Below are 71886 nucleotides of genomic sequence, written 5' to 3' on the forward strand. Positions count from 1 at the left end.
TTAAATGAACTGAAGAAAAGTCACTGAGGCTGGAGCTGTAGAAAAGTAAAGGAAGTTGCAAGAGGGGAAGATGAAGAGGCACAAGGGGCCAGATGACACAGGGCTTTAAGGAATATGGAATTTATGCTACTGCAATGGACAACACTGAAGAGTCTCTGAAGCTCCAAGTTGGTCAAACGCTCCATTCCCTGAGCTTCCATATCTTCCCTGGGATGTATCGTATCAGTTTACAGTTCGCTTCCCCACTGGATAGCAAGTTTCTATATGGCAGGAAACACTTCTTCTTTTTTTTTTTTTTTTTGCGGTACGCGGGCCTCTCAGTCTGTGGTCTCTCCCGTTGCGGAGCACAGGCTCCAGACGCGCAGGCTCAGCGGCCATGGCTCACGGGCCCAGCCGCTCCGCGGCACGTGGGATCTTCCCGGACCGGGGCACGAACCCGTGTCCCCTGCATCGGCAGGCGGACTCTCTACCACTGCGCCACCAGGGAAGCCCGAAACACTTCTTCTTGATCTTTGTTTCCTTGTACCTAACACAGATCCTGCCCAGGACTGTAATACATGCATTGAGTTGGACCCCTGAGGTGACCTAGAGCCACCCAGCCCAGACTCCTCTATAGGAGCCTTACAAAGAGGGTGTGAGGCTCCTGCCTGTGCCTCAGTATCACAGATCACTAAGTGTCAACATGGTACCACGGGACGGGAAAGAGCAGCCGTGATGCTCTACAGACAGAATTTGATCTGTAGGGGGCCGTGCCCAGGGGCATCTCTGCAGTGGCCCCAGTAGGAATGCCTGATGCCAGGGCTGGTGGGGGCTGCGGAATGAGGACCTGGGTGCAGACCCTGGAGCAGCAGCAGTATTGTGGGGGCTCCCGAGTAGCACTGAGGACTCGCCCTAGTGCGAGAGAAGGGGAGAGCCTCAGAGCTGTCTGAACACAGCACCCACGAGGACGAGATCTGGGCTGTCCACGTGGTGGCCATAGGGTCATTGGAGGCCCTTGTGCGGACAGAGCTGGACCAGTCTGGGAAGTGGGAGGCTCACAGCTGTTTGCATCAGGAGAGCAGAGGAGACAATCCACTAGGAGGCTCGCTAGACCGTGCACCTGAGGAGGTCAGTGCCTGTTTCATCTGTCTCACCCTTCTTTCCAAGTCAAGCTCAACTAAATCACAATTTTATATTTTTACAGGCCTGGTATATATTGCATATTAAATAACTATTTAATGATGGGTGAAGCAGCTTTCTAGAAATTTAGTTCCATGTGACTAGAGGCTGTTTTGTTCACTTGCTAAATCCCCGGCACCTAAAACAGGACTGGCCCATAGAAGGTGCTCAGAAATTACTTTAATATATTTAATTATATAATTATAAGTAATTATACTTATTATGGCTCAAAGAGGATAGATCTTTCTCCCAAGGTCACATGACCTTCGAGGAGTTAAATCTTCCCAGTTCCAAGCTGGTAGCTTTCCTGGACTGCGGTGCCCCCGCTGGAGAAGAGCCAAACCACTCTGAGCCCAGCTAGGTTCTCGGACTGGTTCCAAGGATGAGATCCTCCAGGCTGCTGCAGGTTGAGTTAAGAACAAAGACTTTGGGTGGAGGTGCAGAGGGTGGAGGGGGAATGGCAACAGGGCCCTTGCTAGTGCTCGTGCCTGTGGTCTAAAACAAGAACCCAGGTAGCACTTGGCACTTAGGGACACTCAAAATGTCAGTGACTGAGGGGCATGTGTGAGAGGTCAGAGTTGAAGTAGGGGTGGAATCATAAAACAAGGAGGGAACACCTGGAAGAAGATGCATGGGAAAGGATGTAAGTCCAGGACTGAGCCATGGGAGGCATGTGCAGTCTGAGGGCAGACGGAGAAATCAGGGAGGTAGATGTAAAGCCAGGACGCAGTCACAGAAGCCTAGAAAGGAAAGTGATGATGCCAGAGGTCATCGGAGAGGAAGCCGAGGACTGGCAAAGTCTGCTGAACTTGGCTGAGGGAGGAAGAGGCATGGGGTCTAACAGCAAGAGCACCACAGGCTTGGGTCAAATCTCTGCTCAACCGTTGACTTATGCTGAGCAAGAGACTTACCTCTTAGGTCCTCAGCTTCCTTAGTTACAAACAGATGATGCCTACTGATTGGGCCAGAGGAGGCCTTGTCCAGGACCTGAAACTAGGGATGCGCTCAATACATGCTGCCATTATTATGTTGGTGGCGGTGTTATTATTGCAACTGGTGACCTTGAAGGAGAAAATATCAGTTCAGTAGCGGGAAGGGAAGGGAAGGGGAAGAAGATGGGAACCAGATTGCAGGAAGTTAAGGCGAACCAAGGAGATGGTGGGTGTCTCGCTGACTTTGCTGAGGAAGTTGGTAGTGAATGAAGTCGAGAAATCCACTGGTTCGGCAGCAGGAGGGCCAGTGGTTTCTTTAGGAGAGAAAAGGCGAGTGAGCGTTCACAAGCAAAAGGAAAGGGACCTGCAGAGATGGGGCAATTGAAGATATCAGAGAGGGAGAAAGGAGATATCAGAGAGAGGCCCCGTGAGTACGCAGGGATGGTCCCCCAGAAGAGAAGCGGGACCCCCCCCGCCCCGACTGCAGTGTTCTCTGCACCCGGCCTTCCTTCACTCCTTTACCAGCCTTCCCACTTAGGCCGGGGATGGGAGGTCTCTCCCTCAGCCGCTTTCAGAAAGTGTGGCATCAAGAAGACTTGCCTAGAAGTCAAGAGGCCTGAATTCTGGTCCTGACCCCGGCCATCTGCACTTGGCTACGCCCTTGTCCTTCCTGAACCGTGTCCTCCTGCATAAATGACTGATCCTCTCTGTGATTTTGTAACCATGTCGTCTCACTAAGCATTATAAAACATTTCCTCTTCTGAAGCTTTCCTCCACTCTGATTGGAAGAAAGGGGGAAAAAAAAATCTTTGAACTGAAGCTATCACTTCCTCCAGCAACTGGGACAATATTTCTGCTTCACACGTGTTGCGAGCAGATCCGGTGATTCCATCAGTACCGGCAGATCGCTGGCTGAGCCTCCTGGTGTTGTAAATAGCGTGTGCACTTTGTCCTGGCCTCCTGGAATGAAGCAAGGGAGAGGCGGGAGCATTGTGCTAGGCTGAGTGTTGCTGTTGACGGCTGCAGGCTTCCGAATCCTCAGAAATAACAACAGTTACTGCGCATGCCCAAATTTGTCCTCCAAGCCAGCAAATGCATCAGCTGCTGGTTATTTTGATACTCTGGAGAAAAAACTTTCGAGAAAATCTAGTACAGAAAACAGTCTTACCCTCTGTTTGTCTGCACCATTCCTTCTGCCCGCTGCCCTCTCAGCTGTTTTCATTCCTATTAATCCAGGCTTTAAAGTCCTTGTCTCAATGACCCAGGAGGAAGACGTTTCTGTTTCGGCCCTTCGTGAATGTGGAAGAAGCAAGAGAAGAGACACCTGGCCATGTGTCTCTGTGCCAAGGCCGGTCTGACCTGGAACCTGCTGGAAGCCAGTCCAGTGTGGATGGGTTGTCTGACAGCCACAAATGGCTCTGACCATTTTTGGATTCAACAAGCATTCACCGAACGCTTACTGTGCACTAGACCTCGGGCTAGGACCACGAGAGATGGTGATAAACGTGGCTGGGATCTAATAATCCAGCCGCCACAAAAACACAAGCTCTCTGATCAGGTACCATGGCCATGTTACAGGGCCTGGCACACAGGAGGCGCCCAATAATCAATCTTTGGAGTGTGTGTTTGTTATTTACGTGTTATAATTTACTCAAGATCCTAAAAGCTCAGGGACAGAAACGGAGCTATTCAGGGATGGAAAGGAGCACTTATTAAACCAAATGTGCCATCAGAATGTGATCAACAGTTTGGGGAGGGGGGTATCCAGGCTTATATCCTGCTTACATCACTTTTAAATTTCCCTCTTACACACTTCATGAAAAAGAACCACAAGTGCCCCAAATCCTTTTATCTTTCCGGGTGATATCACAAGGACACATATAAAAGCTCTGTATTCAACAACCAAAGACTCTGCTATTCTAAAATTTTCAACTTCATCCCTGAATTCTTGGACAGCTATTATGTAAGGCTTAGGGCTGGTGCTTTCAAACAAGTTTATAAGTAACATGATTGATGAATGAATTTGTCCTATGGTCTGGAAATTGTTTTGTTTCACTGACGATGATAAATTTCCTAATGGATCACCCTGACTCTGATGTTACTTCTAGAGAAAGGGCCATTCACGGTGGCTCTGGTCACTTACACTCACCTCCAAAGTGTGTTCCTCTACCAGTTTGTATCTCAGCAACTCAAGCGGATGAGGCTTTGCTGGGAAATAACAAGGTCATATCAAACCTAAAACTCCCTTCCAAGTCTGGGGCTTTCTCCTACCTCATCCTTCTCAGAGCATACATAAGTGGGTGAACTTAGGTATGGGAGCAAAGATGAAAACAGAAAGAAGCGGAAAACTCAGCCCATTCTGTGTCAAGTGTCTAAGCAGGGCCTCACCTTGCTCAAGTGCCCTCCACTGGGGGACAAGGGCCACCCTTGGACTTAGAGCAGGAACTCCTGTGCCTCACTAAATCCCGGCACCTGAGAGTGACTTTCACCTTAATTGTGCTGCCATGGCTTCACCCATAAAGGGAGACTCTGCCTCTCCCTCTCTCTGTCTCTCTCCCTACATGCCTTCTTCCCTTGCTGACTCAGGCACAGTGTAGGGGTTCAGCATGCAGTTTGCTCAAGGGAGAAGTGAAGGAAAACATCTACAAGCTCAACACCAGAGGAGATGGTGGTATGAAGTTTCAAAGACCCACGAATCCCCCAGAACATTATTACAATTAATGATTCATATTTGGTAGAAATCTGACTTAAGGGGTATTTCTGCCTTGCTAGTATGGGCCATGGGTCAGACAAGTTCTCCCATCAAGGTCTGTATCCATGGAACCCAAGAAATATTGGAGGGCAATCTAGGAGATCCCACCTCACTGAAAGTATGGATGGTGGAGGAAAAGCAGAATTTAGGTAGGGCTTGGGGTGAAGCAGCAGGTTCTCTGCCTAGGTCACTTTAGAGTCACAGAACTCTTGCAGAATTGTTGAGAGCTGCGGACCCTCTACCCAGAAAAGTGCACACATCACACACAGCCAGACAAATTTGCCTCCAATTTCAGAAGGATGGGGGACCGCAGGAAGGAAACTTCTGGAGTCAGGGCCTTGTTAATCTCTGATTCTAGGTGCTGATGCCTAAGTCTTCTGCCCCTCGTCCCTACGCAGGACTTGCCCCTACCCCCAGGGTCTTCTAGCTGGTTCTGGTTCTTGGGGCCACAGTCCTCCCTCGTGTCAGAGAAGCCCCGGCACCTGTATCTCCAGGAGCTCCCCTGGGTGCTCTTTTCTCCCAGGGTGACGGGAGGTGTCCCGGGAGAAGGGGTCTCTGGGCTTTTCTCTCTCGGCTGCCAGGAGCAGCTGAAGCCTAGGGCACGGAGGACGACGCCGGCAGACACTCCCGTGCCCTGCTCCAGTCGCTGGCTGCAGGCGACGCGGGAGGGAAAGGCGGGGAGGTGCGGGGTGGGCCGGGCGATTCAGCCCACCCCCAGCTTGTTGGCCCGTTGGCAAGCGAGACCAGCACCCACTCCTGGTGCCCCAGAAAATCCCTGGCCAGCCGGGCTTTGCGCGCAGCCCCTCCAACCCCCGTGCGTTTCCTTTTGACCTCTGGAGGTTTGAACCCCTTCTTGGCTGGGTCGAACCGGCCCTCCCGGGAAAGATCGATCTCTCGTCCCCAGAATCCCCTACTGGCGGGCACCTCCGCCTGGCCAGAGCAGGTGCGGGGCTGGGGCCGGGAAGGGTTGGAGTAGGGGAAAGGATTTGGAGTGGGTGACTCAGGAGTCCGGGAGGAGGGGCTAAGAATTCAAGAAGCCTGTGTTAGAGCAGCTCGGCGCTCCGGCACAGCAGAGAGCGCTGGGAGCCGGAGGGGAGCGCAGCGGTGAGTCAGGCTGCCCCGAGCCCAGCCCGAGAGGGGCGCAGCGCGGGCACGGGCGCGGGCCGGCGTGGCTGGGCTCCTGGGGAGAGTATGCATGGATCCCGGTCTGGCGAGATCTCCGGGCACCCGCCGAGGCTTCCGCGGGCTGAAGTGCGGCCATGAGAGGAGCGTCCCCAGTGGGTGCGGGAGCGCGGGAGCGCGGGAGCCTCGGCGGGCGGGCGAGTCTTGGGGAGCAGCGCTCTCTCGGGTCGTGGAGTTCCCGATCTCCCGATGGCCCGAAGTCCGGGAGGCAACCCTGGAGCCTGCAGTCGCCGCGCGGCGGTACCGGGGACTAGCTAGACGGAGACAGCGCGCAAGTGAGGGAGAGCGAAAGAGCGTGGCGAGAGGGATGCGCGGGCTGCGAGCGCGCTGGGGCCGCAGGAGTGGTGGTCTGCGCCGCGGAGGGCTAGTGCACGGCGCGCGCGGGCTGGGGTGTGCGCCGAGTCCCGCGCGAGCGTTACGCTGTCCCCAGGTAAGGGGACGAGTTGGGCAGGGGGCTCTGGACCTGGTGCAGGGAATGGAGCAAGGGTCTCTGGGCTCCTCCGCGGGTCGCTGGAGGGCTGGGAGTCTCGAGTGAGGGCCCCAGGGGTTGATAGGGGAAGCCTGCTCGCCAAGGGACCTCCATGGAAGGTCCTGCTACGTGGGTCTCACGCCTCACCTCCAGCTGTCTGCCGCCAGGTGTGGGAGAAGCTGGCATGGAGGGGTGGGGCGGGCAGCGCCTTGGGTCCAAGCGACAAAGACCCAGGGGAGGGAGAGGACTTGGGGTCAAGGAGCGGCATCTTTGAGCCATCGGAAACAAGCAGCTTCATTCTGATTACAATTCTCCTTTCTCTTTCCAAAAAGAACCCCCAAAACCAAAAAACCTCTGAGATTCTCATGAAAGGTGTATTCTGCTTGAACTTTCTCTTCTCTTGTGACTTGAGAGATTAAAAAAGAGCCTGCTTGCTAGGCTGGTTTTTCCAAGTTGTTCCAGGTTGGAAGTTGTAACAGTTTGTAGGATAATTTACGGGTGTTTCATGCATTAAAGTGTATTACTGCAAAGCCTTTGGGCGCTATGGGTATTAAGGAAAACTCAGTGCACGTTCCCAGCTGGAAACCAAAATAGGGCTCTCCTGGGTATCTCTGCCCCTCTGTCTTCTGAGGCCAACGGAAGTTCCTGGAGAAAAGGCACTTGATTAATTGTCTTGGTTCCATCCTCTGGGCGCACCCATTGCCAGCCAGCCCCCTCCTCCCCCCACACGCGCACGGCCAGCTGCATTCTTAAATTCAGAAATGGAAGTGGAGGGCCCACCAGTATCTCCTCCCCAGGGTCTTCAAACTCTTGAAGCTGTCAGTCAAGTCTGCTGGAGGGGACTATTTCTCCCTCTCAGAGCATATAGAAAGGCAGCAGCCATTGGGCCCTGCCAGCTCTTCTTGTGCAGTGTTTACAATTTGCTATCGAATGTCTGAAACTTTCCCCTTCTGAAGAGCTACTGAAGAAAGACTACACTAGATGTGGAAGATGTCTCTTCTGTAGAAGAAGTTGTATGTCAGTCTGGGCAACCCAAATGTCAATCCACTATGGGCCATGTTCCCAGAGGTTCAGAGGCAACTGAGGACTGGGGGTGCGGGGTGAGTGAGAGTGCTCTGGGGGCTGAGACTGGCCCTGCTGGCGTTGACTCACAGAGGAAATGAACTCTCCTCATACTTGGGTCGTCGAAGGGGTTTGGGGTTAACATCACATGCTGTCAACTCCTCCCCCATATGCTTTTCCCAGTGTTTTTGTGCAGGTGGGACAAAGGGCAGTCTCGAAGGGAAAAAAGGAGGCACCACGAATGGGAAACTAAGGTCTCTGGGGCCCGGGACACATGTTTTGACACGACTGTAGGAGTACCTCGGAGGATTTTGCAGCCAGCTGCTGGGGCCATGCCACCCCTGGACAGCCATCTTACCCCAGAGCAGCCCAGACCCACTAGAGAACTGGAAAATTGGGTCTGCTCAGGGCAGCCTGGCGACCCTTTCCATACCCTTAACCTTTGTCAAGGAGTGAGGTTCCCACCTTCTCCTATCACCCACCACACGTCTCCCCCACCCAGAGGGCCAGAGAGAGCAAGGGATGAGGCTTCACACTCTCCTCTTCCATGGAGAAATCTGCGCGGTGGCCAGGAAGGGGGCCCCAGCTGCCGACATCAGCAGGGAGGGTAGGGCATGGCAGGGCAAGGCTGGAGCCCGAGGGAAGTTTCTCAACATTACTGAGATTAAACTGATGAGAAAATCGCACAACTTTACTTTTAAATGAGTGCTGAGCACTACTGCTGCACATTCGTGGAGTGCCTTATTTCAGTGGCAACTGCATTGGAGCCGCAGGAAAACTACGCTCTGCTCCCAGCAGGCAGTGGAAAGCTCGCTGAGGACTCATATATAGTCTCTCTATATCTCTGAGCAGATAACTCATGTCCCCAGAAGGCTTCTCTTTCTTTGACTGGCACCTCTGATCTTGCAAACCATCAGCTACACTGACAGCTGCCAGGCTCAGCCGGTCCTGAGAAATCAACTCTGGGATGGACCAGTTTCACAGAACAGCATATGGTGGCCTCTAGTAAGTAAATGGAGATGAAAGACCCTTCCCCAACCCTTTACTAGGGATCTTGCTTCCTGGCAGTGGGGAGACCGTTAACATCCTAACTCCAAATAGCAGTAAAATCGGGGTGGCCCTGAGGCAGAAATGCAGCTGGAGAAGCTGAGGCTTTGAGGTCATTGACCTTTTGGTTGGTTGTGCACAAGGATGGAATTGTCACCATTTAAGCCGAGATGATAGACCTTGAGCCACAAAATTTGGCCAAGACGAGAATAATGAAAACATACAATAAAAAAGCATTGTAGATTTTTTCATTACTCTTCTATGGGTTACTTTCCATGTTTTGGAGGAGTTTCTATAGGTTATTGGCCTCAATAGGAATCACACTGAAATGATCTCTTGATATCTTTCTCCTGTGTTTTGAGGAAACTTCCCGTGGTAGTTTCCTGAATTGTAAGACAGGAGGGAAAGTAGCTTTGTGACCTTGAGCAAGTCACTAAACTTCCCAGCCCTCACTCTCCCAATCCATAGGACAAGGGTAGTGGGTTAACAGTGTTTCTCAATGGGGCTATTGGCATTTGGGGATGATTCTGGGTTGAGAATGACCTATTTATGTAATGCAGGAAGTTTAGTATCCCCACCTCCCCTACTAAAATGCCAGAAATGGTGGCAACCCCAAATCCCCTCCCCCCATATATGGCTAAATGCTTATTACAAGGATAATACTGCTCCCGGTTGAGAAGTCCCTTGGCAATTACCAATAAGGGCTTTTCTTTCAGGCCCTATGTTCGGGTCATCTATTATTTAATCATTGAATTGGGGCTTCAGAGGACCAGCCCTGGGTTTCATCCTCCAGGAGCCAGCATATCAGGCTCCAGGAAGCCACTGGCAGGGCTGTGGTCCCGCTGGGCACCATCCTTTGCTTTTGTCAGTGGAGTGTGACTACAAATGACCCACGTGAAAAGAAAACCAGAAAGAGTGGGGAGGAGGGATGGGTGGTATTAGAGCGTGGCAGCTTCTTTCTCTGCCATATGCTATTAAAAACACAGGCAGACTGCCTGCCCCGGGTGTCCACAGCACTGGGAGGAAATCCTTCTCTCCTTTACTAAACGGATCACACTCTGGCACCAGGAGGTCCCTGCTCTGAATGAGAGAACAAGGAAGCAGAACCCTCCCCAGCACGGACAGCACTTCCTACAACATGGGCACATGTTGATATCAAATTAATACAACAGTGCCCAAGCTGTGAGAATCAATGGGAATCAATAATGTGACATTTGATTGAAAAAGCAGGCTAGCAATGCTACGCTGGAGGGACGGTGCTCGTAGCCCTGGGTTTATTCTCACTTATCCTTTCCTCTGCCCCAAGGTCTCACTGGAGGACAAAAAATAGGACCATTTGGTTATTCATAGTGCAAATGGCTAAAACGAACAATGACTTTGGAGGATATAATTGCTTGCTACTCACCCCCAAGCAGTAGAAGAGAGAAAACTACCAAAGCAGTAGAACTGGCAGAGTTTGAATTTGATTCCTAATGAGGCCCCAAAAAACGGACACTGGAGACTTAAGGAGATTCCCAAATGAGGCTGAGACCGGTCTGATGATGCAATCCGGCAAGTGGGACTAGCAACAAGGCCTTTTGAATTGCCAGGTTTGGCCAGCCTCACACACGGAGCGTCTTTTTATTAGTGGTAGTATGAGTCAGTCAGACAGTCAGGGTTTCCCTGAAAATTCCCCACTGGGGTAAGCAGACGGAGATGTTTTGGCATTGCCCGTGGGGGCCTCTGCAGGTGGAGAGCTCTGCCAGTGGAACGATCTAGCTCCGACGTCAGTGGGAATGAATGGCCCAAGCTTCCCACAGAAGCTATTCCACATCGAGGGCAGTTACAATCCACTACTACTGGAATCGTCTCCCAATAGCCACAAAGTATTTGTTGTTTGGTACAGATGGGCTGATTTTCCCATTTCCTTTGGCTGTTCCTTCGGTAGCCAGGGTTGGTGGAATATATCATCTGTCTGCATGCGGCACGCTGTTCCTGAGTGAGCCCAGGGAGGGCCGTGTGCTGGAAGCCATGAGAGCTCAGCCCGGGTTGGGGGAGGGAGGTCCTGTCTCTGCCCCCCATCACTATGGATCTGATGTGTGGTTAAAGTGACTTGCGTTTCTCACTTGTCCAGTCTGGAGAAGTGCCGTCCCATGTCTGGACCTGACCAGGCCCGGCTTCGAGGTCAATCACCTCATCCTTGTCAGTAACCATACGCTGAACTCCCACATTGTATGAGAGACGCCGAGAGAGGCAGGCTCCCTTTGGGTTGTGGTTTCGAAGGAAGGAGCAGTCGTGCTGGGCTCTAACGGCCTGCAGGCAGCTGGACTAGGTGAGCAGGGAGGAAGGAGTTGAGCACCAGGAGACCAGAGATGCAGGAGGGCGTCTCTTGTACCCAATGTTCCTCTTCTGTGAAACAGAGAGAACAGTAGGACCTGCTCTGTTGGGCTGTTGTGCACATCAAGTGGGATGATACTGATGGGACACCAGCACAGGCCTGGCGCACAGTTGAGCAGGCACTCAACAAACACGAGTTCCCTTCGCTCATGTTCTCCCTCCGTGGTACTGATCTGAGGGAGTCCTCCCTTTATGCTTTTCACTTCAGATCGGACAACATCATCTTTGCATTTTTTATGCCTCTGTATGTGTAAAGCTTTGCTGCACTAGGAGAAGAAATCTTTCTGGAAGCACTGAAGCTTCTCTAGGAACTTACCCACCTACATTTTGACCTTCTGTAATTAACATTCTCATTTTGATGGAATTTGAACCAAACATTTCACCTGGCCTCACAATATCTGAGTAAAAGGAAACTCATGGATTTCCTCCTGCAATTTTCTTTCAGAGGCAAACTTCTCCTCAGACTTGTATCTCAGAGATGTTATGTAATGCTCTCTAAATAAGGCATTTCTTGCGAATGGCCATTTGTACTGGCAGCTTTAGGAGTGTTTCAGTTCCTTACCCCGCAGAGCCAACTCCTCCTCCAACAACTTGTTTCCTCAGGATTTTATGTATCTTATCAAGTTTACAAGAGAAGGAAGAGGAGGAGGTGAATTTCTCTATGGCAGCCAGGCGGGCATTTGCGCTCTCCCACCCCAAGGGTCAGTGGCTGGCCAGCTGTTGCTGAATAGCGTGTAACCTGTGGTTAAAGGGGGAACAGTCCTCACCCCCGGGGAGGCAGGCTCACTGGACATCAGGTCACTGGATTGATTTTCCTTCTCTCAATTAGCATCTTGATTAATATGCTAACCAGGGGCCTGGGCGCTGTGGAGAATCATAATAAATATAAATCACGGTCCTGCCCAAGGAGCTGGCTCTAGAGCGAACATTTAAATGGCTTCAGAGAGGCTCATCAGATAACGTACATGAGGTAAGGCCATGAGCCAATGGGGCCTGCAGTAAACTAGAGAGGTTATGCCCATCAGAAGGGGACAGGCCGTCTGTTGCTTTGCAGGTTTGTAGGTCTAATGTGGCCAGATCTTCCAACTTTTCCAAAAGAGTCAAAACTTTGAGTTTGAATGTATAGTGTCTTCACTTTTCAAAACATCTGTGCAGACCAAACAAAATCTGTCTGCAGCTTCTTTTGTCTTGTCATCTAGATGAACACACTTGGAGCAATTGAGACCAGTATCAAAATGGAAACTAGTTGAAGAAGTGCGAGCTGTGTGGCTCTCAGAGAGGTCTGAATGGCGCGGTGCTTTCTCCAGAGGCTTCCTGAGCGAGGGGATGTCCTGCGGGCGGGTAGGATTGTATAAAAGCAGCCCTGGCACAAAATAGAACTGGCTTCAGAGGCAAGCTCCGCCTCTCGTTGCCTCTATAACCATATTACTTAATCCCTCTAAGCTTCAGTTTCCTCATCTGTAAAAGGGACTCATAATGCTGATCTCGGGGGACGGTTGCAAGGATGACAGGAGGGAGGGCTGGAAAGCCCTTACTTAGCCCAGAGCCTGGAACACTGGCAGTGCCTAGCGAGCCTGAGTCCTGTCTTAATGCTGGGTGGGTGGGGTTTAGCCAGTCCAGAGGGCATTAAAGGGCCAGAGGCACGAAGAAGGGCCCCTCACTGAGCTTTGTGAACAGTTGCTTTTTGAGGACTTGAGCCGCAACTGCTTTTCCTGCCCCAAGAGAAGGACAGAAGGTGTAGGCTATTTTGCTCCCCTCCCCACCTCTTCCTGCTTCTCCCCACTGCCTGAGACCATGTGCCCGCCTGCTCTGTCAGAATGCCACCCTTTAAAAACCTGACCTGGGCCAACAGCAGAAAAACACAACTCGACTCCATAAGAAGGAAAAGTACTCCGGGAGGCTGTATAGACACGCACGGCAAATATTCAAGGAATTCTTAGGAATAAAAAAAAAAAATTCATAAATCTGGATTTTTGCATGAGGCCATCACAGGAACATGTTTTCTCAATTAGCATACACATTGCTTGGAGTGAAGTCACTGAGTCCGCGGCTCCTCAGGCTGACTTGTGCCGAAGCCACCTGATCTGGACCTCACTTTCCATGATCTAAATCTGATCCAGCCAACCCTGTCCCTGCCCTTAGCTGCCGAAACAAAATCACCCCCAAATCCTAAACCAGGGTGGAGACATACACACCACACTGCAAAGCAGTCTAAATTCAGATCCTGGGTGTACTCACCAAGAAATGAGAAAGACAACACTATTCTTGATGGTGGAGTGATAGAGTCTCAGCAACCCCTTGCATTGTTCTTTTCCTTGGGCGTTTATTGTTAGATGGTGACTGCACTGCCCCGTCAGATCAGATGTGTCCTTTAGGCTCTGAAGGCAGAGAAAATTGTTTCTTTTGCAAAAGCATGCATCAACTGCTTAAAATATTACTAGCCGGTGCCTGAGATCAGCGATTACGTTTTCTGGATGGTTTCCTGGACTGATTCTTTTCCAAGTGAATGGCTTTGTCAGATATTTGTCATTTCTGAAATATTTGATTAATGATGTCCCCTCATCAGAGGGATGGTCCAGGGCGCATAATTAGCAGCCTGCCTCCAAAGCAAAGATGCTGCCCAGCGTCCAACAAGATCAAGCAGGAAGTTGACCAACATTTCAAATGTTACCCTGCCCTAGAGTAAAGGAAAGAAAAATGGTTTTCAAACTACAGACCCATTAGGGGGATGCGAAATCAAGTAGTACGACTCTCTCTCTCTTTTCTTTTTTTAAAGAAAAAAGTAGAGTAAATTTTTAAAAAGCAATATGCGTTGCAATATGCGTTGCATGGAGAAAGGGAAGGTATTCATAAAACTTTTATTTTAGTTGTATATACATTTACACAATATGTGTGCATACCGGATCACGATGGAAAATGTATTTTTTCACTGTGAGTCATGGTTAAAAACGTTTAAAAGCTACTGGCACGGACAACAGCGTTGTACAGGAAAGGGCATCGCTCTGAAGCCAGGCAAACTTGGGGTTAAATCCCAGCTCTGGGATTCCTAGTTGTGTGATCTTGGGTAACTTAAGTAAGGATCAGCGGCCTCATCTGTAAGGTCAGACTAATTGCTTCCTCATAGGGCTGTTGTGTAGATTAAGTGACTAAGATAAAGTGCCTGGTACTGTGCCTGCCACCAAGGAGGCCTCAGGAAGCAAGAGCCACTGGCATCACCTGTCTTCTCCTTCCCCCCCACCCCCGCCTCCTCTTCCTTCTTTATCTTCTTCTTTGAGACTAATCAACCTCATCAGAACCGTGACTTCCCTAGATGTTTCTATCCCTGAGGTTGGCTGCTTCTCTGGCCAACCCAGCGAAGAAACAACAGCAATCGTATCTCACCTCTGTCCCTACCTTTCTCTACCGTCTTTCCCTATTTCATGTTTGCATAGCCATCTTTCTGTGATTCTGTTCCCCAGACATGATCATGACAGTAATTGTCCAAGGGGCCCAAGACATCCCCCTCCCTGTCACTAAGAACCATCAGAGGGGTATCCCAGCCTTCCCTGGCCTTGTGACCGGGATGAATGCTTTGGTCCTAATGTGGTGGTATAGTGACTCTGTATGGAGCTTCTGTTCCCACAAATCACATCCTTCCTCCTCAGTATATTTTTGTAAGGGCAACAGGGCTAAGATACCATTAAAATGTTGACATTGTCAAATTCTTAAGAAGTTCCTGCCCAGAGCAGAGAGCCTAACATTTTCTCGTGAGCGAGGCTCCAGGCGGCCCCAGTGTGGAGGGTTTCAGTTTCTCTCCTGGTATAAACAGCCTAGAGGCTCCTGGCGTGGGCCCTGGAGCTGACAGCTTCAGGTAAACCAAACCCTAATCCTGACTCCGGTCCTCAACCTGGCCCTAATGTGTCACTGACCCCAGACCACCCCTTTCCAGCTGGAAGTGTGGAAGACTGACCCACACCAGGGGCCACAAAGATGGTATGCCCCAGTTTTCCTGAGAGCCTGGCTAACGCAGCCCCTGAAGACAGATCAGGGATGACAAACTGCTGCCTCTTTGTTCAGACGGAAGCTTCACCTTTCTCCCTCGTCTGTTTCCCGTGCTCGCCTGGGGCTCATTCCAACTCTTTTCTTGTAAAATGCCCTCCCCCTGGGCCCCATTTTCACCACTCAGATTCAAAGAGGATTATTAGTGACATCTCCTCAAATACTGAATTCCTAACCAGACCAAAGGTTTAAAGCTCCTTTCCAGGCAGTTAAGACATCTCTATTTGAGGTTGCAGGGCAGGGGGCCTAAGGGGAGAAGGCAGACGTGGATCTGGTGTAATTTTCATCTCTGTAAGAGTCTCCGTGCTTTTCCACCACTCATCCCACTATTCCCTGTAAAACTAACGTCACCAGGCCAGTTGCACATTTTAAATAACATTTATAGCAGAAGAGACACATTTGTGACATCATACCCAGCCCCTTTCTCCTTAAGCAGGTGGGTTATATTGAGCCAAGCTCCGGGAGCTTGACTGGACCATAAGCAAAGCAGTTAAGAGGCTGTTTAAATCCATCACTGTTGCACCTGGGTTTTTTGTTTTGTTTTGTTTTGTTTTGAAGAAAAAGTGAATGCTGACTTAACATTTTCTGTGCCCAAAAGGGGGGGAAGAAAAAAGCATATTTCCACCCTTTCTGAAACTTGCAATGACAAATGGAATCAATTGTCCCAGAACATGACATACCACCAAGAATATTTCTTATACATGAAACGAATTACCTTTCTTTTCATCTGGGTTCAAGGGTATTGTGTCTGTCCTCTCACGGGGAAAGTGTGAACACTTAGAAATGTTTTCATTTTCTTTTTCAGGAGGTCAGACACCAAAGCCTGACTCCAGATTTCATGCCCATGTGTCAGCATCTCTGTATCTTGGAAATGAAAGAAAATATTTAGGGAGTGGGGCTTTTAAGTATTATTTTGATTTTTTCTAAAAAAGAGTGGGACAGAAAGTAGAAGGCTTAATAAAGCAACAAATATGTTTCAAAGATTATTTTTAAAGCACCTTTATGATTAAGGGGAAAGAAAGGAATTTTAAGTTGGCACAGTGTACAGAATGTCCTCCTTCTACCCATTTCCACTTCTTAAATGATTATGGACCTATTGCAGAATTCGGACTGGCAATACTTGTGCTTGGGAAAATTTCACAAACCTGTCTGAAGCTTATTTCTTTTATGGATTGGGAAAGTTGTTATGTAAGAAAGAAAAATGGTTAAGTCAGATATAGGTTATTTATTTCAACTCAGTACTACTGAGAGCTAGGAAACTGGGGGTTTATTTCTGGCTCAGCTTCTTCCTAGCTGTGTAACTTGGGCAAATCACAGAACCCCTCTGAGCCTCTGTTTCTTAATCAGTAAAATGAGAATAATAATATTGCCCCTGCATTACCAGATGGGGCTGCTGCCTTGAATATGGTTGCCAGCTGGGAAGATACCGTGACTGTAGGTATAAGAGGTAAGATGTGAGAGCCCTGGACAAGGACCATGAGACTCCTGGCGCCAGTGCTGGCTCTGCCCTTAGTTGGGTGAGGAACCTTGACAGTCACTTACCCTGCATGAGCCATCCCAGCTCCCATCTGCCCGTCTCAGATGCAGTAGCAGATGTGAAGGCACTTCAAGCCTAGGCAGAAACAAGCTGTTCCCACCATGGTGGGAACGGAGGCCTGTGCCAGGCACTGAGTGGGCCCCTGTGAGACTGAGGCCAAGGGTGCCATGGAAAAAGTATGAACGTGGAATCAGCCTCTCCAGGGCTCCAGGCCCAGGAGTGGCGTTGAAAAGCACATGTGATCGAGGGCAAATTACTGCAGCTCTCTGATTTCCAGTTTCCTCAGCTGTGATATGGAACTAGTAGCACTTACTTCTTAGTGCAAAGATTAAACAAGGTGACCCCTGCCAAGTCCTTGGGTTGTCCAAAACCCATTTTTATAGTGGTCCTTGGTGTTGATCACAAATGAGCGCCCAAGGGGCTCCCCACTTAGGCAGTGACCTGGCTGAGGACAGTCCACGGTGGATAAGGTTGCCAGGCCAGGATGCCTCGGGGATGAGAAGCTCTCCTAATGTCCCCTCTCTCTCACTGACCCTCTTCTCTGTCTCCTTTGCTGGCTTTTCCTTCTTCTGACCTCTAAATATTGGAGTGCCTGGGGCTCAGTCCAGGGTCCTTTCCTTCCCCCAGGCATTAAAGGTGAGCTACACCTTCTGGATGTCTGTTTCCAATCTGGACTCTCCCCTGGGCTCCAGGCTCTTCTGTTCTACTGTCATGGCCACTTGGAGATCTAATGGACATCTCAAGTTGAGAATTGTTGACCCCTGAACTACTTTTCTCCGAGTCTTATTTTAGTCTTCCCCATTTTAGACAATGACATCATTATTCCCAGTTGCTCAGACCCCAAATCTAGAAATCATCCTTGACTGGACCTTCCTCATCACCTTTTATATTCAATCCACCAGCAAGTCTCACTGGTTTCCAAATAAGTTCTGAACCCAGTCCCTTCTCAGCATCCCACTACTGCCTCTTAGTCCCAACCACTATCACCTCTCAGCCAGACGACACAGGGACCTCCTCCTGGATTCCCTGCCTCCACTCTTGTTTCCCACAGCCTTTTAACCCAACAGCAGTCACAATGCCCTTTTAAAAATGTAAATCATGTCATGTTATTTCTTAGCTCTCAACCCTCCAATTAATTACACAGAGAATAAAATCCATACCCTTGCCATGGCCTCATCTCAATGGTTCCTAACCCAGTGGACATTTGGCAACATCATACATTTTTGATTGTCACACGTGGAGGGGGCCGGGGGTGGGGTGATACCAGCATCTAGCTGGTGGAGTCAGGGATGCAGCTAAACATCCTGCAGTGCACAGGACAGCCCTCAACAACGAAGAATTATCTGGCTGAAAATGTCAGCAGGGTAAGGCGGAGAATGCCTTTATGTGATCTGGACCCTGACCCTCCTTCCTGTGTCCTGTATCACTCCTCCAATCGCCTGCTACGTGGCAGCCTCTCTGACATTCTTGCTATATCTTCAACATATCACTCTTGCTACTGACTTAGGCCTTTGTACTTGCTATTTCCTCTGTTGGGGACACTTCTACCCACAGGTCTTCTTCACATGGTTAGCTTTTGCTCATCGTTTATGTCTGCTCAGATGTCACCTCTTGAACACCGTAATTTAATGTCTATCCCCACTCGACCAAACCCTGCCATGGTAGGTTCTGTTCCCTTACCCTACTTTCTTTATTTCACAGTACTTAGTCCTATTATTGGTTTTCTTGTTTATTATCCTTCTCCTCCACAGGAATGTAAGAATGGGGACAGGGACTTTGCTGTGTTCACCAAGGGCTGCATCACATATAGGAGCTCAAGAAGTATTTGTTGAATGAATAAATGGTTGGTAAATATGGCACAGACGGGGATTACTACAAAAGGTTAGGAAAGGAGACCATCAGTGGGATCCAGCACGCAGGGGAAGGCTTCCTGGAGGAGGTGTGACATGGGCTGCTTTGCAAGTTTGTGCAGCCCTCACCCCTTCAGCTAAGGTGGCCCCAAATGGAGCAGGGCTGTGGCCTCCTCTGAAGCCTGAATGTACCTGGGGGCACCTCTTGTAGATTAGAGCCAGCTGTGGACTTTAATATTCAATAGGGTGGAGAGCAAAGCTGGAGGGCTCAGGGGTCTAAGATGTGTGATTGAAGAGAGGAGCCAGGAAAGAGAGGCGAGTGGGAGAAAAGCAGGAGCAGGAAGGAGAAACCTAGGCTCCAGTTGGTTCAGATCAGGAGCAGAGCTCAGTATGGAGGGAGGGAGGGGTCTGGGACGGAAGAAAAGCCATCTCCAGGGAACATCTCTGGGTAGCTCATCCTGAAGGGCTGATAGTAGTTCCTGGAGAAGGAACTGGGGGCTCTTCTAAGTTTTCCAGGAGCCAAGTGAGACAACTGTGAGTTCGACTTGGGCCATTAGAAAGGCCAGCAAAGGGTAAAATCAGACCTTTCACGTAGCCAGGCAGAGGCTGTGTCCTGAATAGACATACTGACCCATATCTAGTTGGTATTACATGAGATAATTATGCAAATGTGGTTCCAGGATAGTCTTGATTTCAAGCACTCTGAGCCATTGCCAAACATTGGTCCTGTGCTTCAGTTTAAGAAAGCAATTCCCATAATGCCACACGTGACAATGTGTAGTCCATGTGCAGCACATGCCAGCTGATGAGTGGGTGCCCCCCACCGCCCCAGGTCAGCCCCCCCGTGCCACCTCACGATAGGATGTAAATGTCCAGTTCTTGAGGAGGGCTGGGTTCACATCATGGATTATTTTTCCAAGGTCTCAGGATCCCAGAGTTTGTAGATCATGGAGCCCCCATGGGAGGGGAATGCCTCGTCCCAGGTGCATAGCTCCACTCATCCCAACATCTCCTCCAAGTGACACGTATGGTCAGGGTCTGTGCCCTCACGGCCACCTCAGAACACTTACTCACAACTCTGGTTCATTTTGCTGCCTGGATACTTCTGAGGATATCACTATAGGGGATTAGCTGACCAACACCCTATTTTATTAGTCTGTTAATGTAAGTTTAGAGTAATACACCTCAGATGTAGACAGCTTACTCCAACCTACCAAAAATATCATCATGAACATTTACAAGGTCTAAAGAATGATATAATGGTGGTGAAATTCAGATGCGTTACATTACCCCAATGTCTAATTTAGCCCTGACTCAGTCCATAGAAATATGGATTCCCCCACAGACGTAGTCTCATAGCTGCCTGGGCCCCATGTGCCTCATAGAGCTAAGGTGATGAGTCTGTCTGTCACACATCCTTGAAAGCCATAAAACACCCCTGAACTAACCATCTCTTTGCTGCGTCCTCAGAGAGCCGCTGACACTCACTTTGACGTTTTGATCACAAAACCTGTCTGCCACTTGTCACTGGATCCCCCTTCCATCATTAGGTCTCCTTGGTATATAGAGATTTGATGCTCTCAAACTTCTACTCCATCAAAGGCTGATCTTTGACCCTTCGTTCATACTAAGAAATACATGGCTGACAAAGGCTCAGACAGATGCTTATCCCAGGGGCAAATGCTCTCAGCAGCCGTCAAATTCCCTCGGTCAGAAGGCAGTGAACCACTCAGAGGCAACAGAGCAGGCAAAAGGCTAGCCCTGGTCCTTCCTTCCTACTGACTGTGTGACTTTACATATATTATAAAAACTCCCTTTGATTCTCAGTTTCCTAACTGTAACATTGGAATAATAATAATAATAATACCTCCTTTATAAAGCAGTGGTTAAATGAGAGCATATATGTAACAGCACAGTACTTGGCACATAAAAAGCTGTAACGGCAGCTATTTGCTATTCTTTATTAAAATCTTGGAAAGTAAAATTTCAGACATCAGTCAATGACTCATGGAAATATTTTGGAGCTTAAGGTCTTTGTGAAGTGAGAGGGAAATGGAATGGAGTTTAAAACACTGGGAGGAAATCCCTAGCAGAGGAAGGCAGAAGTTCAACGTCACGGTGTCCCTGTGATTGATTACCGTTCAATTGTGGGGTAAGCCTCAGTTAAGTCATCTGTCAAATGGCAGTAATGATAAGGTTGCTATGATGATTAAATATAATAATGCCTATGGATGGTTAACATAGCATCACGCACGTAAGCCTTGAAAAGTTTAGGGTTCTTGTTGTCATGGTTGTTATCACAACCTGTCTTCCCCATGCCAGGTCCTCTTGCAACTCTTTACTCAGGTCAAGCTTCCATGTAGAAAGTGCAACCTAGCTTCCTAAGCACTATTCCAGGATTTAGGCTGGAGCACCTCTCCCCAACCCACAAGGGCCTGTCCCTGTCGCAGAGCATTTACAGCCAGCTAAGAATTACTCCCACAGGTTTCTGGGATCCACTCCTTGCTGCCTCCATGTGGCTTTGTCATGTGGAAAGGCAATGTCATGCTATGCACAGACAGGGGACAGCTCCTTTCCTTTCTTACAAGGGGTTTGGTGGTAGTCTCACCTCGCTCTCACCTCTCATTCCTGGGATGGTCACAAAAGCGAGGGAACCATGGCCCTTGAAATGAATTTATGCAGCAACAGGTAAAAGGAAAAGGGGCCCAGAACTTAGCTTTTGCCATTGGTCTTGCCAGAAAGTGCTGGACTGGGACAGAAAAGCAATCCCAGAGAGAAGCGTCCTCTAGCTTCCTTGGACTCAAGGAGAAGTAAATTGTAGGTTGCCTGATTTGTGATCAAAGCTACCGAAATTTATAAAATGTTCTGAGGATGTTTCTGCCCATGTGCTCCTAAGTAAACCTATAAAAATGGAGGAATATTTTGGTTCCAACAAAACTGGTGATTAGGACTGACTCCTACTGCCAAGGTGAGGTCTGTCTTAAAGCTAACTATTCAGCAGGTGTCACTGGCTTCTCACTGCACTGTTCTGGGCTTTAGCAGGATATAAGGACGTTTAAGACTTGGACCTGCCCACAAGGGACTTAGGAACTGACCGGCAGTTCTTACTTCATTTTAATTCCAATGAAGCCTTTAGCCTTTTGGGAAAAAGACTCACTGGGATGAATCTAATACCACAGGGCTGGCTGTCAGATGGATTCTTCTATGACCCGGTGGCCTTGGACATGAAAAGGAAATGAAAACATTTCATTATGAGATTTTCTTCCCCCCCTTCCGCATGTTTCCGCCGTCTGCCCCGCCTACCCTCCACACCACACATACACATGCACACACACACACACACGCACACACACGCACAGGCAGTTATAACCAGACGCACATATACACACATACATACACCCACACACCCCACATGAAAGAGTGAAGACATTGCTGAAGCAGCTGCAAACATTCAAAAATTGCGTTACCTTCCTGACTCAAGTATCCATAGAATCTTAGCATTGAAAGAATCATGCGAAATCATTCAGTCTTTATATAGAGATATAGATACAAATTTTGAAAAAGAAGGAAAAAAAGCCAGAAAGGTAGCAGGTGAAGTGCCTTGTCTAAAATCAGGGTCATCGACCAAGCCCAGCTCAGGTCTCAGGTCATTTCTCTTTTTCACTCTTTCATCAGCTATTTCACAAGCACCGATTTTGTGCCAGGAGCCGTGCCCGGCATCCTTGATACAAGGTAGACAAAAACTGTACAGAGTTCCTCCCTCACAAGGCTTACAGACTAGTTGGGAAGACAGTGGCAAGAATCACACAAAGGAATGGGCGGTTTCCACTCTGAGAAGTGCTCCATGTGAGAGATCCACATGCCATTGGAGAGGGGGTCCTAGGGGGGCAGGGATGGTTCCTGGAGGAAGGCATGATTCATTTGAGAGCGGAAAGGTAGGCAGGAGAAGGAGAGATGCCCCCCAGATGAAGGGAAGTCTCCCGTCCTCACCCAGGAAGATATTTCCGACACTGGTGTGCTGAGGCGGGCTCCGACAGGCTCTCACCTGATCCTCCGCGAGCTTCTCTTCCCAACTCCACACTCAGTGAGGTCACACTGGTAGCTTGAAATTAGCCACGGTGGGAGTATTTACACCCCAGAAAGCAGCAGATGCTACAAATCAAGGTCCATCCCACTTTGGAGAACCGCCTTTACCAACACACCATGGGCTCCAACTACGTTCTACCTGCTTCCTGCTGTGGACAGCACAGACCCTGCCCTTTAAGCCAAATGCCTGTCCCCTTCCTGCAGAGACTCTTCCAAGAGCCTATTCCCAGAAAGGCACTGTCAACAAGTGACTGGGGCCTTGGGGCTGTTTATGTCACACCCTGGGCCATCTGGCTTCTAAGAAAGAGCCCGTTCTTGTGGTCTTCGTCAGCCCCTTGCCATCTAATGATATTTATCAACCACCTCTATGAGACACTTGGTCAGGCAGATCTCCGGTCAGGCTTTGACCCCTCAGGAATTCGGGGCCTGGCTGAGGCTGCTAGGCTGACATTGTTCTTCCTTAATATAACTCGGGCTGCTCGGGGCACAAGAACCAGGGGCTGAACGCTCAGCTGAGGGCACGAGATCAGGACGTGGCACCACTGCTGTTTTTCCCAGTCTGTTTCTAGGCACAGGAAACACCAGGTGAACACAGGTCAGAGTTCACAATATAGATGCTTTGGTCAAGTTTTAAAAACAACTGATTCTACTATCCTTGCGCCTTCGCTGTCCTCCCAGTTTTCTAAACGGATCTGCCAAGAGAAAGAGTGAGTGTTGAGTTCTTACAAAGACTGACAGGAAGCAAAGCAGGTGGACATGGCAGAGGTGGTGCTTTACAGTGGAAGTACCTTTGTTTCCAGGGCGTGTGTGCACCTGTGTGTGTGTGTGTGTGTGTGTGTGTGTGCTTCTGTGTGTCTGCGTGATGTCTGCTGTGCACATAGAATATGGGCTCTGGATGATGGTGCAGGTGCAGATGAGGCAGTCAGCAGGGCTGTGAGATGCAGAATCTTGGAGGAAAAGACCAGCCATGGGGTCTGCCTGGGAAAAGAAGCTGGACACTCTAGATGATTCCCTCTTATCAGCTCCCAGCTCCCGGATGCGAGCCCGTGATGCTCACACTTGGCTCACCCTGGGGAAGGCACCCGCTGTGCTATGGAAACTCAACCGTTTACTAGCTTAACCTTTCATCAGATTTAAAGGCTGGGTGACACCAACCAGCAAGTCTCCCAGCCAGGATTTTCAGTTAGAGCCAGGCAAGAGTATGCAGGGAATAATTTAGGGGGTCCTGTGTAGCCACCCAACGTTATCTGCCCATAGCACACTCTGGGCACCACCCCTTAGGTGGACTGTGGGTCTCCAGATGGCTTCCCTTAAAAGCAAAACCCAAATGATCAGGGCAGCATTACTAACACCTACTCCTGAATTAGGTTCTCAGATGATCAAACTGCACACGCAGGCTGGCAGTGGATGCACTGAGGGACAGAGGCTGCCCAAAGGGGATGTGGGGGGAAGACCAGCAGGTGGGCTGCCAGGGTGGTAGGACATGGTGATGCCGCAGCAGTTGCTGTTTGTAGGTGCTCTGTATTTAGAGCACAGAGGAGATGATGAAAGAGAGAGGGTGGCTGGAGGCCACAGATGTGCCAAAGGAGGTTGGCACAGGTGAGCTGCCCACAGTAATGCAGACGAGAGGCGGGTGGATGTGAAGACAGCCCCCGGCTGCTGTGCAGAGAAGCTACATCCCCTTGCTGTTCCTCTGCTGACACTGCCTTGGAGTCCAAGGGTACCTACTGACCCTTCTGGCAATGCGCCATAATTCCAGGGTCCTGACCCAGATCCCGTGAGTCAGTGAGGCAGTCGAGAGGGCAGCCCTGTCCAGCCATCCGTAGAGGGACTGTAGGCGGTCCCCATTCTCCACGGCAGTTGTGCAGGTTGTGTCCTGTATCGGGTATCCGGCCGAGGGGGTGAGTGGGAGCTCTGCTGATGGAAGGGCACCTTCCACTAATTCACACAAAGGCTTCACGGGATCTGGCTGCAGCCTGCCCCTGGGAAGCCCCCCTGGGTCCTGGAACAGAGGCCACGAGAGAGGATGGGAAGCCCAGAGAAGGGGGAAGTTGTGTACCGTGGGGCCAGGGGAGGGGCAGCCTTTGTGGGAGGGAAAGGTGAAGACTGATGCTGCCCGCTTACCATCTCCTAGAGCAGCACAGGGTTATCTGTTTACTCCATCGAAAGCCACACGGTCTGAAGATCAAGGGATGTTTTCTTTATTAACAGTGAAATAACTCACGAGTTTATGTTATCATGTGCATTGTCTAAATATTGTTAAATAAAACATCTTATTGCCAATAATTACCCAAACATTTCAGTGACACGGGACTCCTGCCAGCGGCAGGGATGGGATTCCAGTTCGACAGTGAGAGCCAAGCGTTTACTTTGCCGCACACAGTCACTTGACTGGGGTCTCCTGACTGCGGCTCTACTCAGTGGAAGCTCTTTATCAGTCCCAGGTGAAGAGAGCTCGGATAAAGTGCGAACTATTCTCTGTGGTCAGATCCCAAAGTATGTGGGTGACAAACACAGCGGCAACGTTTCCTTGAGTGAGTCCTGTTTTCCATATGTGGGAGGAATTCCAGACTTGAGAAGTCTGCATCCAGACTTCATAGATTTTTTTGTTTCTAATTGAGACAACACGACTAACCATAAAGAACAATACCAGCCTGGCTTCTAAGCTCCGAAAGGCTCTGGGTCACAACTTGACCTCCACAGGGATTGGACAGGCTCCAACAGCAACTACTCTCTCTGGTTGTCAAGCCGGACCACAGGCTCCACAAGAGCAACTTTCTGTTGGCTTGTGGAGTGTGGAGACAGAGCAGATGTGTCTGCCTGCTAATGCACTGTGGGATGGAGTTGCTCTCTGGGCTTATTGAAATCAGATGCCCAGCCCTCAGAGCTGCCCTGCAAACACATGGTGGCTCCACGCAAGCGTCATCACATTGGAAAATTACAAGAGCCATGACTCCACCTACTCACCCCCGTGCAAGACTCCATTTTTACCAACTGGGCAAGAGAAAGGCCTTCCCTCCTCCATTACACACTCCGAGGGGCCAGGCCCATGCCAAAATAAAGTACTTCTAGATAGCTAAAGTGGTATGAAAATTTGAGTACCAAAGACAATGCTGCAGGATGTGACCAAAATGTTAACATTGGTTATCTCTGAGTAGTGGGATTGGAATAAAAAGCATGATGGCATATCGGGAATTGTGCATACTTGTTTGAGAAAATTACACTCAATCCCCAAATAATATTCCACTTGTTACAAACAAATCCTGAGGTTATGGGGAAATCTCTTCTCTTAATATGCAATGTCATTTGAGAAAAATACATCTTAAAATGCTAGTTAGTTAATAAACTATTTCAGTTGCTCTAAGATTTAAAAGTTTAATCAAAATTGTATTGACTCTCTTTGAGATTTTCTAGGTTAAAATTACGTAATCTGAGTAAAATATTGTTAGAGTGAGTTTGTTTGTTGGTTGTTTGATTTTTGAGATTTACCTAAGCAAATATATATACTCTGGTTTCCTCCTCTGTACAAAAACCAAACAACTCTACTCATAGAGCTATTACGAGCATTAAGTGAGATAATCCATTTAAAGTATTTACCACAGTAGCTGGCACATGTAAGATATCTGATAAATTTTAGCTATCATTAGCCATATATATATATATATATTTGCAAAAAAATATATATATATATTTGCAAAAAAAAAAAAGAAAGAAAGAAATAGGTTGGCAATGAGCAGATATCAACTGTTTTCTTTTTTGAATTTATCTGAGATACATGAGTGTGAAACAAATATCTAGGGCCCAACTCAAGTCTTCCAGCCTCCGTCAGGTCTTAGATCTCATCCCAGTTACTCCTATAAATAATGCATAATTTGGTGAGGCAGAAATTTAGGACTGAAAGGAGTCTTAGAGATAATTGGTCCAGACCATTTTACAGATGTAAAATGAGCCCAGATGTGTGATGACTTACCGGATGTCACTAACAAAGACCAGACCAGACCCTAGGCCCCTGACTGTTTCCTGACTGTTTGTGCATCTCTTTTCACTCTGACAGATGTCTTCTTGGTTTCTCTAGTGGTTGATGTGTAAGGATACTGACTCCCCACTGGTGCCCTATACTACTCATAATATCACCCGGCACGTAGCATAGCCCCGGAGGTATAGCAGGTATTTGATAAATGGTTTGCTCAATGCAACTCAACAGCAAGTTTGCAGCCTCTGATATGCCAGGTGTATGCTGGACAGTATAAAGGATAGGAAGCTAAATAAGACAGAGTGACTGCTTTTGAGAAGCTTCCTGAGACTGACCAGGGAAGGCACAGAAGGGGATGAGGGGGAGGGGGGTCTCAGAGCAGGAAGACTTGTTTAATTTCATCTACAGAAAAATGAAGGTCAGAAATTGAATCACGTAATAAACCTCAGTGAGTTAGTTCTCCAGGCTCCTTATCCCAGACAAACTCCAAATCTCAGTATTTCCAAAATTTACATTTACGGCTCTTGACCTCTCTCCTTTACCTCCAGATTTCCATATTAACCGCTTACTTGCACTCTTGTCCAATAGGGATCTCAAATTTACCATGTCCATACCAAACTCTTGATTTTGCCCTTGAAATCTGCTCCTTCCCTGGTGTTCTCTATCGCAGGAAATCACAGCTCCATCCTGCTGGATGCTAAAGCCTTGGAGTCATTCTTGATTCTCCTCTTCCTCACTCCTCCATACCCCAGTCCATTCGGGAATCTTGTTCACTCTGTTCCTTCAGTAGATCCCACTCACGGTGTCTTCCCACTGCCATGACAGCCCTGACCATTACCACCTCCTGCTGGATTGTTACAGGGGCCGCCTCACTGATCTTCCTGCTTCTACTCTTGGTCCCCACTGTGCAAGCTCAGCCAGAGTGCTCCTTTTAGAATATATCAAATCAGGTCACTTTCCTGCCCAAAGCCTTTTAATGGCTTCTTCTCTCCTTCAGAATAAAGTCCGAAGCCCTCACCAAGGTCCATAATGCCCTAAAAGAGCTGTCCCAGTTGCCTCTCAGATCCCATCTTCTGCCACTCTCCCCAGGGATCACTCTGCCCCAGCCGCAGGGGAATGTTTGCTCTCTTCAGCCGAACACGTTCCTGCCTCAGGACCTTTACACTGGCCATCCTCTCTGCCTAGAAGGTTTCTCCCACATTTCTGCATAGCTCTCTGCCACACTTTATTCAGATCTCTGTAAACATCACCTCATCAGAAAGACCTTCCTGTCACAAACTAGCACGTCCCCAATTTGTAATTCCCAAACCCTTATCATGCTTTGTTTTTTTCTAGCAGTTATCACCAACTGACATTTTCTTGGTTATTTGTCCTTTATTTTCTGTCCATATCCACTAGAATTTAAGGTCCTTTAAAGCAGGGAACTTTTTCACCTTGTCCACTACTGCACCCCCATATCTAAAATAGGGTCTTGGCAGGTAGTAGGTTCTCTACGTATTTGCTAAACAAGTGAATTAACAATATGCTGTCATTCTGTGTTTCAGTTTAGCCGTTTGTGTACTTATCTCATTTCTCCAACTAGACCAGTCCTATTCCCCTCTGTAATTCCTGCAATCCCTAGCATGGGGTACCTGCACGGAACAGGTGCTCATCACATGTGTGTTGAATTAAACTGAACAACTGCTAAGCACGAGCCACAGATTATGTGACTTAAATCCAGTTCATGTCATCTATAAGGGGCGCTATGCCCAGAGGGTTTGTTAATCTTTCTGAGAGATGGTCCCAGTGTTTCTTTATAACTTAGGCAGCAACTCTGGGGAGACAGAGCAGCACAAATGGAGCTTTGTGTGCTGGAGAAAACAGAGGTGCAGTCACAGCAGAGCGAGCGTCCCAAGCCAAGCTCTGGGAAAAGCAACAGAAGCAAATGTGACCAGAGGGCTGACTGGCCCAGAGCCACCAAGGTCAAGGGTCTGTCTTAGAGGGCAAGGGTATACCATACATCCTCCACAGAACCATGCAGACAAACCTTGGTGAGTCAGACACACCAGGATTTTGGCTCCTGTCTGATTCTGCTACACTTCTACAGGACTTGACAACTTTGTTCCTCAACTTGGGAATTGCATCCATTTGTTTGTGGTATGACCCAGGGTCTTTCTGCAGTGTCATCCTCTGGACCCATGCCCCCAAGCCCTGATACAGATGAGGATGTACTATCATGAGGCCCATTCCGAACAACCCGCTCCTTTGGAAGGAATCCAGGTACAAAATTCAAGGCTATACATTGGGCTAGAACATGACACAATGTACTAGGAATCATTTTACAAATTTATCTTAAAAGCAAAGCTACTTGCAGAAACGGATTTAACTCTGCCTTCAACTGTAACCTCAGGCTCAGATGTTTAAACAGAAATAATTCACAAAATGTGTCACTGTCTGCTTGTATTTTCTCCCAATGGCAATAGAATATTACTCAACTCCCCAATTCACCATCAATTATTTTTAAACTGCTTTGTCTTTTAATAAAAACCCTTTGGGATCTGGAAGACTTGTTTCAAAAGTTGATTAGAAAAGGAAAAACAACTGTACATTTGAAAGCTATATTAAAGTTAAAAAAAGAAACTTTTAATAAGGTAAAGAAACAAGATAATAGGCATTTTTGCTTTTACCTTTTTAGCGGATTGGTGCCCATACGTGATCCTTATAATTGGAAACTATGTAAGGAAACCCACCAAAATCAAAGCAAGTGCAAATTTACACAAAACAAACAGCAGCTGTCCCAGATCATCTAGGGCTCTGGGGCCAGCAGTCTGCTGAGAATTTATCAAGCCCAGTTGAGCAGTTCAGGGCAAAAGACATTAAAAAAAATAAAAGTACAAGCCCACTGGGAATATTAAGAAAAGACTCATCCAAAATTTTAAAAAATGTCCATCCAAGGCTTAAGCCATTACATCAGGCCAAGCAGGACACTCTAAACCGGAGAGGCAAAGAGGCCACTTATGAGAACTGCTCAAGGACAGCATAAAATGTATTCCGGTCTTTCCTTCACACAGCTTGGTTTAGAGGGACAGGACTTCTTTTTTCCTCTCTCTTGAAAATCCCCAAATCACAGTTTTATGGGCTCCATTATACTGTGTTCGAAGCACTGATCAATCCAAGAAATGATTTTCTTTGGATAATTTAAATTAACTAGTCTCAAAGTGAATTTCTTGGTGTACTGATTCAAATTTATGTCACCAAATCTTCAGTAAAAAATGTTTCCATGATCAAATAAGTTTGACCTCAGATAAGTGAATCCTTCTAGAGATTCCCAATGCATACTAGCACATGGAAAGCTCTGATTAAAGAAAGCTGTTTCTAACCCAACAATTCCCAAATGCATTTGACCACGGAACCCCTGTTTTATCAAATCTCTTTTGACATCCCAGGGGTGGGAAACACTGATTTTAGACATTCCTGTGATTTCAAGGCCAAGATCAAGGTCCACTTCCTGTTGAGATCATTCATTCACTTATTAAATGGACATTAATTTGTTGGCTTCTACAAACCAGGCTCTGTCTAGACACCAAGAAGAAAGTGTCAAGGTCCCTGCACTCTTGGTAGCTGTCAGTGTAATGGGAGAGGTAAACACGTGAAAAAATATCAACAATTCCATGAGATTGAGGCTTCTCTGAACCCCGTCTTTGCTAACAGTCCGTACAACACAATTTAGAACCCAAGTTATTCACTAAATATTTCCTGTGCTCTTGTCTCATCTCCTCCCCTATACTGTTTATTACTTGAGGGTTAAGCTTGTGCTTTATGCTTGTCTAGTATTCTCTCTGATACTGAGCATGGAATTGGACACATAGTAGGTCATCCAGGGAATACTACTTGATTGATTAAAGACTAAACTAGATGACCCCTGAGTCCTTTTTAGTTTTGCAGAGTTTCTAAGAGTTTTTCTCAAATATCGGTACAATCCTATGCCTGCAAAATTATGGTGAACCACAAAAGCATTGAATAATTCATTAGCTTTAGTTATCCAGGGGCTGTCTTGATGCCATAGAAGTAACAAAATTAATGGCCCTCCTGGAGCTGGCCCTCCAAATAGGCAAGGAACAGCAAACCAAAGCAATTTACTGTGCTTATAGACATAGCTTAAGTGTTAAATCTTAGTGATTGACCTTGTTATCAGAGAACAGCCAAGTTTCTGATTTTACATGTGGGAATCCTGAGGCTCAGAAGAATGTTCAGCTATTCACTGTAGAATTTAATACAGATTAGGGTTAGCCACAATTGGTAACACTAGGGGAGTTGTTAATTTCTTGCTGGCAATTTCACTGTAAACTCCCTTCATAAATTTCAGATTTGAACTTGGCATTGTCATCTAGATGCACATTTATTTGATTTACGTATGCTGAGTGGTTCCTCGTCACACAATCAGTAAGCAGACAGCACCTCAGATACTTTATATATTTGAGAATTGTTCAGAAGCACAGAAACTTAATGTCATAAGTGAATAAGGAAGTGAATGTAGTGGGGATAAGTTACATTGGGTTCTATTATGACAGGGCAAGGTTTCTCAACCTCAACACCATTAACGTTTCAGCCCAGATGATTCTTTATTGTGGCAGGTGGTCCCAAACACTATGGGATGGTAGCAACATCTATGGCCTTTACCTGTGAGATGCCAGTAGCAATTCCCCACTCCACTGTGACACCAGAAATGTCTCCAGATGTTGCCAAATATCTCCTGGGGTGGGGTTTGGGGGTCACAATCACCCTTGCTTGAGAACCACTGACTACAAAAGAACCCCTGGTGATTAAAGTCAGTGCCAGACTTTTTTTTTTTTTTTTTCATTTTGTGGATTATCTGTTAGTATGTGCCCAGAGCATGGAAATCAATGCTTACTGTGCTTTAGAACTAGATAATTCCTTTTTTCTAGCCTGTGTGGCCTGGGACAAATTACCTAACCTCTCAGAGTCTCAGTTCCCTTGTCTGTCTGGGACGTGCAAGTGAGCCACACACTGATAAGCCTCTAGTGTTATTCCTGGAGAGGGGCAGGCATGTGTTCAATGTTCGTGCTACCCTCCTCCCAACCTTCCTACCCCTCTTCCCCCCAGCCCCCTTCCCCCAAGCCTGGGGTGAACACAACCAAATAATATGCCCTACAAATAGCTTGGTGGTTTCTTTACAATTTTTTCCTTCCATAGAACAGGTAATCAGGAGCTGCCATTAAAACCAAACCTTATGTGAGCTTTGGGGGAACAGAACCGCCTAAGTCCACAATAGATGAAGGAGAATCCGAGTTCCCAACTATTTGCATATGTATCCAAGAACTTCCAAGCATAGACAGCGTGTCCACAGACATAGAAACCATCCATCAGTTTCTTATTCTGTGTTCAATGCAGTACAACTGTAGCTTGAGTAAACAAAGAGGCTGCTCACAGACTGAGCATGTCCCCCACCTGCAGCCACCCAAAGTCAAAAAATAAACCTGGTGGCTTAGTCAGCAACACCGACTGCTCCTCTGCAGAATGCAGAAGCCCAGGCTCGGCACCTTGAGGGGAACATGAACACAGAAACAAATCTGGTATCACCTGAAACCTGAAGGGTTTACAGAAAGAACATAAGGAAAGGTTTATGGACCTTATTTTCATTATAAAGGCATCATAATGACATTATGAACCATTTGGAAAATGGGGGAGAAGGGAAGGAGATACCCAAAGTTCTAACACTCAGTACAACTGTTTTCATTTTAGATATTTACTTCCAGGCCTGGTTCCTGTGCGTGTGTGATTTCCCTTGGCTGCAATGATCTCATACATGGTCTTCCCTAACCCGTCCCCCCACTGCCATTCCACACTAGATTATAAGCATTTATCCTTGTTCTTACTGCCTTCACAGTTTTCATATTTAATGACTACACAGAAGTTCTAGAAAAAGATTTTCTGCCGAGTAACTAATGAACTATCCCACTATTGAAGAACCTTGGCTTCTGATTTTGCAATTATAAATAATTGAGGGAAAAAAAGCCATGAGTATAGCTCTTTCCTTCTTAGGATTATTTTTGTGGGATAAAATCTCAAAAGTGGGATTAATAGGTGAAATCTATGGACATTTCTACAGTTTTAAATATACAATTGTCAAACTTTTAAAATATGTTATTCTGATTGTAAAAGCTCTTTGTGGCTCATTGCAAAATATTTAGAAAATACAGAAAAGTATAAAGAATAAAACATGGGACTTCCCTGGTGGTCCAGTGGTTAAAACACCGTGCTTCCATTGCAGGGGGGCACGGGTTCGATCCCTGGTCCGGGAACTAAGATCCCCCATGCCACAAAAAAGAATAAAACACACTCACCCATAATCCTTTAACTTGACTACTGCTAACATTTGCTGTATTTCCCTTCAGTCTTTTTTCCCTGTGTTCATCTTTAATATCTGCATCTATCTAAAATTTGTTTTATTTTAATATTATCCACCTGCTGTTAAAGACTATCTACCTGTCCTCCAGCAGGGCTGTGTTCTAAAGTCAATGTATAAGGGAGCAGTGAAGTGTAGCCAAATTTACCTTCAAAACCCCTTAGGAAGTCTCCATGCTGAAGTATAACAATGGCTCTCAATAAGTTTAACCAGCTGGTTTTTCCTCCAGTATGGGAACAGACTGCTCTTTCTTCAGTGGAGCACCGGATGTAGCTGGCTTGCAAAGAGGCCATATTGTTTAAAACAGACGAATCTTTCAGACCAAATCTGCCCAGGCTCACAGAAGGAGAGGTGGATGGGAACTGACACTGATGGAAGAATTGTATCTCCACCTCCTGTGCTGGTTTGGTGGGATTACAGAAAGACTCACTCTCACTATTCACATTGTTATTCATTTTCTCTCTTTCTCTCCTTTCCTTCCTTCCTTCTTCCCTCCTTTTCTCCCTCCCTCCTTTTATTTGTTCTAATTGCTGATAATTTACACAAGCTTAATACTCTTATAATGAGAGGCTATTACATTTATTCAGCCTGAATTGAACATGGCTCGTGACAGGGAATTCTACCTCAGCTGGCAGCCGTTTCCCTTTGCTGGATATCGTTGGCAACCTAGTGTTGAGGTAGGACCCGCTTCTCTTCCATTTCTGTGCTTTCGTCCCGGTTGTGTCTCCTGGAACGATGGAGGGCATCTCTTCTCCCCTCCCTGTGGAAGCTTTCCTGAATTTGTGACATCGTACTTCAACCATTTTTATTATGGGGTGGTTTCCAGATGCCCCACCCTCCTGGTTTGCCTTTAACGTTTGCCTCACTGAGAAGAGAAGGATCGTGGGTCTTGGGCAGAGCCCGTGGTTTCCCTCAGCTCCTTCACTGACTGGCTGAGCAGCAGTAACAGGGGAATGGCAGTGCCACAAACGGAGTGGCGGAAGCACACCTCCAAGACAGCCTCTCTGCAGCTCCAGCCCCAGAAGCTTGCATCTCAGATTTGTGGATGACACCTGGTGAAGCAGCGATGCGAGCCCAATGTGAAATCCAAGTACATCATCATTTATCTGTGTTTGTATTTGGTTAGGGGTTTTATTAATGACAGAGGATTTTTTTTTTTTTTTTTTTTGGCGGTACGTGGGCCTGTCACTGTTGTGGCCTCTCCCGTTGCGGAGCACAGGCTCCGGACGCGCAGGCTCAGCGGCCATGGCTCACGGGCCCAGCCGCTCCGCGGCACGTGGGATCTTTCCAGACCGGGGCACGAACCCGTGTCCCCTGCATCGGCAGGCGGACTCTCAACCACTGCGCCACCAGGGAAGCCCAATGACAGAGGATTTGATTAAACAAAGTTTACACTATAACCAAGTCCAGCTGGATCTGTGCATCAGTGGGAAGCCCCAATTCCCCTGATGTTGTCCTTTCGCCCTTTTCACGCACAGTTTATCTTCCAAGGCGTTTTCTCTGACCCTGATAGCTGTGAGGTCACTCAATCACGTTTATTTTAAGGGCCGGTCTGGCATACCCAGCATGGCGGCTCTGTGATGAAGGACTTCTGTGTTGAAGTCGCTGTGTACCCTAGGGTACGGCCTTACCCTAACCTATGGAGCAAGATCTCTGTGTCGTTCTGCCAAGACAATGCTACCATTGGGTTTGGGCTCAAATTTGGAATTTTTCCAGCAAAAATCATATTCTGATAGACTGTTAATTGAAACATCATCAGAATTATCTTGTACGGTCACCAGAAGACAGATCGGTGAAATCTGGGTTCTTCCGGGGGAGTTGCTAATTATAAATGGCTCTGATTACCTTTTGCTTGGGCTATTTCTCCAGGGAAATCTAGGAATCACGTCTCACCGGCACAGGCTGAAGCGTGTGTCTGTTTGTGACTTGTGCGGGGATTTCTTCCCTCTCACTGGAGCTGAGGCCAAGGCCATCTTCAAAGTCTTCTCTCAATCTGTGTGTCTTTCTTCCATTTCCTTCTTCCTCTGGTTCCCCTCTCCTTGCTTTGCCCTTTGGGTCCCCCTCTTCACCTTCTTTCACTTTGCCCACTGCCCTCCGTCATTTTCTTGCCCTCTCTCTCCTCTCTTTTACTGCCCTTGTACTTCCCCCCACTCTCCTCCTCTCTCAAGTGCTTCTTACTATATAGTTCCATCTTTCTCATTCCCTGTCTTCAGTTTCCCTCTATGATGACATCAGATTTCCTAAGGGCAGGGCGAACCCCAGCTCACTGAGTTTGTCCCAGTGCCTGCAGGCATTGGGCTGGTCTGATTCCATCTGTTCAGAACTCATTCATTCATGCCACAAACACTCTTCAAGCTCCAAGCTGATGGGAAACGAGAAAGGCGTTTCTCCCCGTCCCTGACCTGGACCCAGCCCCAGGCTGGCCCCTAACTGAAAGCTGCAGATCCTGCACCAGAGCCAGGGCCATCCTCAGTGCCAGCATTACTCAGATCCCCCATGGTGCCCAGTGGGGACGGGGCCAAGCTGCATAATTCATGGCCAATGTCCGCCCTTCTGGTGTGTCTGCCAAAGAGTCGCTGTCAGCCTGTAGGTGACAGCTATTGCTCACTGGTGAAGAGCCTTCTTATGATTTGCATTCTTCCTGCTCACGCTTATTCTTGAGACATTAGAAGACAGCAATCCTGTCTCTTTCAAAGAGAGTTTCTGAAGGCTGTAGGCTGGTGGGCTAAAGAAGCTGCCAGATTTTCACCCCAGAGCTTAAAATAAAAACCATTAATCTGCTGCACACAGAGAAGCATGATTCCTAATATTAAACCATTTACTCAGTTCAATGTAATTCAATGTGGCAAATCAGAAGGAAGTGCTTCTCTTCTGCCTAGCGTCCTATCTGTTTTTATAGCATGAGATTCTCAGCCTTCTTGCAAAAGACCATTTCATTTACTAACAGTGAAAACAACCGTGTCTTCCTTAAAAAAAAAACAAAACAAACCAACATACACACACACACTCGCACACACAAACCACTGGTGGTAGCTCACTCAACCCCTTCTCTGCCTTTGATTCACTCCTATTATATATATATGAAGTACTCACTGCTGAGAGCCTGGAGCCTGGATGGACAGTTGAACACTGATTGGGTAATTCACACAGTTCTGGGAAATAAAGTCAACAATCCACAGACTGAATCCACTTCTGGATGCTCCTCCACCAAGGACCCTTGACATTCAGTCTCTCTTTATTTCTGTTCAGAGTTGACTGTTTTCCCCCATCCCTCAAACCAAAGTTATAGCTTGGTAATTTCTTGTTTTAGAAAGTGACAAACACAGCAGGCAGAGAAAACACTGTATATTTTGGACTAAAAAATGAAATCATTAGGGTAAGTTTCTATTCCTGGTGACTGGAATTTTACCCTGGTTCTGATTAAGCACAACAAAGATATTATATGTGATGTTTTCCTGTAAACGTATGAGATGGTTTTCTATGGCATGTCCATGAATGGAAATATTTAACAGACTCCACTTGGCCCCATCAGTCTCTGGCTTGGTCTTCACACCCAAAAAGCCAACCAACAGAGAATCACAACCCAGCCCAGAGTGAGTAGTCCCTGTCTTGCTGTGTTTTTTTGTTTTTCGGTTTTTTCACAGTCTCACAATTAAGAGTAAATCTTATCCAGAAAATGTATGAGAGTACATGGAAGAGACACATTCCCATGTCTATAAATTGCTCAGTAAGGAACAACTGCACATTCTAAGCATCTATCTTCTGTACCTACATTACTGTCAGAATAGTGGGTCCATCCAGAATCTGTTCCTTGGTGGTTAGAATATTTCAGAGAGGAGGGCATTTCAGTGACTGTGGGCTCCCTCAGGTTGTAAACAAGGAGAGTCTCATGACAGAGAAGTAGAGAAGTCAAGGTATTCTATAGATAGGAGATCACCATTCGATTTTTTTGTTTTTTTGCAGTACACGGGCTTCTCACTGTTGTGGCCACTCCCGTTGCAGAGCACAGGCTCCGGACGCGCAGGCCCAGTGGCCATGGCTCACGGGCCCAGCCGCTCCGCGGCATGTGGGATCTTCCCGGACCGGGGCACGAACCCGTGTCCCCTGCATCGGCAGGCGGACTCCACCATTCGATTTTTAAAAGCAATTAGGTAAATTCAAGAATAGGAAATATGCAGGATCCCACCTATACGTTATCCATATCACAGAAGCAGAAATCGGCCATCAGTACAAAGCCCAGAGGACAAAGCTGTCGCTCCTTTGAACAGTCAGATTTGTGAGCAGTCTGGAGAACAGTGACGAGGAGTGACCACAGAGCAGCCCTGTGCTCTTGTCCTTCACACATCCACTAAGCACTTGTACTTCCCCACTTCACGCCGAGGGCAAGTTTCCTTATCTGCAAACTGGGGATAATACTGATCTCAGAAGATTTTTAATAAGTATTTAAAAAGATAATCTCTAGAAAGCCCTTAGTAGAGTATCTGGCACGTAATACCCAATAATTGTTATTTATTATTAGTGGTCGTAACTGTATTCACTTCTAACCCATGGTTTATGCTAGTGAAGTACTTATCATATTTTAATGCATCGTATTACACCACATTTAATTTTACACCTAAAATACAGGTAATTCCATCCTTATTGATGCCTCTCAGGCAGCCTAAGGGAGAGGCTTAAGGGGGCTCTTCGGGGGACTTCTATCCCACCCCCACCCTTTTGCCCCACAAGCCTAAACTCAAACTTCCAGTGTCTGAACAAGTGGATAAGGAAGAAGCACCCCAGGGAGCTAACCTTCTCCTGGGACACTGGCGGCCCTTCTCTGGCTGGCACAGAGGGGCCAGTAGGGAGCCACACTCGGGCTGGCCTTTAACTCCCAGGGAACTCCCCTCTTTCAAGTGGGAGCCAGTCACTGCATGGAGTCCCACTAGTCTGAGGAGTACCTCCTGGAGGCTGAGGGGAGGGCTCTGGGAGAGCTTTCCCTCCTGCAGGGGCCTAAACACAAAGTCAGATTGTCTTCAGATTATGAACAAATAGAAAAGCTCAAAGGTGGTCGGCAACAGTGGTGCACTGATCCTCAAACATTGCACAGGCAAATGGAAGAACCGGCCTCATTTTGGAGGACGAGGTACCTAGTTCCTTCTTTACCTTTTGAAGTATATGTGTGTTTATATATAACGTCCTTGAATAGTCATAGATACTCTTCTTTTGAGATAATTTTATCAAATCTAAACTAGATAATGTCATCTATATTACTGGAAAAACAAAGTTAACAACAATAACAAAACTCAGGAAAAAGAAAGAAAAAAATACAACTTCCAGAATGGGTGCTGGAAAATAGTATGATGGAATACACAGACGGAAAGCAGGAATATTGATTTCTAGACCCAGCTCTATTCACCACTCAGTTGAGTTATATGGAACATAAACAATTCACTTAACTACTTGGAAGAGACTAAATGACCCCCAGTCTTGACCCTCTTCTGGCTCAGCCTAAGAGGAGGCCTTGAGGAACACTGGTCAGACTTCCCTGCCTGACTCCAAAAAGTTCTTTAATCCTTTAGTAGTGGTGGTGGTGGTGATGCTGGTGATGGTAGTAAGGGTGATGGTGGTACTGATAGTGGGGGTGTGGTAATGGTGATGGTAAAATGGTGGAAGTGGTGATGCTGGTGGTGGTGATGGGTGATGATAGGATAGAGGAGGTTGTGGTGGTCATGGCGATGCAGGCAGCCAAGGTGGTGGAAATGACAGTCATGGTGGTGGAGATAGTGGTGGTGGTGGTGACGGTTGAACATAATGCTGCCATGCTCTATGGCTCTGAATAAGAGACTTGTATAAATGCTGTGATAGATTCGAGAAGTAGGCAGAGGGCGGTGGGGCACTTAGGTACTAGGACTTCATGAGCACACGTGCACAGAGCATCTGGTGCTGGTCTCTGCCTGTAACTACAACATGTGCATTTCGAGGTGCTTCCTCTCTTGGGGACAATGCAAGCAAAACAGAGATGCTGAGGCAGACATATACTGTTCTACTGGCTGTAAATTTGGGGGGGGGCGGTTGTTGAAAGGTTTTTGCTTGTTTTATGCTTTATTTTTAAATTTTTATTTATTTTTGGTTTTTATCCTTAAAAATGTTTCAGTCTGTATTTTGGGAATAGAGAAATCAGGTCTGCTGAAAGAAAGAAAAGTAGAAGTAATTAAAAAAAAAAGCTGGGCTGCAAGTCCTGGACACAGACGGGTGGACACAATGCAGGCAAAGAGGAGAGCCCTGCATACACAAAGTGCACCAAATCCGGTTCAGGCAGGGCTTAAACGTCACCGAGGCCGGGCACATTCACACAGGAGGGGTAGGTGCCCTGGGACAGAAGGTGAGGGCCAGAGCTGGGCCCAGAGGGAGCTGGGGCAGCCATTCAAGCACCCGCCTTCCTGGGGACAAAGGGTGACACTCTAGACCAGATATGGCGGGATGAGCCCCTGGAAGGCCTTGGAAGGGCAGCTGTGTTTCACAGACAGAGGCCTGGAGCCAGGAACTCGGCTGATTCACAAAGAAAGGAGTGAAATGCTAACAGATGGTTTTCATCATCATCGTGCAGCCTCCACCCTCATTCCCTATGTGTGTGCTCTGCTTTTTTCTTTCTTTGCTTCATCTTTTCATGGGTTGTAACTAAACAATGAGGTGATTGCCATCCCAGTGGATTGCACAACGTAACCAGTGGCTGGACTCGAGCATAGCTTTCTCCGAAGAAATTCTGAACTAGAAAAATAAGCAAGCTGGAAATAAGGAGTTTGTTCTGCCCAACACCTGTGTGCTTTTTAGTGCTTGTCATGAAGTCGGAATGAGGGGCTGCTGAGAGCTAAGACACTTGGTTCCTCAGCAGTGCACCTGTCGGCCCAGCAACGGGGCATTCTCCTTCTTAAATAAAACACCACAGCGCCAACATGAAAGGGGGGCTTACCCAGTTATCCAGGAATATAAATTGGGACCACTTGTTATTTACCAATATAGTATGAAATAATGATTTACTTTGAATAAACTGGTGCAGCTGTGGGAAGAGTTTTCAGTTCTGTTCAATAAACATTCATTAAGGGCCTAACCTCTGAGACTGCCCCATGGAGAGAAGAACACCCAAGACCTCCAAAAGTTAACGAGCCAGCAGATACCTAAATCTGTCCCAAATCCCTGGATAACTGAGCATAAATTTGACCATGAAGATACCTCCGTGTTTTATTCTCCTTGTGATCCACTTTCCCTGTTAGGCAGCAATCACCCTAAGCAAAGATGCTATTAACTGTACAGGGCCTGGCAAGTTTTAGTCACAGCTGGAGTAGCTTCCTGCCCCTGACTATGACAAGGCTGAAGAAAATGGATCATTTCAAAAACAAACGTCTGAGTTCGTTACTCAGCATCTTTGTCAGCAAATGACTGCAGATAATCATCCTGCAGCTGCCGACTGACTGTGTTCCACACTTGCTCAGACGGGGCCACTGAGCATGTGCCTGGCCAGCCATTCCAAAATGACTGGAATACAGACAACAACTGTAACACAAACAGGATTTCTTTCTGCCAGAGACAGCCAGACCAGGGCATGGGGTGGACAGGAGGCATTGCCTTCTGTTCTGCACCAAGCCTGCCAGTAACCCACTGCCTGATTATAGCTGAATGTCTTTAACGGTATTGATAAGAATAGCTAACATTTATGTATCACCAGCTAGGTGCCAGCCACTGGGCTAAATGCTTATTCTGTTTAAGCCTCTCAACAACTCAGGATAGAAGGTATAATTATTTTGACCTTTGAGAGGAGACACTGAGGCACAGAGAGGTTAAGTCACTTGCTAAAGGTCACACAGCTGATAAGTGGTGGGGCTAAAATGCAACCAGCCCCAGGCCTCAGGGCCTTGTTTGATGTGACCATCAAGGGAAGTGCAGAGTCACTAGTGACCCTTTCTTTACAGCTCTAACAGCCTATAATTCTGTAAAATAACAACTGAGATTCTAAAATAAATAGTTTTTATTTCTTTGAATCTTAAACATCTAAACTTACCTTTTGAGTGGCTGAGTGTCTGGTTTCTTTCTCTGCGTGTGCGGGGTGGGCGGGGGGTGATGGAGCAGGGAAAACTGTCTGTCTTCATCTTTGGAATTTCTAACTACCCACAATGTTCTGGGTCCCTGGAGACGATGCACTCTGTGGGTTCCTTGTTAGCTCTGGAGTAAATTTCCCCAGTGCAGGGTTTTGCTTTTGTTCATGATGTCACAGTCAAATAAAGCCTAAAAGAAGAAACACTAGAAGTTTGAGAATGTTCTGAAATATAATTGTATGAGAATCAAGTGACTTTAGGAGGACAGCAGGTTTTCATCTCCTCTGACCTTTCCTCCTGGGGTAATGAAGGAGCTAGATGAAACTCTTTAAAGTGAGCTTTAAAATGCCCATCAAATAGCCCCTCATTACAGTTAACCAGCCCGCTGACATTCCGACATTCCCCATCAGGCGTATATGACCTGTGTAGTAGGCGCCCACTTGGGGCTGGGATAGTTAAAGGCATACACAGGAAGTAGCTAAAACAGCCCAAAGACCCCGGACAAACACACACAGGGAAATAAATTCTTCATTTCCAGCTCTTATCTAGGTAATCCTCCGGTTACCTAGAATTCACATGTGCTGCATGCCTGGGCAAAGCTGGGCCAAGTTATCTCTTTCCTACTTTGAGTCATTTTCTGGGTGTGAAGTCAGCAGACAAGCCAGGAAATGTCAGCACGGAAGAGTGAGGGAGTTGTCACTCCAGGGGGGGTGTGGAGTAGGATGGCATCTGACGTGCCCTTGGGACTCGGTGTCCCCAGGATGTGTTTGGTGCTGGCTACCTGTGAGCCATGTTTCCTTTGATGCAGCGTGGTTGGGTTGCAGCAGTTTTTGCAGTAAGATTGAAGTCCAGCTGCTCAAACAGAAATGGCCTCATCTCATGGACACTTTGAGTAAGGGTGACCTTTTGCTGGGATCTTTACATTCAAGCCCCACAGCTTGTCCCTTATCCCTCTTTAATGGAAGGATGAACTGCCTGCATTTTAAAAGCCCTAGAACACTGTGTATCTGTTTAGCCAGGATTTTCCCGGGTCTTTTTCAGGGCTATGGATCTTTAGCTTGTCTTAATTTCTGAAGTTACATCTGAATTGCATTACAGACTTATGTGTTGTAATATTGCCTGACCTGTTGCTCGGGAAACATACCATACACTGAGAGGAAAAGGCGAGCCCAAGAAGAGCTGAGGACATTGAATCCTATAAAGCAAATGGAATAAAGAGCTTGGATCTGAGTTAGCATTCACGGGCAATGTTTTGTTTCCATTCATGTATTCTGTCCCAGGTGGGCATCTCGGTCTACAGTGGGCTGGGGGCCTCAGTAGGCGCTGGTATCGTTGGATGTAAACTTTGATTCCAACCAACCTGAGAGTCCCCCTTTCCCTCAATACCTCTTAGTCCCGAGTATTAGAACAACAGTCAGGAAAGGCCCAATGCAGAACTGAAATGGATCTTTTTCTTGTGGTTTAAGGATCAGCCAGTTGGAAATGAGGAGATGTTTTCTTCGGGTTGCAGAAGAGCTTGAAACTATTGGATTGTTTTTGGCACTCAAGCGTAGATTATAGATATATCATTAGTATTACTAAGCTGATGGGCTACACTACAAGGACTGTTATTTACTAGCATATTCTTGCAAAAATGTACTGCCCACAACTCTACAATGGAAGGCTGCTGTGTGTTTAGATGCCTTATCTTCTACCACATTCGTGTCATTGTAATTACCCACGTTACAAAAACCTCTCCGTGGTATTGGCATTGCACAGCTCATGCATCCACAGCTCATGAATCCAGTCGGGTAAATACCATGCAAATTGTGGCCTGCCACACACCCCAGAAGGCCACGCACGTTTGTAGCAAATGCTCTTTGATTCTGAAGCTCAAGGTCAACACCATGATGACTTCTTCCTTGAGCTGCCTCTCTGGGAAATACTAGGAAGAGTTTGTAATTTATCTGGGCATCTCCAAAAGAGCCACAGGACCATTTCTCTTTTAGAGAAAAGTGGCAAGGCACTTTAGAATTGTCAGCATTGAAACTTTCAAAAAGAATAGTCGTTTTGCTGAACCTTAATGTCTTCCTAAGTCCTTATTGCCAGATACTATTTTCCTATCAGATGTGCCAAAAAAACTAAACAGTTAAAACACATCAAATGATCTCAAAATGACCCAAACTGAATTTTTCCCCCCAAAAAAAGCTCCTAGTCAGCAAACCCCACAGTCATATTCCATACTAGAAAACGTCTGGTTAGGCTAAAAATTAGGAAAACAGACTTTCAATGTAAAAGATTTCAAATTTTCTTTGTGTACAGGCTCAGAGAAAGAACTAACAGAGGGGAGAATTAAGGGGAACAGTTACAGCAGTGAAAACCACAGCAACAGCACCAAAAGTTATTATTATGCCCTCAGCAACATGTTCTTAATGCCCAGCCTTTCTAGTGAGTTTTCCCAGCCCACAGAACTCCAGCAGGTGGAATCTAGGAGGAAAGAGGCTGCAGTTCACTCCAGCTGCTCTAGCGTTTTTGATGTGGTGTAAACTGCTCTTGGGACTAGCCGTTGTGTCCCAGCACCTGCGAGGAATGAGAGGTCCAAGAAGTCTTTTTGGTCAAGCATCCCCCAGTTTTTGGTACTAAAACTGTCAGCAAATAATCATTGGACTTAATAATAAGCTAACCATAGCTCCAACACCAAAGAACATTTTAAGTGGCATGCCAGGAGTAAAAAGAAAACTTTCCAACTCACAAATGTCAATTATATCTGGACAATTGCCGGGGGTGGGGAGGTGGGAAGGGGAGACAGGGGCAATATCCCCCTGAGAGTCTGCAAGCTATATTCTCACACCTTCTTGTTGCCTATGATGTGACCATACCTGCACTTTATATTTTCTGAGATATATTAATTTCTTGGTAATTCTTCTTAATTGCTAGCTCATCAAAGCCAGTGTCAAGTTTCCCATTCCTCCTGTACAGCTGTGATTCTCAGCCCTGGCTTTTGCCTGGGGTCACCTTGGGAGCTTAACAAAACAGTTTGTATTCTGAAATTGACCAAAAGATCATTGAGACCATATGAAAGTGAAGGGGAGGCTGAGACAAGTGTCAACAGAGAGGGCCATTCAAACACGCTTAACCTCAGGGGGTCTTCAGAAGATGCCTTAGCTCTAGCTGACTCAAGTCTGGTTGCTCAGGGGTTCTGGGGCGTGGTCTAGACATAATGTTGATCGTGAAATGGAAAGTTATAGTCAAGCAGGCACCCCACAGCAGTAGGCTGACTCTGGGTTATCACTCTCTCTCTGCCCTGGATCCCTCACCCAAGGGAGAGGTTGCAATTGCGAGGGGACCAGAATGGGACCCTCCAAAACAGTGATTCTTAAATTTGGATGTGCGTAAGAATCACCTGCAGAGATTAAAACTCAGACTGCTGGGTTTCACTCAGCATTGCTAGGCCTATGGTAGAGCCTAAGAATTTGCATTTCTAACAAGTTCCAAGATATTGCCAGTACTATGGTAGACCTCACTTTGAGAAATACTGCTTTAAAGCCTGAGACCCAGGACAGGCCAGCATTGTCCTGGTCTAGAAGGGGTACACCAGATTTCAATAGCATTCTTTCGTACCCTGTAAGAAGGAACAGAACACTGTCCTGAGATTTATTTCCATGCTTTTATAAAAGTGTGAAAACTGTCTAAGTGATTACCACCTGAGTTTAAGAATAGATACGCATTTGGGTTGTTTGTTCCTAATATCTTTGCATTAGAAATTGGTAATATTTAAATCGGATTTAATTTCAGAGCCCCAACCTCCACTAGCATAAGACTAAAATCAATGACAACAATATCTATGAAAATCACTTAGTGTTTCAGGATTCTGGGCCGGCAATTGCTCTCTCCAGTGGTAAACTACCTGTACCTACACTGAACAAGAGAAGGCCAAAGACATAGGATCTCAAGTATAGCAATCAGGCATCTAGATGTGGTTGGCAGGAGACCCTGGCATGCAAAAGTGGCTTGGCCCAGAGGTTGCAGATATATGGCCAGGGAACCCTTTGTGGTCCGTCTAGAGCTGATCCTCCAAGAAGGCAGGTCTGCCTAGGAGTTGTGGAATGTTTGATTTAGATCGACATTCTCTCTCCTTCTAATCAGCTGGATTGGAGGCCATCCTGCCTTACAGTGGAATATATAGAATATTTTCAAAGAGAGTCACTCCTACTTCCCTGATTGTCCCAAAGATTAAAGTGTAGGCCTTTTGTGTCACATAGGAAGGTACAGTCAGCAGATAGGTCACAGCAGTGAGCTCTGCAAGCTCCTAAGTACCTGCTACTGTGTAAGGCCCATCACGTACCTTTCTCACCCTCCCCCAAGACTCCCTCTTAAGCCATGTTGGACTTCTGGGGCTCTGTGATGCCTTTCCCTTTTTCCCTGATGCTCTCCTATTCATCCTTAAGAACCCTGCTCAAATGTTCCTTCCTCTATGAACATATGTCTCTGGCTAATCTGGCCAAATAAAACAAACTCCTCCCTCCACTATGTTTTCCATATCATGTCAGATATCTATCATACTTAACATATTGTGCTTTAAAGGCTGTTCATGTGTTTGCTTTCCTTACCTCTAGCTTACTTGCTCTTGGAAGTTGAGCTGTGTCTCATTCTTCTTTGCTTCCCTAGCACTTAGCACAGTGGCTGGTGCAGCGCCTCCAAGTTTAGTGTTTAATTAATGAAATAAATAAATTCCAGTGTTTGGACAGGCAGGAAAGCATTCCTTAAGCACTCAGTAAGGATGCAGGCTGGAAACACTAATGCCCGTAGAATCACAGGCGATCAGAGCTGGAGGAGACCTTAGCTATCATCCCTGCTGGTTCCTCATTCTACGGAGAAGCCTCAGAGATGTTTAAAGATACTTGGCAACTTACCCACAAATGAGAGCAAAATGGGCCAGGACAGAGCTCTGTAGATTCCAATCTGGTGATCAGTCGGGTTTGTCCAAACACCCAGCTGAAGGGTTTGTGGACCAGATCCTCTTCCCATGAGTGATGCAACAAGACCCTAGAATACTCACCTCTTGCTGTGGGGAACCTGCTATCCTCCCTCTCCTGTGCTCAATGCAACCCTGAGGGAGCCTGAAAATGGTCTTTGCTACGGAATCTAACTTTTTTTAGGGTGTTTGAGTAAGTGTTCATCTCTAGGCCTGAACCACAGTTGAGTACGTGTAGGTTTTTCTGGTACTTCTAGAGGAAAAATGATATTCTGAGTAAAGTGGGTCAGAAAGAGGAATAGTAACATCTCAGTCCTTAATTTCATAACTTCTAACAGCAGGAAAACCACCCAAGGCCCTTTCTACTCCCTTGTCCTCCAGCTCCTCTGTGTGATCAGGGACTTGGGGGCCATGGTGGCTTCACTGACATTTGCTTCCATAGCACAAGATGAGAGGGGGTGTTGCAGGAAGAAGGGGGGTGGGGGTAGCCCCCCACTGGGAAGAGGCATGATGGGAAAAGGGGTTTGGGAGTTGAAAAGACAATCTAGACAGGAAGGATAAAGATGTCATTCTACAACCTTTTTGGTGGGAGAGCTACCCCACCCTATGACAAGTTCTGCAATAGACATAACCATTCATTCATTCATTCACAAAAAATGTCACGTAACCCTCTAGCTTAAAGCCTTCCACTCCCTTCCCACTGCCCATAGGGTAAAACCATAGTTCCTCCCTACATCTTTCTACCTCTCCAACTCATTTCTTTGGTCTCTTCCCTACAGGCTCAGCATCTTTGACTTGTTTCTACCCCAGAGCCTTTGCACTTGCTGTTCCTTCTGCCTGGAATGCTCTCTCCCCCATTCCTTCTCATCCTTCAGATATCAACTTGAAGGCCACTTCCTCGGAGAACTCGCCACTGAGCACCCTGTCTACAATGGCCCCTCACTACACCCTGCTATCACCCTCTATCCTCATACCCTGCTTACCTGCAGGGCACGTAAAGAATCTGAAGATGTTTATTCACACAAGACTATAAACTCCACAAAAGCAGAGACCTTGTTGATCTTATTCACTGCTGGGTCCCTAGCACCTAGGATAGTACTTGGCACATAGTAGAAATACGTGCTCAGGAAATGTTGAATGAATGAATGAAACACCTACATATACGAGGTTTATGGAAGTAAAAGAACAGACACCTACCATTGCTTCTAGGAACTACAACCTAAAATTGAATAGAACTTTTGCATCAGCTCATTGCATCAGCTCCCTAGCTCCTGATTCGTAAAATGTGACTTTCCTAAAATCTGAACTCTGAGATTGGCGTCCTAGTTCTGTAACAGCTCTCTGTTATCTATCAAGTGGTCAGGTTGCCTTCTTTGCCACCATGACTTGTTCTAGATTCTCATCAAAACACCAACGTGTTCTCAAGTGTCAGGACTTTTTCTTCTGAGTAATTTACCTTAGTTATGCTGGTCCAGAGCTGGGTCTACTGTATCTGCGGGTATAATGTACAGAATAATTCCATTTCAATCCTGGATTAGGGGCCTGCTAGAGCAGGACTCTGATGTGGGACTAGAAGCACCGACACTGCGTGTAAGATCAGCCATAGACTGTGTCCAGGCAGAAACCAAGAGCCCTGGCACAAGAGTGAGAGGCAGGTGCTGCCGCAGGTCTGTGCAAGTTCAGGCCCCTGGCAATTTTGGTAGCTGAGCTCTGTCTTCTCCTTTGGTCCTGATGCTGGTAAAGTCCCAACACTCAAGAAAACAGGGTTTGGGACATTCCTGGTGGCGCAGTGGTTAAGAATCCACCCCAATGCAGGGGACATGGATTCGAGCCCTGGCCCGGGAAGATCCCACATGCCACGGAGCAACTAAGCCCATGCGCCACAACTACTAAGCCTGTGCTCTAGAGCCCACGAGCCACAACTACTGAGCCCACGTGCCACAACTACTGAGCTCGCGTGCCTAGAGCCCGTGCTCCGCAACAAGAGAAGCCACCGCAGTAAGAAGCCCATGCACCACAACAAAGAGTAGCCCCCGCTTGCCACAACTAGAGAAAGCCCGCGCGCAGCAACAAAGACCCAATGCCACCAAAATAAGTAAATTAATTAATTAATTTAAAAAATAAAGAAAGAAAGAAAACAGGGTTTGTTGTGTTGGCCCCTCCCTCCCCTCCTGCTTGGGACACAGCTACCCGTCCACTAGAGAACGTAGTGAAGAGCCGATCTAATGCCAGCTCTCTCCTCCCACAGAGTCCTGGCCCGGGGTCGTGCAGTCCAAGGGGCTGGATGGCATGCTGGACCCAAGCTCAGCTCAGCGTCTGGGCCCAATAACAGCTTTTCCGAAGGAGCAGCTTTCTGTCCTGGCCACACTGAGGTAAGCACCCGAGAGGCATCTGGCTCACCGAGGTTCCTAGCTCTAGAGCTGCCAGGACAACTGGAAATGAGCCCCAGGCTGAGGATGGGGCCTCAGTGCCAGCTGTTAATCAGCAGGGACCCGGGTGGCTCCTAGTGACCCAGCGCATGTGGCCCTCCTAGCTCATCTGGAGAGGACGTCGCCCATGCTCTCAGGCTGGTCCCCATGGCTTCCAAGGACATGGCAAGAGTCTGAGCCACACACCTCTGAAGGCACAGAACACAGGGTCTCAAATAGACAGTGCCAGTCAGACCCTCCACACAGCTCCTGGTCTGTCTGAGCAGGTGATCTTATGAGATTGAAGGTCCCTGATCACTCTTCATGCCCTTGGCCGTGGAGTGGAGGGTGGGGAGAGCTCCAGGTCTGAAGACAGGGGTGAGTTCCACTTCCACCAGGCTTCTGCCTGTGGTCAAGTTATTTACTATTACTGTCTCTGTTTCCTCCTCCTTAAAATGGGAAGAATAAGACCCACCTGCTAGGTTTGTTGTGATGGGTAATGAGACAATTAAATTGATCGTGATGTAATTATGATCTCTCCTCATTCATTTTAAGATGTGTCTCTAAGAATTCAGACCAGTAGATTCTGTTTCCATTCCATCCTGGAGTAGAGAATAAATCCACAGGTGCCTGCACCTGCTAGTGCTTTCTGGCTGCATATTTCTATCGTGGGCATTTTAAGTGCTTTTGGATCAAGTCTGCCTGATGTCTAGAAACCCGATAAATAAGATATAAAACAAGTAAACGTCCAACTATTCCCTGGAATCTGGATTTATGGCTTCAGGACGGTAAAACTCACAACCTGTTGAACAGAATTTTCATTTTGATGTTGGAGGTTGAGTAAACGCAGCCCAGGGCCCATCAATTACAGTCCGTGTGTGGCCTCAGGCCTCTTGCCTCTAGAGCAGCTGAGGCTGAGCAATGCCAAACGCCCACGTGCAGAGCCGGCCACTCACTAGCTGCATAACCCCAGGTCGCTGAGCCTCTCCAAGGCCCATTTCTCTCCTCTCTAAGGTTCAAGGATTGGACTCGATGAGTGGTTCTCAAAATGTGGTGTCCAAACCAGCAGCATCAGTATCACCTGGGAACTTGTGGGAAATGCAGATTTTCGGGCCCCACCCCAGACCTACTGAATCAGAAACTCTGGGGGTGGGCTCGGCAGTCTGTGGTTTAACAAGTCCTCCAGGTGACTCTAATGCACTGAACCTCTGGCCTTGATCAACTCTGACGTCCCTTCCAGTTCACGCTTCCCCATAATAAATTCCGCCTGGGAGACAGATGCTTGCAGAGGAGCTGGAGTTTATTCTGTCCGTGCCTTTCTGCGCTGCTGCCTCAGGGATTTCTCCCTGGGAAGCTCACTCCGTGCAGGCCCCAACACCCAACTGAGTCCCAGGCTGAAGACAGCAGCCAGTTTACGTTGCAAGTGGAGGCCAAGTGTAAAACAAGAAACGATTCCTGACCCGGACTCGTAATGTGGCGAGTGAGATGGAGGAGGAGGCTGGATTTCCTCAGCCACGAGGATTTCCTCTTCTACTAACGCTTAGTGACCCTGGTTCGCTGATCTAATCTCTAGCCTGAGAATCACTAACAGCTCACTCTCGACACTCCTCCCGCGAAGGCAGGAATTCTCTCTCTCCCTCTACAATGCACCTCCAAAGGCACGGTCGCCGGGCCCCCCAGCGCCATCAGCTGTCCTGGCCACAGAGGTGGACCAGTTGTTTAGCTCTGCCCAGCAGCTTCATCACCTATTCAGGTGAGGCCAGAACCTGTGTGAAATCATTCACCTGGTGCAGGAAACTCCTCTTATTATTGGAGTGTGTGAACCACTGGAAAGCCACAGAATGTACCTTTGGCCTGGGAGAGGGTGAAGAAAGCTGGGCGGACCTTGAGTAGATGGATAAAAGGCCCCTGACGGGTCCCTCAACTTTTAGTCATTTATCTTCCATTCTGGTGGGAGCAGAACAAACACAGAACATTCACACGTTAAACAGAACATGTTCCATCATGTGAGCTCCTAACTGCATCTTCCCCAGCTAATCATCCCGCTCACAGGTCTCTGCTTAGTGAAGCCCCAGTGAGGACTGTCATCTCTTCAGAAGAAAGGCTTCAAAGGTTGTTTTAAAAAATAAATAAAACTCCTCCCCTGGTTCACGTCAAGGAGAGAATGTTCTTTTGTAGACAGTGCTTTGTGCTTTCAATTACTAGAATAGAAAACACACTAATTTTTCTTTTCTTTCTTATCCACTCATGACTTTTAAACAAAAGACTTTTTTTTTTTTAAAGATTATAGGGGCATTCTGTTATGAGTAAGTTGATTAAAAAAAAAAACCTTTTACTCTAAGACCCAAATGAGAGATATATTTGCAACATTTTAAAATCTCAATGAAACAATAAAACAATCTCTCCACGATGCAAACCTCCAATGTGATCAAATGCCACCAGGTACCACAGGTTATCTGGACAGTGCAATGAGGAGTAGCGCATTAGGCTTTAAGAATTCTGTGTAGTCAGTTGAGTAGAACCAGCAGAATTCTAGGCAGGGCAGAAAATTTTATACTTGCTTAAACCCAAAGAGTGTCAGAGTTGGAAGACACCTTAAACATCACCACTCAGATGGAGAAATTAAGGGACACAGAAGGAGGAGACTTGTTCACACACTCACTGACTCTTAAGAGGTGGAGCTCCCTGCGAGGGCTAGGTCACGTGCACACGACAAAGATGGACAGGATGCGTTTCTGCCTCCAGGGACTTTACCCTCTAGGTGGGAGGATAAGAGGGGAATACATTGCCATAAAAGAGCATTAAGAGGTGGATGGACCTAGAGTCTGTCATACAGAGTGAAGTAAGTCAGAAAGAGAAAGACAAATACCGTATGCTAACACATATATATGGAATCTAAGAAAAAAAAATGTCATGAAGAACCTAGGGGTAAGACGGGAATAAAGACACAGACCTACTAGAGAATGGACTTGAGGATATGGGGAGGGGGAAGGGTAAGCTGTGACAAAGTGAGAGAGAGGCATGGACATATATACACTACTGAACGTAAGGTAGATAGCTAGTGGGAAGCAGCGCATAGCACAGGGAGATCAGCTCGGTGCTTTGTGACCACCTGGAGGGGTGGGATAGGGAGGGTGGGAGGGAGGGAGACGCAAGAGGGAACATATGTATATGTATAACTGATTCACTTTGTTATAAAGCAGAAACTAACACACCATTGTAAAGCAATTATACTCCAATAAAGATGTGAAACAAAAAAGAGATATTTTTTATCACTTCATAGCAAAAAATCCATGCTCATCACTATATCGAAATCAAGGTAATTATTAGTTATGCTTCCCGACCTTATTATTTTATACATTAATAAATAAACATATATATTACTATATCTCAATCTTAAAAAAAAAAAGTGCATTAAGGAAATGCTTTTAGAGATGGAGAAGGGAGAGAACTGGTCTCTTTGGAAATAGGAAAAGCTCCCCAGTGGAGGCGGCTATTATGGTGGGTGTTAAAGCCAACAGGAAGGACTCTAACCAGCGGAGGTGGAGAGCAGAAAAGGCACAGGGAGGGACAGAGGGAAGAATGCCTGGCACAAAAGAGTTTGAACCAAGGGCAACAGGGGGGAAGCACTGCCTCTGAGGAATTCTGTTTGCCTGGAATGCAAAATATGTGAAGGGAGTAGAAGGAGAGCAGGGTCTGTCTGCCAGGCTGAGCAACCTAGTGGCATACTAGACAACCACTCACCACTGGATCCTTTGAGCAGGGTGATATGATCAGAGCACTTCTTTAAGAAGTTAAATGGGGCAGCCAGGGATGGTAGGCATTGGGAGAAGACAGATGAGGGTACAGGACATCAGCTGGGAGACTGTTCCATGACCTGAACCGGGAACATAGAGGTGAGAATAGAAACATAGAGGTGAGAATAGAAAGTATAGTTTCAAGAGATACTACTAAAAAAAGAGAAAAGAGTGGCTATATCTATATGTATAACTGATTCACTTTGCTGTACACCTGAAACTAACACAACATTGTAAACCAACTATACGCCAATAAAATTTTTTTAAAATACAAATAATAAAAAAAAGATGCTACTGAAGCAGACAAAAAGGGCTGGATGGAGGTCAAAGAGGAAAAAGAAGAGTCCAGTCATGGGTTGAGGCTTGGAGCTGGTGAATGAAGGAATGGTGGCTCCAGTAACAGAAAAAGGAAATGCAGAGAAACATGTTTAGGAGGATGGGGAGAGATGCTCACAAGAGAGAGTAGCTGTGGAACTAATTCATAAATCATCAAGTGGCCCCCAATGGGGCAGCTTCTGTTGAGTAACGAGGAGGAAGGGGAGAATGATGATCCTAGTGAGGATTATGAGAACAAAGATTTTTGTTTTGGATGTCTTGCATTTAAAATGTCAGCATCGGGGCTTCCCTGGTGGCGCAGTGGTTGAGAGTCCGCCTGCCGATGCAGGGGACACGGGTTCGTGCCCCGGTCTGGGAAGATCCCACATGCCGCGGAGCGGCTGGGCCCGTGAGCCATGGCCGCTGAGCCTGCCCGTCCAGAGCCTGTGCTCCGCAACGTGAGAGGCCTTTGTATCGCAAAAAAAAAAAAAAAAAAAAAAGAGGATAAAATGTCAGCATCCATGGGGAGTTGCCCATCAGGAAGCTGGGGATTCAGAATGGGCTTTCAAAAGAGGAGTTGGACCAGAGATCCTGGCATGGGCATCAACTGCACAGAAACTTCAGTTGACTCCTTAGAAGAGGATGAGCTCACCAAAGAGGGGACTCCAGAATGAGGTGGGAACCTCTGGTAATTGGAAATAGGGAGCAGTATGTCCCTTATTACCATCAAAATCCTACATTTTAATCTTTTAGTCATTTCCCTATCCAAATTCTAAGTGTTACTAACATGGATATAAAGGGATGAATTTCCATTTCATTTCTTCTCCCTTCATCTACCTGATGAGAGATAATGTGTACTGAGAGGCAGAAAGAAATGAAACAAGAAAAGGCAAAAGCAAAGGGCTTGAATTAGCTGCCAACTGACTAATCAGCTGGACACTTATCTGCAGGACCATTAGCCAGCACAACCAGTGATGGTCGAAAAGTCAGATGTGTCACTGCTTCCTCTGCATGGCTGGCTGGAGAACTGGAGCAAACACAAACATTTTCCCAAGTAACCAGAGAGAGAAGAATTTGGTGGTTTTATTCTTGGTATCTCACCAAAGAGCTGTCTATTTCCTGCTGAATAGAAATACATTACAGAGAAGAATGCATCACTTTAAAACAGATTAGGAACGCAGCACGTGGTCACAGGCACAAAATCCAAAAGAAACCAGGCATCATGGTGGAAAGAAGGCAGATGGTGAGCTGCTCTGGCCATACCCATTCACTCTCTCATTCATTTTCCTTACAGAGTTTGAGGACCTACTACATGCCAGGCACTGCACATGGCCCCCGTAAATTCATATTGCACCGCTTCCAAAGTGCTCTCAGGGAGAGAGACATGTAAACGATTATCCACAGCATGCAGAGAGGCCGCAGGGTTATGCACAAACCACCATGGGAGACAAGGGGTGGAGTGACTAGTGCGCAGGTGGATGAGACAGGCTCTGCCCTCTGGGACCTTGCGGCCAGTGGGGAGACAGGCTCAAATATTAGTCTTGAGAAGAAGCCTGACAGAGGTAAACCTATGTGCTAGGAAAAGATATGTATGGAGTGTGCTTTGAGAGTGAAACAGCAGCAATATAACGGAAGAAAAAAAAGTCCTTGACCGCAGGACATTGGAATGACTCAGAATTAAATAGGTGTGTGAGCACCTATTTAATCCTAACAACAACCCTGTGAAATAGTGTTTATTGCCTGCTTTTTATCAATGAGGAAACAAGGGCTCAGGAGGATTAAGTGACTTTCCTCTGCTAACAAGTATCAGGGCTAGGAATCCAAACAAGTTTTCCTAACCCCAGAGGCAGTGCAGAGTTCTTTCCACTACACTGATTTAGTAGGAGAGAACACACACAGACACACACATACACACACACATACACACACACATATACACACACACATACACACACACACACACACACACACACACACTTCTGAAGTTAAGAACAGGAAGAGACGGCTTTTCGCTGGGGTGATCTGAGCAGACCTCAAGGAGGAAGTGGTACCCATGCCAGGCTGGAAGAGCAGGCAGGGAGCAGAATGACCTGTGGGGAGAGAGAGGGAGAGAGATCAAATTGGAAGTTTAACACCCTCTCTAGGGGATGCCTCTAACCCCACCAGGAAGATCTGGGGAAGCTTTCCAGAGGTGATGGCTGGTACACACGTACAGGTGTGCACAGGAGCTCACCGAAAGTGAGCTCAAGAACAGAGCTAGTCCCACAGCTAGTTGGCCTGGGGGGGCTGCTGGCGGGGAAGCAGTACAGTGCAGTGCAGAGCCCCATCTGGCACATGCTTAAGAGGGGCTGGCAGTGCCTTGTGGGGCAGATGACTTATGCCATTTGGTCTACTCTCACTTAAGATCAAATAATTTTTAAAAAGACGCACTTAAGAATGAAGGAGAAAGTGGGGGAGGAAGGAAGGATGGAAGGGGAGACTGGCTTAGTAAGGGGCCATGTTTGGATTCTATTTCTGGTCCGGTTTTTGTTTGCAGCTGTAGGCCTGTTAGTTAATTTCTGCGGATCACTTTCCTTGCATATGAAAGAGAGATGATAAATCCTAACCTAACTCACAGACTAATAAGAAACTAGAAGCGAATGCATTTGAAAAAGGCATCACTCACGCCAAGAGAAACCATTATCAGTATCACATTTATAGACGCGAATAGATGGCTGGTGGCTGAATAGACGGACTGGCTAAGATGGTCCCAGAGCTATGTTCACTTTTTTTGCCAAACATGGTGCTTCATGGGTTTTCAGTCACCAGATCTCAGAGCTGACCCGGTGCTACTGTCTGAAGAGGGTGTGTTCAGTGCTGAGGCTTCAAGACAAGTCCCCAGCAGCCCTGCCCACTGCCTTCCCAGGGGAGTCAAGCCGTTGGGCAGGAGACAGCACTGGGAGAGGTGTCAGAATCACTCCCCAGCCATCCTGTTTCACACAGGTGCACACACACCGCCTGCCCATGGCTGCCTCGCTGGCAGGCAGAGAACTCAAAGAATTCTGTAACTAGCACTGCCGAGTTCATACCACACCACTGGGCAGAATTTCAGGGGTTCCGTCCCTTCCTGGGAAAGTGCACCCTGTAGATGGGGTGCCCAGACACCCAGGTTGTCGGAGCCAGCCCTGTTTAAGCCTGTCATCCCAGTGTAACTGTTGTAGCACCGCCCTTCACTCTCAGAAGCGTCTCAGTTTGAATGGTCAATTCCAGGGTCTCCTTGCTTTTAGCCACCAGGAGAAACCTCCTCATCATCCTCTTGGGAGGTCAACTCCGAGGGACCCAGAAACTGCCCTTGCCCCACACCCAGTGCTCGGTGGAATAATCCTCACTTCTGTTTCATTCCAGGTGCACAGCGTAATGTCCATGTTGTTCTACACTCTGATCACAGCTCTTTGGATCGGCGTCCAGGCAGAAGCGCACACCCAGAGCAATGTCCCAGCAGGACACGCCATCCCCCAAGCCCACTGGACTAACCTTCAGCACTCCCTTGACACAGCCCTCCGCAGAGCCCACAGCGGCCCGGCAGCCGCGATAGCCGCCAGGGTGGCAGGGCAGACCCGCAAGATCACCGTGGACCCGGAACTGTTTAAAAAGCGGCGCCTGCGTTCACCCCGCGTGCTGTTTAGCACCCAGCCCCCACCTGCGGCCGCGGACGCTCAGGGTCTGGACTTGGAGGCCGGCGGGGCCGCCCCCTTCAACAGGACTCACAGGAGCAAGCGGTCGTCGTCCCACCCTGTCTTCCACCGCGGGGAGTTCTCGGTGTGCGACAGCGTCAGCGTGTGGGTGGGGGACAAGGCCACCGCCACGGACATCAAGGGCAAGGAGGTGATGGTGTTGGGAGAGGTGAACATCAACAACAGTGTATTCAAACAGTACTTTTTTGAGACCAAGTGCCGGGACCCCAATCCCGTCGACAGCGGATGCCGGGGCATCGACTCGAAGCACTGGAACTCATATTGTACCACGACCCACACCTTCGTCAAGGCGCTGACCATGGATGGCAAGCAGGCTGCCTGGCGGTTCATCCGGATCGACACGGCCTGCGTGTGTGTGCTCAGCAGAAAAGCTGGGAGGAGAGCCTGACCGGCCCGACAGCCCTCAACCTCTCCCAGCTCCCCCCTCCACACTCTCCGGCACCCCTCCCTACCTCAACCTGTAAATTATTTTAAATTATAAGGACTGCATGGTAATTTATAGTTTATACAGTTTTAAAGAACCATTATTTATTAAATTTTTGGAAGCAGCCTGTGTGCCGGCCCTCCAGTCATTTTGCCCAGGGTGACCATCTGCAAGCCTTGGGACGGAGGCTGCAGGGAGAAAGGTACACAGCACCCCCTGGCTTTCCCTCAGACCCACCTGTAACCCTCACTCTCCCATCGCCCCCCAACCAGCCTTGCCACGCTTCAGGGAAGGCTAACCGGGTTCAGGTTAAATTAGCCTAAGCCGGGTGTAATTAGGAAGGGAAGTCTGCTGGATTGCAACTTTGTTCTGCATTCCAGAGCCAAAGCTACCTAATCCTTGGATCATCCACCCCACAGCCCGGATTCCCGAGCCTTGATTGCCTCATTCGGGGAAATGTGTGGAGCCTCGTCAGAAGGCAGATCCCCGCCGCCGGGCACGGGGCTGCCTCTGACCTCAGAGGGGCCCAGGCTGGGTCCTTCAGGGACTCACCAGATAGATAGGAGGAGACTGGCACCAAAGACCCGTAAGCCCGGCTCATTTTTTTAGGGGGAGATCTGCTGTTTGCTGAAAAGCTCCCTGGAAGAGTTGTAACGAAATAATCTCAGGAGGCCTGTCACGGTAGATCTGATTTCATGTTAAGATTGCCTTAGTTCTAATGGCTGGCCCTCAATTTATCCCCCAGTGGCTTCCTGCAGAAAGACTCCATGACCCCAAAAAACATGAAGGCCTCCAACACTCTCGTCACCCATTCACGGCCCCACAGCCACTTCCAATGGCCCCAACGTCGGCCTAGAATCAGAGGAACCAGAGGCCGGCCTGAAACTAACTTTTTAATTCCTAATTGGGTGACTTCCACAAGTGACCAAAGGTGGATGGGGTCATGGGAACTGCAGAGAAGATGGTGTGGGGAGAAAAGACAAAGATGAGTGAGAACCAACACAAATAACCGGGAAAGGGGTGGAGGAGAGGTGGGCCAAGCCAGAAGGGAACACGCCTCTCTGCTCCTCCCTGACAGAGGGCACTAAACAAGAGGGAGAGACAGGGGAGCAGGGGAGGGGTGTGAGGGCAGGGAGCACGAGCAGAAAGAGGAGGAAGATGTGTCATCTTCACCAGCATCAGGATCCCCAGGCTTGCAAGAGATCCAACACCCTGGGTAGTTTCCTTTTTTTGTTTAGTTTTGTTTTTTTTGAAGCCGGGGATGTGCTTATTATCACTGACTGTATCAGGAGTGTCTTAGAGATAGCTGGAGATGACAGGGACTCCAGGGTACAGCCTGGAGCAGGGCTCTACCCATTCTCCAGCTGCTACCTTCCCCGGCAACTTTTATTTGTCTGTATTTTGTTTTGTTTTTTGTATATTCCACAAAGGCAAAAAACTTTCCCTCTTTAGGGCACTTAGCTGAAATGGAAATTTTGCTTTCCTACCCTTCCCCTTTCCCCCAGGGTAAAATGCCTATCTAGTTTGTGTAACAACAGGCCCCAATTGTCCCTCTGACAAAAAAAGCAAATGGCGGTATTCATTCATCTGTAACTCTCCCTGTCCCACGGCCTGCCGCCCCAAAATCCAATCCAAATAGGGCAAATTAGAAACATAGACAGCTTTGGCACGAGAGACATTTGATTAAGGTAAAAGCGTGACGAAATGGGCCCTGTTTTTCCTATCAAAGCTACTGCAATTGGAATAAAGATTTACGTACAAAAAACACCAACCAGAACATTCTGTGCTAAGATACTTGTTCAGATAAAGGCTGCAGGGAGGGAGTCGTCCCCACTGACCTGTGTCTGTGGCTTTTTCCTGGACTCCAGTGCCAGTGGCCTTGTCCTTCCCGGCCCCTCCGACAGACAGTTCCTGGGGGCCCTTCCTCCGAGGGCTGGACAGGCCTGCTGGGTTCTAGATGTGGGGAGAGAGGGCTGCTGAGGGAGGCATTCAGGAAGCTTCTGCGGGGAAGGGAGGCTATGTTTGTGAACTTCTACAACGTCGTGAAGAGTCTGGAGAACCACCGCCAGCCCTGCAGGACACTGGGGTGACCTGGACCCCACCACCTGCCTAGAGGGAAGGCAACCTCTAGCCGCTGAGGAAACACCGAGACTGAGGGTGGGGTAAGAGGAGGTCCTCCCCACCCCCTGAGTCCCCCCACTCCCCACCAACACCATAGCCTGCCCCAAAGGCAACATTTGCTCCAGGCCAAGCTCCGGAGTCCCAGCGTGGGAGCCAAGGTTTTCACACAATGCAAGGGAATATCAGTTTGGCTGGAAAGAGTCGGAAGGATCCAAGAAACCATCCGGAGCTGGGGCCTTCTCTAGCTTGTACCCTGCCCCCAACACAGTGGGGAGCTCTGGCTTCCAGACCCACCCAGGCTGCCCCCCAGAGGCCAGCCAGGTCACCACGGCCCCAGACATTCGAACACATTGAAAAAACAGCTCAAAACTGCCCGCTATATTCTGCTGAAGAGCAGCAGCTGCAAATCCCACAAACTTTTCCTTCACTTGCCTCACTGAGGTCTTCTTACCCGGGGTCCCCAAACACCCAGCTCCCTCTCCCCTCCAGCACGCCCGCCCAAGAGAGGAGTGCAGACCCTGGCTCGTACATAGCCTGACACAGCCCAGCCCTCCTAGCAAGGCCCATGCTAGCCTCAGCTTGAGGCAAGACTCCTCGTTCTGGGAGACAAGAGCAATATGGTGTCTGATTCTAGTGTATATTTCAAGTCTGGCTCTGTGACTTCCCCCTCCCTCAACCACAGCACCCGCCTGCCCTAGATCTGCATTCCATCCTAACGGGAAACCTACCACGGGGATACAGCTGTTCAGCAACAACCAAAGGGCTATTTTCATTCCCATGAAACATAGGAATGCTCCTCCTAAGTCTCACCACTTTCCCCTCAGCGTAATCTGCATTAGGGGCAGAGGGTCCGTCCAGCCCTGGAGCGCAGAGGACAGGGAAGGGCCGGGTGTTCTCGTCCCCTTGGAGAGAGGGGACAGTGAGGCTGGGGAGCAGACCTGAGTGGAAGCGCGTCTATCGAGAGCACAGGGGCCCACGCAGCAGTGACCCCGGTCTTCCTTTCACAGGCCTGACTGGAGCAGTGGGAGCCCCCAGGGCCCTGGTGCTGAGGAAGCCTCCCACTGTGATGGTCAGAACACTGGGCTTGGCGTCAGCTAGCTTTTAGGCTCAGCTCCCCCATTCCTATCTGCGCAACTTTGGCAAGCTCCTCTTTGACCTCAGTTCCTGCAGCTGTGAAATGAAAATAATCATTCCTAGATCCCAGAGTTGAGAGCATGAAGCAAAACCAACTATTTGAAAGTAAACAGTCATGTTCTATACAAAGGTAAGGCAAAGTAATTTACTCTGCACTTAATAATTTCTCTGTTAATTGTAAGAGAGTGACAATTATGCTAGTACTCACTAAATATATGTTTGTTGGCAGATATATAGATCGGGTAAAGGAAATCTTCTGACTAGTGGACGTCATGGAATACAGGTGTGGCACAGCCAGACCCCAAAGGGTAAGATCAAGAACAGCAGCTCTTCAGCCCAGATTCTGCTTGAATCTGGGCTCGGGAAGGCCACCTAGACTCTAGAGGTTCTAGTGTAATGGTTAAGAGCATGGGATTTGGAATCAGACAAGCAAAGTACTTCTGCTTAGGCTGTGTGACCTTAGGCAAGTCGCTTTGCTTCTCTGAGTTTCAATTTTTTATCTGTCAAATGGGGATAATAATAGTAATATACATGTGTGTAGATATATATATATTTACACACCTAAGAAGTATATAATAAATTTTAGTGTTGAAAAGTAGAGGTGGCTGAGAAACCCTGAAAGTTTGTTAGAATGGGGTGGACATCTTTCAACAAGGCAAGGAGGTTCGTGAACAGACAGCTTTACAGATGTATCACAGGTTCCTTTTGTGACAAGCAATGCTGATAGCGACCATCAGCATTTACTAAGAGCTTGCTCTCCACAAGCACGGCACTAAGCAGTTCATGTGGATTAGCTCTGAGCAAGCCTCTGGGTTCTAAAACCAAGACCACCTTAAGGAGAGCACCGGAAGGCTGTGCTTTCTGTTTGCGCGCATCACTGCCACAGAGCTGCTCCCTGGCTCTCTGGGATGTGTTTACTTCCCCAGCCCTTGGCAAGTTTATAAACCACTGTCTTTTTTTTTTTTTTTTTAACAGCTTTATTGGAGTATAATTGCTTTACAATGGAGTGTTAGTTTCTGCTTTATAACAAAGTGAATCAGTTATACATATACTTATGTTCCCATATCTCTTCCCTCTTGCGTCTCCCTCCCTCCCACCCTCCCTATCCCACCCCTCTAGGTGGTCACAAAGCACCGAGCTGGTCTCCCTGTGCTATGCGCTGCTTCCCGCTAGCTATCTATTTTACGTTTGGTAGTGCATATATGTCCATGCCACTGTCTTTGAGAGTTTCCACGTGTCAAGCACGTGGGCTCTGTTTTGCTCCAATTCACTTGCGTCTGCAACTGGAAAGCTCTGACCTTCTCAAAGTTCACCTGGATTTGTGGAGATGGCTCAGGGGCCCCAGGGCCAAGATGAAGATGGGTGGGCCCTCTCGCAGCAGCAGCCTGAGGAGAATCCCTCCAACCCAGGCCTGTTCCTTAAAATCAAGGAAGTGCTCCATCTGTGCTCCCTCAGCACCTGGCCCAACCTTGCCTGTGGCGGGCATTCAACCAGGGTAATTAAGATGGAAGTTAGCTCCCATCTGTTTCTCCACCACCACCCCATCCCATCTGTGCCCGCCCTGTGTCAGCAGTAAATGGGTTAATGGTCTGAGTTGAAGGCAAGGTCTTTCCTGAAGCCACTGCCTGGGAGTCATCCAAGCAGCTTTCCAAGGTTGGTGTCACGATGAAGAGCACAGACCGCCACAGTCAAACCCTGGCCTCACCACTAGCTGGGCTGGGTGATATCGGATAAGTTACCTTCACTCCCTGCACTTCAGTTTTCTTACATGGAAAATGCGGATGATGATGATAGCACCCACTTTGTTGAGTTGAAAGGCACTTAGTCCAGTGTGTGGCACATAGTAAATTACTGTGTTTAAAACTTAGGTAAATACACTTACAGCTATATATACATCGATGCCCACATATAGCCACAATATACAGATACACACACAAAGAGAGCCCCTGAGAGCTCTGAAGCAGCCAGGACATGTACATTCCTCACTCACACGCACCCACACACTGACTTAAAAACACAGAGCAACAGACGAATCACTGCAAATAAACCTTCTGGACGATGGCCACAGTGATAAGAAGCAATCAGGTGGAAAGAGTAAACCGGGGAAGACTTTCCAAAGGAAACAGCTTCTGAACTGTTTGGAAAAAGAAGTTGAGCGAAATTATTGTTTGTGCTGGGACTTCTTCCAGATCTACAAACAAGGTGAAACCCGAACACGAGGTTGCCCAGCTCTGGATGGGAGAGAAAGAAGAGCCGCCCCTATTCTCTCACCTCATTCTGAACTACAAACTGGCCATGGAACCAGCTTCTCCTACAAACACAGACCTTGGGAAAACTCAGAGAATAACAGTGTGAAATCCCGTGGGTGGACGTAAGGTCCCCGTATGCTGTCCACACAGTCTTTGTATTCAACCAGATGCCGAAGAGCTGGTCAAACAGCTTGTGAATATGGGGCTTCCTCCAGGCTTATCAGCTGGGTTTCCATGACTCAAAATAAGTAAGAAAAAGAGAGGTCCCCAGAGTGGGCACCATGCACTGCTGGCTCCAGGTACGGACTTGGGTTGGAGGCCAGCTCGATGCCCTGGCTGACATTTGGTGCCATGGCTAAGTGCAGTCTCCATCGGGCCTGGCAGCCTCTTTCCCCTTCATCTCGCCCTCACCATTCCTTTCACTTTGACATAATGAAAGTGCAACCTGCACACTGTCTAGAGGTTGCATATGATAATTAGAAACATGTGTCCGAGCTGGCATCCCTTCAAAGGACTCTGGAAATCGGACTTGGGCCGTCTTCTGATTGCAACAGCAATCCCCCGAGCTGGCTCTCCAGCCTTCACATTCTTTCAGCTGCACCTAGCGTTAACTCTTGCCAGTGGAAGACTGCTGCAAGCAGAGCTCATTCCTGAGGTTCTGCAGAGGCTGGCAGTAATGATTCCCAGGTACACAGCAAGGCTCTGGACTTGGCATCTAGGCAGGAACTTTTCAGCGATAATAGCAAGAATCAGCAGGCTTATTTTCCTTTTTGCAGAATTGGCACGTTGATGGGTCACCACCCAGGTGGGAGCCTGGGCCTTCTGGGGCACTGACTAGACTCTCAAGGAATCCAATGCTGGTTCCTCTCTGATCCAGCAGGGTGATTTTTGCTACAGAAGATACCAAAATATCTTTATCTCACCAGGAAACTCCAGAGGGAAATGCAGAATCAGTGGCACCTCTCCACTATAATCACCCAAGCTGTGTGACTGACAGGAGAGACTGAGGGGACTTATTCAGTTGAGCAGAGACCAACTGCACATCAATGACATACAGGTGTCTTGCTAGGCCCTGAGTAGACAGAGGGTAAGTGGGGCCCCCTGTCCTCCAGGACTCTATGTCTGAGTTGGAGGCTGGATAGAGGATTTTGGTCTTTCTTTCAGCTTTTAGTCTAGATACATCTGTAGCCACACACCCACAGCCCATGATAGCAGGCTCAAACACCCCCTGGTATTGGCAGCAATCACCCTGCCCCCTCACCTTGGCCTCTTCTTGCTTATTCCTGACCTCCTCTCACATCCTTACCGAGTTCTAAACCCTTGGCCCCAGGCCCCTGACCCTGATCCTGCCCTGGGTTCTCCAGGGAAGTGCTTCTCAAATTTTAATGTTCACCTGAGTCACCTGGGGATCTAATTCAATATATAAAGGATAGGAGGCTGAGATCCTGAATTTCTAACTAGCCCCCAGGTGATGCCCATGAGCTGCTCTGGGGACCACACTCTTGAGTATCAGGGTCATAGACCACATATGGCCTCCCCTTGGTCTAGACCTCAGTTCTCCATTGGGAACTTTAACCAGACTCATCTCTTTAGTTCTTAGAGTCCAAACTGGCCTTGGGTACAACAGTCCTGGCTCTGCTCCAGCCACTGGGAATCTAACCTCTGTCTTATACTCCTGAGCTGCTGTCCCACAAGGTCAGTGCTGCTGTCCTTCTTTGGTAGGGAGAAGTCAGAAAGGGGCAGACCCAACTAATATCATGTTGGGAAGAATGCGATGGGGGCTACAACCAAGTCTCAAGGAGGTGGAAACTCATCCCAAAGAGAAGCCCGGGGCGGAGGTAGGGTCGCAAGAGTCAGGCCTCGAAGCTGTATTTGGCGTTGAGACAGAAAGAGAGAAAGGCACCAGCCACACAGCACCAGGCTCATCCTACTTGTGAAAAAGTTAGTGACGAGCAAAGCACCATAATGGAGGCCTGATGCAGAGTCTTTCCCTCGCAAAATAAATCTGAGCAAGCTTCCTCTCCTCTCTGACCCTCAGTTTCTTTGTTTTCATAACAGAGAGATGAAAGTCATTCTCATCAGCGTCAGACATTGTGGACTGTCCTAAAACTTCCCAGAGGGGCTGTTTTTACTGTACCCGGGACAATTTACATAACACTTGATATAACTCTCAGCAATGGCTGTAAAAATGAAAAATGTCACAGTTAAATGTATAAAACAAGTAGCTCTCACCTGTCTCAGAGTTTGTCTCCCTTCAGCTTTAAGCAGATGAATTTCATAGCCAAACCATGTCAGGAGTCACTTCAAGCATTTGAAAACCTCAAACCAGATCCCTTGGTAGCCATATGTGGAGTTTCCACCTCTGGCTCTCACCGTTAAAGGGCAATATACAGTTTATTCACAGTTTATTATATTTGAAGAATATAATAACAACCAGTTCAATTCCTTCTCTCTTTAGTCGGCTCCTTTATGGATCTACAACAGTTGCTGCTGCCATTACAATCTCTTTTATCCATTAAGCAAAAATATCACGATTTTGAGTAAAATATCATGGACACACACAAAAAAGTGAGGCTTTCAATTGCCCTAAGAGAAGCTTTGCTAGGAGCAATTGTGAAGAATTCAAGCTACTTAAAGTTTATCAGAACAGATGGCCACTTAGTTCTCCCTGAATTAATAGTTGCTGGAAGCAACAGAATCAAATGAATGCTGTATGCATATACCAGAAATTGTATATTTAGATAACTCGGTGAAGTTCATTGGTTGGCATCATTCGGTGTCAGAGATTTGCAGTTTTAGGTCGTAAATATAGATTTATCTGGAAAATATTTTGTTTCAGAGATTGAAGTTTGTTTGGTTACTGTTGTTGGTTTTTTGTTTGTTTGTTTTTAAACAACATGATTCTACACAGAACAAGAGCCAGAAGACAAAAATGTGGGCAAAATTCCCTCTAAATCAGTCTTATTCCAGCAGCCTCTGGATTCAGTACAAGCAAGGAGTCCAGCTGGGAAAACTATCCGTTTGGTGTTGATTTTCTGTTTCTGGATTTACCTTTCACTTGGGTCATTTTCCTTATTTTTCTCCACATGTTCCAGGAAGCCTTCCCCCTGTGCCTCCTATTAGACAAGACTTCTTCTCCACTGAGAAATCACACAGGCATAATATTCATGGCTGGGGAAAGTGATGATAGGACAGAGGTCTATAAGCAAGAGGGCCCAACATACATCAAAGGGTTTGGATGACTTCTGGTAACATAACTCAAAATGCTACTCATTGAGAGATTTATTCTACATAGACTTTAATCATGGCTTTATTGGGTTGTGGTTTGTGTGTATTTGGTGAGTTATAGAGGCTTTTAGGAGGAAAAAGCTTTTCAATTTTTGTTATTCATTATAAAAGCCTTTGTCCTATGTAAAGCAATAAAGATGTGATGAAAATGGAATACCCAGATCCCAGTGGAATGAGGGGAGAGTGTCAGAAAAAGAAGGGCAATGTTTAAATCAGAATCCTAACTGTGCCACTAAATAAAGAGGGCTCTCAGTCTGGTGACATGTGCAGACCATCTGGACTACAGGGTGGATCTGAGTACTGTTTTCTTTGAACAAAGACATTGTGCACAGCTCAGGTAGCAAATAGTGATAGATCCTGGAGAACACACTGAACATCACTGTCCTTGACACACCCACAAAAGCTACATGTTATCTCTGCCCTACACTTCTGCCCCTTATTCACTGGAAAAAAAACAAGCACCCTGTTCCATTAGTCCACATTGGTCCAGACTCCTAATCCACCTGGTTTCTTTTGTTTATTTTTTTATGAATTTATATTTTGGTAGGGGAGAGGCAAGCATAGTAGGGTGTGTAGGGTACTAGTCTATGGAAGCAGAATTCCTGAGTTCAAATCCTGGCTTTCCCACCGACTGGCTGTATTAGCCAGTTCAGGCTGCCATAACAAAATACCATAGACTGGCTTTAACAACAGAAATGTATTTTCTCACAGTTCTGGAGGCTGGGAAGTCCAAGATCAATGTGCCAGCCAAGGGCTCCCTTACTGGCTTGTAGATGACTGCCTTCTTACTGTGTCCTCACATGGTGGGAAAGACAGAAAGAGAGTGGGGTGAAGAAGAGCTCTCATAAGGACACTAATCCTGTTGGGTCAGGGCCCCACCCTTATGACCTCATTTAACTTTAATTGCTTCCTTGAAGGCCCCATTTTGGAATACAGTCACATTGAGGGTGAGGGCTTGAACATATAAATTTTAGGGCACACCATTCAGTCCATAGCATCAGGTTTGTGGCTTTGAGCAAGTTGTCTAAGCTGTTTCTCTGTCTGTAAAACAGACAATTATATAAAATTGATAATTTTATCTACCCCATACCTTTGCAGTAAGCATTCAATATCACCTCTATAAAGTGCTTAGCAGAGTGTCAGTTGTCAAGAGCTAGTTTCACTCACATAGAAGCAAATTCTAGGACTTCATTCCATTAGGGTGACCAAGAAGGATCAGAGATTTGAGATTGTTAGGGAAGAATGGGGAACATGCAAACCAGTTCTGACTCTGACAAGGAGAGGCAGAAAAGGACACAAGAAAGCGAAGTGCTAAGAAAAGAGGATGTGCAGTCCACTGCTGGATGGCCTAGATGCTAGAAAGTTTCTCCTCGTATTAAACTAAAAATCTTTCCCCAACATTTCTACCAATTCACCCAAGTATTGTCCCTAGGAAGTGTTCTCTGGAATAACACATGGAACTGGCCCATGCCCGTTTCCATATGACAAATTTTTGAAAATAGCTATTATGTCCCCCACCTAAGTCTTTTATTTCCCAGGCTAAACATTCCCAGGTCCTTCAATCATCCCTGTATGAAAGGGTTTCCAGCCCCCTTACTATCCTGGTCAACCCTCTCTGGACACACTCTAATTTGTCCATGTTCCTCTTCAAATGTGGTGTCCAGAAGGAAATACAATACTCCAGATGTGGACTGGCCAGCACTAATTACAATAGGACTATTAACTCCTTTGATCCACATAGTATATATATCTATCAATGGAGCCTAAAATTACAAAAACTTTTTCAGCTCCCACATCACTCTAGATTTTCCTTTCAAGTTTATGGTAAATTACAACTGCTTAGTTTTTTGTTTTGTCTTGTTGTTTTCTCACTATTATTAGACCAGGACTCCTCCATCTCCCATTTTACCAGTGATTATTTAGCTTAAACACAGGCATGTGGCTTACTGACTAGTGAGACTTAAAGTCTTTGTGGGCAGGAACTATGTCTAACTCATCGTGTTATTTCAGAGCCTAGCACAGTGCCTGGCTCACTGATGTGTTAGCTATACCTTCTACCTGCTGTTCGCCACCATGATGAGAGCCTAAGGAATAAAGACACCAAGAATGCACCAGGCAAAAACTTGATCTTTACTCCTAATTATAGGTTTGGCCTCCAAATCCCTATAATGTCTCCCACCCTGGCAACCTGAACAGGAGCACCTTTGACCCTAGCAGGACTTCTGTGAACTCAAACAAGCCCATCTGATGGCAAACACAGCAGGGAAGAAAAAGAAAAGGAAAGAGAAAAGAACACAAGAGCAAACTGGAAAGGGGTGAATATAAGAGCATTTGCTCAGTCCAGCTCCATTTATAATTGCATTATTCCTTCCACTAAGAGCCCCACCCCTTCTATTTTGAGCACCCTGTGAGAGGAGGGGGAAGCCTTGAGCTCCCCCTAGAGGCGAGAGCATGAGACTAATAAGAGATGCTCAATAACTTGAATGATCACTGATGTTGGGTTCTATATGAATCTTAATCTCATAATCCAACATACTGACAGATCCTCTCACCTATTAGGAAGGATAAGGCCAACCTGGAGCTTTTAAAGAAACATCAACAAATGTGACCTTAGTCCAGGGAACTCATTGCAAACTCTCTTTGTCTGAGCACTAACTCCTTCACTTGGTTTATTTGCTTGCTCCTATCAGCTTTGGACCCCAGGCAGACTTCTACAGACTTGCGAGTCTTGTACTTGCTTAACTTGGACCTGAGCTTTCTTATTCATAAATTTGTTCATCCAAGTCAAGGGCTGTATAAGAACTGGGATAAGCTGGTGAGAAAAATCAGACATGGGAAAAGAAAAATCACCTTATGGTCTAGTGAAGGAGCAAGATATCCCACAAATAAAAGAAACTGCAACGATGATGAGTGTTACAAGTACAAGTACATGGGACCGTGAGCACAACAGAGGGGTTTGACCTAGTTGGGGAGGAGAAAATCATGTGTGAGGTAAGGGATGAGTGGGATCAACCCGGTGAGGATGAAAGTGAAGAAGTTTCCAGGCGGAGACAATAGCCTTATGCAAAAGGTCTGGTGGAGGAAAGCCCAGAAGGTCCTAGAAGTTGAAAAGAGGCCAGCATGGCTAGGACAGAACACAGAAGAGGGAGGTGGCAGGAAGACGAGGCTATGGAAGAGAGCTGCTTGGCTTGTCACCAAGACCTGATTCCAGATTAAGTCCGATCTACAACCAGGTTTATTTAAACTCGATTGTCAAATAACTCTTAATTCACCTTTTCCATCCTGTCTTCAAGGCTTTCATGAGCTACACTGTCAATGCCTTGAGGAAATCAAAATAAATTATGTGCGTATGATGACCCTGATTGGGTCTATCATGGATCTTAGAGATAGAACTTCAAGCATGAGTAGAGGGTTTTTGTTTGATTTTCTTATTTAACATGGAGTTTTTGAACCTACTGGAAAGCATAAGGAAGCAAGAAGAAGGAGAAACTATGGGTGCTAGAGAATATTTGATGTGGGTGAAAATCAAAGTCCTTCATGAGAAAACACTAGGTGCCTCTCTGATATCTTTCTCTGAATAGTTTCACCATTCCCTAAGGATAACATCATTCAGCTATGTTTTTCATTCGTTCAATGTTTTTCCTTGTTGGTAAGAAATCAGCTGGTGACCATGCAATTTTAAGCCCATTTTCCTTTCATTCCAGGACTATTTAACACTGGCTACAAATCTGTAACCCAGCGGTAACATCCTCTACTTTTATTGTTCTTTCATTTAATCATCATTCTTTCAACAAACACATATTAAGTTTTTACTATGTGCTAGACACTGAGGATAAAAATATGAATAAGACAAGAGTATTTGCCCTCTGAGAGCTCACAGTCAAGTGGGAAAACCAGGCATGATCCAATTAGTTAGTAATGGAATAGATATGAATATGATAAATGGTAATGTGAGGTGAGAGAAAGCTCTTAGCTCTGCCTACCAAGGCAAAGGGGGACTTTTACAGGAAAGACATTTGAGCTGAGCCTTGGAGCACACAAGGACAAAAGGAAGTCCCAGGCAGAGAAAATGGCATTTGCAAAGGCAGGGAGGCAAAGGAAAGAGTGGAATAGTGGGTAACCATAGGAAAGTGGTTTGGACAGAGTCCAAGATGTCCATAGGAGTCAGGAGAGAGATGAGGCTGGAAAAGTAGGTAGGAATCACTCATGATGAGTTTTGAACCTTGTTCTCCAGAATTTAGATGTTGTCCCATAGGCAATGGTAAGCCTGTAAAGCTCCGATTTTTACTTTAGAAAGATCACTCGGATAGTCACATGGAGGATAATTTGTAATCATGAAGAGTCAAAGAGAATTTTAACGCATCTGACACCAATGACTGGTTGGTCCATATACATTTGGTGATTTACATATGGTGCTACCTTGATTTGTTTGACAGAAAATCTAAACCTTAATGACAATCACAGGATCTCTGGAAAGACAGCTGGAGTTGCCTCCATTTTTCCCAAAGTGTGTTCCACAGGACACTAGTCCTATGGGGCGTTAGCAGGTGTTAAGTAGTGGGGAAAATGTCTGCCAATTATATCTAGGTTATTACCCATAGGGAGTAGAGTAGCCTTAAAGGTAAACCAAATGAGATAAAGCAAAGAAAGTGCTTCTGTGTTTCTTCAAGAAGACATCAAAGAAGATATATAGGTATAGGTAACTACAGACACAGATATAACCACTTGCTTTTCTTTTTGTGATGCTTTCCTTGGACTTGTGCTAAAATGGGCTGAAAATGGTACTCTCTGAGCACACAGCTACTAAGAGTAGGAAGAAAGCAGTTTCAGCTTCAGCCAGGCAGCAGGGAGAAACTAATTTGTAATTCAAGAATTGGTTGTACAGCTTTCTAACCCCTGGAAAAGGGGCCAGGTGAGGTAGGTGGTACCAGCCAGGCTGATCAAGGTAAGGAGGAGGTTCAAGGAGCCAGGCTAAGTCATAAAAAGAAGTGGTCAGGGGCAGAGAAGAGCAGAGATCCAGGACATGAGTATACAACTATAATGACCACAGGAGAATGCTTGAGTATCAAGATAAAGAACCCGAGTCTGACATCAAGCCTGGGCCTGAAAAGAAGATCAAGTAGGAGATCAGGTCCCAAGTAAATGCAGAGATGGAGTAGGAAGTTGGGATCAAGATGTGAATGAAACAGAAAGCTCTGGGTCTTTCTCCATGTACAGAGATGGGTAGCTCAGAGCATCTTCTTATGAGACCTGGCTGTGCAGTGCCAGAGCATGGGAGTCACCCTGCACTGAAGCATAGCATCTGGGTAGGCAAGGTCATCCATACACAGATAAACTGGGTCCTCCCCCTGGACTAGAAGTTACTGGGTAGGAATCACCTGATCCTTCTTAGTTACTCCAGCATCTCACACACAACTTGGTACAACGGTAGGCGCTCAGTTAAGATTTTCTGAACAAATGGCTGAATAGATTCTCTAAACTAAGCTTCCCTCACATTGCCAACCTTCCTGACCTCTAGGTCCCAAAGGAAGTTCTACCTGGATACGGAATGTCTTTGTAGAGTGATTCTCCTTGTTACAGCCCAATGGAAAGGTGTGAAGACCTTATGCTCGTTGAGATGTCAACTTCCAATCTCAACAGGGAAATGATACCAGGTGGCAAAGCCACCCTAGTGGAACATCAAAACTGACACGTTACCCTCTCCTCTCCCTTTTCCTACTTCATCCCAACACTGGGCTGAACTATCAACACGAGGAAGCTGAGTGAGAAGGAAACACAGGCCCATAGGATGGCTTCCCAACAAGAGAACTTAAATTTTTAATGATAGTATTAACTAAGGCTTATCAATCTGCAATTTTGTTAGACAAATTTAAACTATAGACATGTTATATTGTGTTATTTTGAGTTATTTTTGTTTTCCCAGTTTCTATAACCATGAAAGAGTTTTGGCATGATTATCCTCTCACATGAAGGGAGGGGAGGGGTCTTAACGCCTTGAATGGCATATGGGTCCACACGGTGGGGGATCCATTTCAAGAAGAGGCATTTAATTAACAGGCAAAATGCCAGAGCCTAGGAAATCTAACAGTACCCAACTCCTACCAAGCAGAGGATGGCATTTCAGAGTACTTTCCATGGTGCCATCCTTCCCATGGTTTGCATACACAGGGAGGACCAACGGAGCTGCTACATGCAGTTTTGTATTTGCAGGAATGTGAAAAAGATAGAAACCAGGGTCCTTGGCAGTCAAGTTAAAACCAAGTTGATTCGGTTGCACAACAATGTGAATGTGCTTAATGCCACTTAACTGTACACTTAAAATGGTTAAATCGTAATTTTTATGTTATATTTTACCATAATAGCTTTTTTTAAATGAGCAAATAGAATAAAGGTTGGGGGAGGAAGGATGAAAGCAAGTTGATTCTTTATAACCTGCACAGAGGGGGGGGAGCAGTGGCACAGTTGATCCAGAAACATTTTTACTTGGTTTTGGATTGCAATTTAGGAGCCCGTGTGTGACTG

The 71886-nt window shown here is 47.1% G+C and overlaps 1 protein-coding gene across 3 annotated transcripts; it reads left to right on the plus strand.

Moving 5' to 3' along the window:
* The first annotated feature begins 5911 nt into the window (after positions 1 to 5911).
* NGF (nerve growth factor) lies at positions 5912 to 56689 on the plus strand. 3 transcript variants are annotated; one of them, XM_060142392.1, is made up of 3 exons: positions 5912 to 5946; positions 48143 to 48266; positions 55799 to 56689. In XM_060142392.1, the coding sequence occupies exon 3, from the start codon at positions 55811 to 55813 to the stop codon at positions 56534 to 56536; it is 726 nt and encodes a 241-aa protein (XP_059998375.1). In that variant the 5' UTR covers positions 5912 to 5946; positions 48143 to 48266; positions 55799 to 55810; the 3' UTR covers positions 56537 to 56689. The 3 variants fall into 3 exon arrangements, with proteins under 3 accessions (XP_059998375.1, XP_059998374.1, XP_059998373.1); XM_060142391.1 differs by lacking the exon at positions 5912 to 5946 and adding an exon at positions 6415 to 6454; XM_060142390.1 differs by lacking the exon at positions 5912 to 5946 and adding an exon at positions 32994 to 33958.
* Positions 56690 to 71886: the final 15197 nt, after the last annotated feature.

The sequence above is a fragment of the Lagenorhynchus albirostris genome, chromosome 2 (genome assembly GCF_949774975.1).
Source record: "Lagenorhynchus albirostris chromosome 2, mLagAlb1.1, whole genome shotgun sequence".
Lineage (NCBI taxonomy): Eukaryota > Metazoa > Chordata > Mammalia > Artiodactyla > Delphinidae > Lagenorhynchus > Lagenorhynchus albirostris.

Bases quoted from the DNA above. Each gene is read 5' to 3' on its own strand.
- NGF (XM_060142392.1), top strand. From the start codon at position 55,811: ATGTCCATGTTGTTCTACACTCTGATCACAGCTCTTTGGATCGGCGTC.